Source organism: Ceratotherium simum, chromosome 17 (assembly GCF_057802395.1).
Source record: "Ceratotherium simum simum isolate JZ-2026a chromosome 17, ASM5780239v1, whole genome shotgun sequence".
Classification (NCBI taxonomy): domain Eukaryota; kingdom Metazoa; phylum Chordata; class Mammalia; order Perissodactyla; family Rhinocerotidae; genus Ceratotherium; species Ceratotherium simum.
In genome coordinates, this window is record NC_141916.1 from 60,540,938 (window position 1) to 60,594,683 (window position 53,746).

The 53,746-nt window shown below is 48.1% G+C and overlaps 2 protein-coding genes and 1 long non-coding RNA gene across 8 annotated transcripts; all 3 read right to left on the reverse strand.

Annotated features, from left to right (window-relative positions):
* Window positions 1-4,069: 4,069 nt before the first annotated feature.
* On the reverse strand, window positions 4,070-16,693 carry LOC147914842 (uncharacterized). Its single transcript, XR_015555017.1, has 2 exons — window positions 12,460-16,693; window positions 4,070-4,488 (listed from the first exon to the last, which is right to left on the reverse strand). It is a non-coding gene; the product is annotated as an uncharacterized LOC147914842 (long non-coding RNA).
* On the reverse strand, window positions 4,520-11,179 carry TMEM121B (transmembrane protein 121B). The gene has a single exon (XM_087442977.1). It carries the CDS (start codon window positions 8,678-8,680, stop codon window positions 6,938-6,940), a length of 1,743 nt encoding a protein of 580 aa, XP_087299103.1. The 5' UTR covers window positions 8,681-11,179; the 3' UTR covers window positions 4,520-6,937.
* Window positions 16,694-24,103: 7,410 nt separating the features above from the next.
* Window positions 24,104-40,656, reverse strand: HDHD5 (haloacid dehalogenase like hydrolase domain containing 5). Of its 6 annotated transcripts, none has more exons than XM_087442982.1 (9): window positions 40,519-40,656; window positions 39,771-39,812; window positions 33,499-33,702; window positions 32,271-32,383; window positions 30,556-30,649; window positions 29,173-29,206; window positions 27,277-27,451; window positions 25,156-25,344; window positions 24,104-24,982 (listed from the first exon to the last, which is right to left on the reverse strand). In XM_087442982.1, exons 1-9 carry the CDS (start codon window positions 40,642-40,644, stop codon window positions 24,649-24,651), a joined length of 1,311 nt encoding a protein of 436 aa, XP_087299108.1. In that variant the 5' UTR covers window positions 40,645-40,656; the 3' UTR covers window positions 24,104-24,648. The 6 variants fall into 6 exon arrangements, with proteins under 6 accessions (XP_087299108.1, XP_087299107.1, XP_087299106.1 ...); XM_087442981.1 differs by having other exon boundaries at window positions 24,104-25,063; XM_087442980.1 differs by having other exon boundaries at window positions 32,271-32,473.
* Between the last annotated feature and the right edge of the window lie 13,090 nt (window positions 40,657-53,746).

The following is a 53,746-nucleotide window of genomic DNA, read 5'->3' on the forward strand; positions in this document are numbered from 1 at the left end:
TTCTGGCTTTGCTGGCCTTTGAGGCCAAATATCCTCGATTGGCATTGTCCGCTATGTCCCCTTTATCTCCAGGGCTGCTGCCTTTCTTCCTAACAGTTTACTGAGAGGATTCACATACCATACAATTCACAGTTGACCCTGTGCAGTTCAGTGGCTTTTAGGGGTTCAGAGTTCAGCAACCATGAGCATAATCAATTTGAGAACATTTTTCTTACCCCAAAAAGAAACCCAGCACCCCTTAATCATCACCCCCAGCCCTCCTCACCTCCCTGTCCCTAGGCAGCCACTAATCTACTTTCCTTCTATGGATTTGCCTGTCGTGGACATGTCATATATAAATGGAGCCATCAAGTTCTCCAAGGCTTCTTGACCCTTTCTCTCCTGTTGTTCTCTTGTTCCTCCCACATTCTCCCCCACCCCCTTCCCTGGAGCCTGCAGTCACACACTGGTCTAAGCTCACCATCTGGAGATTCTGTCAGCCTGAGTGTGGCGTCTGCTCAGCCAGATGCCAAGAGCTTCAAGAGCATGTATAAATGAGCCATGCCTTTCTTTCCGTGTGACTCTGAACCATGGCTGATAAAATCCAGCCTCACCCAGAAGAGCCCTCCAAGAATGGACGTCCTCCAAGCCGTGACATTGCCGCCTCTTGGGCCCTTCTCCTAAGTAGAGTGGAGCAGAGGTGGCTTGAGGTGGGCAGTGTGTGACCAAAGCCTGTGGTGGAGCGGCTGCCTGTGACTGGTGCCCAGCGCAGACCTGCACGCTTCCACCGTGCCGGCCTCTGGCCCCTGTGTAGATGGCATGACTTTTTCGTGCCTGCTGTCTTGGTCCCAGGGAGACAAAAAGGAGAATGATGAGATGGTGATCTGGATGTGGCTTGAGGCAGTGCTGCTGACAACTTTGATTCTAAACCAGTTTCTCTTTCCTGCTTAGGAAGGTCCTCAGAGGTGTTTAGGTTTTGAGTGAGTTTTATTCAGTCACTTAAACATCCACTCAGCAGTTTGAGCTGGGATTTCTGAAGGCCAGGGTATGATGGATTTTACTTATTTCCTGTTTATCTTTGACTGTTAAATAGGGCCTAAGGAGAAGGGTCCTTACAGTGCGGTGGGCGCTTTCAATCCTATGGCCTTTAGCCTCTGCACTCGAGGTTCTCCCTTCCCAAATAAAGAGGGGAGTGCCAGGCCTTGTTCTGCTCCAGGCTGGGCAAGAAAGTAAGGGCCCAGGTCCGCTTGTGCTCAGAGTGAAATGCAGAGCTGGTATTCTAGCCACAGCCTTGGGTCTCAGGTCAGGTGTGTTACAGAGAGAGCTTCCTTCAAAAGAGGCTGGAGACAGTTAACACAGGGCTGGAACCCTAGCTCTGCTGCGTGCCTGCTGAGTGACTTAAGTTATCTTCCTTGGGTCTCAGGTTGCTCGTCTCTAAAATGGGTGCAGCAGGAGTTCCTACTTCATAGGGGTTTTGTGAGGAGTGGATGAAACATACACGTGAGCCCTCAGGTGGTGACCCGCACCGGGGAAGCACTCAATACGTGACAGCCGTCATTCGGTCCGGGTGTTGCCACACTGCCACACTGCTGCCTTTGCCAGGAGTCCGGAGGTTTCCTTAGGTCTCTTTGCCTCTTAACAAGGAGAAGATCTCTGCCCTGATTCTGTGTTGGAGCAGCTGATGACCCCGGGGCACTGTTCACCTAGCCTCTTTTCCTGTCATTATTACTTTCTTCCTCGAGCGTTCGCTTTTTCAGATGATATGTGTGATCCAGTACTTGGCACATATTAAGAGCTCAGCAAGTGTGTTGGCTGAGTGAATATGCTCATTGTGGGAAAGTGGAAACAATATAGATGCTATAGATTATATATTGTGGAAGAATATAAAATGAAGCAACTGCCTCCCAACCCATGGGGATAGGCTGTGAAGCTGGGGTGCCCCACTGCTTTTTTGCCAGAATGGGGCCCTTGCCACATGTCTGCTTCCCACCCATGGCCTCCTACATCACTCCTAAATGGCTTCCAGGTCCATCTCCTTTCTTTTGGTCTCTCTCCAGCTCTTCATGCCCTGCTGCCTCTCCCAGATCTTGGCACTGGGGCCACACTCTCGTCCTGTCCATTTAGGTTGGTTAAGGCAGGCGGGGCACCCTGTTGAGCCAGCCTTGCCTGTAAGAGGAACACGCAATACCCTCTCTCATGATCTGAAGGATGCCAAGAAGTCTTGTCCAACATGCCTCCTCCCACCCTGGTACCTGGATTCCTTTCCTAGAAGGAGTCGCCCCTTAGGTTATTAACACCTTAGTATGAATTTCTACATCCTTCCTTTCTGATTATAGAGGAAGAAGATACAACTGACCTGAGGAGAGGGAGCAGAAAGGAGAGGGTGAGGCACGATTGGCCAGACCCCTACTTTTGCCTGCACCCTGACATGGGTGTCCTGCCTGCTGGCTTTTGCTCCATGCCTCTTCCATTGGACTCACACAGAATATGAACATCAGCTCCTGCGTCTTAGCCAGAGCTGTACGGTGTTAATGAAGGGGAAGTTGAACCCAGTTAACAGCTAAAGTCTGAAGGCTGCCTGGGGTAGTGACTGCCTTTGGAGGCAGTCAGACCTAGGTTCAAATGTGGATTCCCTTCCTGACTGTAGTGTGGCATTCAGCAAGCCACTCCCTCTTCTGGACCTCAGGCAGTGGAGACAAACCTCCCTTGGAGGTGGCTGTGAGGATGAAACGAGCTAGCATGCACCAAGGGCCTGACACAGCCAAGCACAGGACGTGTTTCTGTGTCCTTCCCTTGGGCCAGAACTGCAGGGTCAGACTCAACCCTCAGGCAGGGCCCCAGGCTGGTCCCGCACTGCCCTTTCCTGAAGAACTGGCTCCTGCTCTTCTTCACCTGTGCTCCAGCTGACCCAAATCGGCGAGAGCTCGCTGCTTCACTGTGAGAAATGCGTAAATAGTTACAGCATGCTTAGTCAGATTAATCATCTTCTTTTACATCTAGATTTAGGAAGAAATGAAGATGTGGTCTTATGTTGTTCTGTAATTATTTTACATGTAAATTTTGTCCCCCATTATGATCATAAATGTCTTGCGGAAAAGGACCCTTTTTGCATAAGTCACCTTATTTAATTCTCACAGCCTTGTGAGGTAGGTATAAGTAATGACCACATTCCAGGAGGCCCGGCGAATGCTCACAGCCACAGCTAGAAGGAGGCAGAGCAAGCTCTTCCCATGTTCGGGTTCTGTCCCTCTCGCCCTAGTGGGTCAAACCACCATGTGACCTTTGGAATGGCCAGAAGCATTGTCAGGCAACAGCCCAGAGTGGCTTGAATAGTACTGGCTGTCTCTGTGCTAAAAACATATATACAATAATTTTGTGTGTGCAGCCCGAATATTCTGTCCTAGACTTCATAGTCCCCTTTGTGTTAAAAAAACAAAAACAAACAGAAAACCATGCGCTTGTTCTTCCATTCATACATAAGAATTCATGCAGGCTGGGGCGAGAGTAATAGAGGAGGGCAGAGTAATATTTAAAAATCAGTTTCTGAGCCAGCCCCGTGGCTTAGCGGTTGAGTGTGCGCGCTCCACTGCTGGCGGCCTGGGTTCAGATCCCAGGCGCGCACCGATGCACCGCTTCTCCGGCCATGCTGAGGCCGCGTCCCACATACAGCAACTAGAAGGATGTGCAGCTATGACATACAACTATCTACTGGGGCTTTGGGGGCGAAAATAAATAAATAAAATTATAAAATAAATAAATAAAAATCAGTTTCTCAGTCTTTCCCCCTTTGGTAAGTTAGTTATCCTTAGAAGGAAATGGGAGTGAAAGCCCTGGGCGGCTGAGGAAACCATGCTCAGGCTGAGCGCCCATCTGAGTTAGCCCTGCCTACAGAAAGCCTGTGCAGACGCCCACCAGGTCAAGGCCAAAGCCACACTGTGTCTCTCACCAGCATGCTGACTGCCTAGAAGGAAATAGCCAAGGTGTACCCATACTGTTAATGCAAACCTGTAAAATGATGACAAATGCCACAGCCACATTTAAGAATTTAGTAAGGAAACCAGGACAGGAAAGATCTCAAACCACACAGGAAGCTTGTCACAAGTCTCAAGTTTTTTATTTTCAGAACAGAGTCTGGTTTTATTTTTAAAAAGAGAAGGGGGGGAAAAACGTGATAAATGCTAGTGAGGTGCCACTTCCTTTCCTCCAGGCTCTAACTGCCAGCCTGCTCTCTCCCACAGAAGCATAGGGACTCAGAACCAGGGCGTCCAGTCGGAACTGTCTTTGGAGAAGGTCTAGTCCAACCCCTTTCCAGAAGAGATGAGCAGTCAGAGGCCCAGATGAGGACGTGCCTTGTTTGCTCATATGTCAGGGGCAGGCAGTCTGGATTCTGAGCGCAGGGTTCTTTTCTGTGAACGGTACTGCTGGCATTGGCCTCAGGAGTCAGTACACCTCCTGGTTGTTAGACCCATGGAGAACATCTCCAGGTTGACCCCTGCACTACAGATGCCCCTAGAAAGCAAGAAAAATGAAGCTTTAGGGGGCATTTCTTGTTGTGAATGGGGCAAGGGAAGTAAGTAAAAGGACTCAAGAAAAACACACCAGAAGGAAGGGACTGACCCCTGAGCACAAAGAGCTTGCACCAAATATTTGAAAGAGGATGTCCAGGGGTAATTTGGGGGCCAGCAGACAGGGCCTGAACAGGCCTGGCCTCTGCCAGAATTGGCCTGGTGCCATCAGTCTCAATGTATCTAGGGAGGTGGCAGCGAACCAGAACCTATCACAGCCTCACACCAGAAACCCAACAGTACTGAGATTCCACAGTCAGTCACCCAGCAGGGAGAGCGCCATCCGAACAGTAGAGAGGGTGTGGGCAGGGGGCCAGCTGGGTGCTGGCCATGGCTCAGACACAAAGTCCTTCACAGTCACTGAGATTAGGTAGCAGAGAAACAGCAAAGCTGGAGAGAGGATATGGGAACAGAGGGAGCAGCTAGTGGGACCCACCCAGGGCCTGGCCCCAGAACTTCAAGCACATGGAATTCAAAGGGAGAGAAGAGGAGTCAGGAGAGAAGACAGAAAAAAAACAATTAGTTGCGAAATCCAACCAGCTAATACTGGACCTAGGAGGATGAGGGGCTGGGGGCACAGAGAGTGCATTGAGTGAACATTTTCCCCCATTACTCCCCACTCTGAGAGTAATGGGAGGCTCAGGAGAACTCCAGTCAAGCCATCAGCCCCTCTTGTGTCTCTGTCTACATGGATGTCTTCTGTCAACAAGTGCCCAAAGAAGTTGGGAGAGAAGGGCGCCAAGTGAAAAACTGTGGCCCAGAAAGCAAAAGTGATGTGTGACTCAAAGCTAGTGAGTGACAGTGTCCATGATATCTGGTCCTTTGTCCTAGTTTATCACACCACGCACAACTTCCCAAGCATGAGAATAGAGAAGGAAAACAAAACTTCTTACAATTTCACTCCACCCCATCCTATGACAAGGTAGAGGAAAGTGAGTATTTTCCGGCCTTGCTGCCAACTGTCCTCCTGCACTCTTACCTCCCCTAAAAATACTTATCCTGCCTCAAAGACTCCAAGACTGATGTCCCACATCAAGACTATAAGTGGGCAACACCTGGATGTCCCTTGTCATCAAACTCAACAAGAGGAATACCAGGGAGGAAGGCTGGGGAGAGTGGGGGGAGGAGGGTTTGCCCACCCTACTCCATGCAGCCTGCCTTTCCCTAGAGATTCTCTTAACCGGAGCAGAGAAGAAAGGTCACCACCACCCTTTCTGATCTACACCAAGCTTCTGAGAGAAAGGACAGATGGGGAATTGGGTTTCCTACTCTCTTGGGCCCATGGGAGGCTCACCTTCACATCTATCCGGGATCCCCACCAAAGCTGTTGTTCTGAGCCAAGATCTGACCCAGCCAGAAACAACCTTCAGGAAAGATAAGAGTTCTGGGTGCAGAGGGAGGGACAAAGGGAGGGAAAGCCAATGGCTGATACTCCACAGACCCTGTAATAACACTGGCACCAAACCCCAGCTGGATCTAGCAGCCAAGTTGAATGCAACTTCGGAGTATTTTGTCTTTATTTTTTGCAAGCAGCATCAGTGAATGATGCAACAAAAGTTGAAAGCACGGAGGTAGAATTGCTCACTCACCCAAGAAAGGGTGCAGTTTGGTCCTTAGAGTATGGACCCTCTCCTCCCCACAAGCTGAGAAGAGAGGAGTAGGATTGAGGAAGATCCTGGGTGAGCTTCTCCCTTGGAGGAGAGCAACTGGGCAGCTCCCAGGCACCCAGCTCTTTCTGGGAATTCATGGCCACAAATTCAGGTAGGAAAGAGGAGCGTGGTAGTATGTGTGGTGGGGAGGGCAGGGCCTCCCCAGATCTCCTACTGATTGCAAGGGGCCACAGGGTGGACACAGAAAACCACACACACACACACACACACACACACACACACAGACTTTGCATCTACCATCTGGAAGAAATCCAATAGGTCATGGGAACAGTGGATTCTGGGTCAATTTCAAGGCATGGGACAATGGCCACTCACCACAGCCTAAAAGAAGCTGGCACTTCCAAGGAAGGGGGAAGGCCCAAGGCCCAGAGCCCCCTGTCTGGGCACCCCCTTTCCTCCATTCTCACCCACAATGGATAGGAATTAGCGTGGAGGTGGGAATAACAAGAAGCAGAGGTGTCCAGCCCTTTGGAGGCTAGGATTAGGATAGGGCATGGAGAAGGGAGACTAGGGTAAGTGGACTTTCCTCCCTCACCATTAGCTACTTGGTCTCCCTCCAAGCAGTCTTGACTCAAGGGGTGCAGAAGGACACACCGGCCCTTAGCCCTATTAGCAGTTACCTCTTCCAAACACAGCCTGATCATATCTGGGTGAGGGAAGGTCTGAGGACAAGGGATCTGGGTCTCTCAACCCAAGATCCAGCCCCTCAAGCCCTTATCTCCCTCAATTCTGGGAGGCCACAGCCAGGGTGTTGACATAGCCATGGGCCCCTCCCTCATTCTCCGAGATGCAGTGGCCCAACTGCGAGCCTCCCTGAGGTGGCGGCGGCGGCGGTGGGGCAGAGGGCGGAGCGCCGTAGCCTCCTCTGGCCCGACGGGGGGAGGCCCTACTCCCTCGGTCCCAACAGCCCTCCAGGGCCTCCAGGCCGCGGCAGCCAAGGAAGAAGACGTTCTTGAGCATGAAGATGGAGAGGGGCTGCTGGTAGCTCACCACCAGGAGGCAGCGCAGCGCCAGCAAGGGTACGTCCACCAGGCAGCCGCCCAGCAGGCGCAGAAGGCGGCTGCAGCTGCCGGGACGCGAGGCCTGGCCCCAAGACGAAGTTGCCGCGGCGGCGTTGAGCTCGTAGAGCCAGAGCACGGGCGACGCGAGGGTGAGGAAGTACACGGCGATGAGCAGGTAGCGCAGGTGCGCGGGTAGCGGCACGCGGCCCTCCAGCATCAGCTCCACCAGGGTGAAGCTGTCTAGCAGGTCCAGACACGTGCCCAGGAAGCAGCCGGCGGCGCGGTGCTGCTGGGGCTGCAGGAGCAGGGGTCCCGCCGAGCCAGGGGGGGCGCCCGCCTCGCTGATGGCCCGCACCAGGCTGTAGAGCAGGGGCACGGACAGCGCCATGGTGAGGCGGAAGCCCATGGTGCCGAAGGGAGCGCGTAGCTCGATGAGGTCCAGAATGGACGTGCCCAGGATGAGCACCACCTTGGGCGTGAAGGCGATGGAATAGATGAGCCAGGCCAGGTAGGCGAAGGCAAACTCGCCCGCCGCCCCAGCAGCCCCCGGGCCGCCCCCCGGGCCCCCCGCGCCCCCGCGGCCGCCGCGCGCCTTGGCCCCGGCCGCAGCCCCCGCGGAGGCGACCGAGGGGGCGGGCAGGTGCAGGGGCGGCGCCGCGTGGTGGTGGTGCTGGTGGTGGTTGTGCGCGCCGCTCGCCGCGCCGCCCCGACGGCCCCGGCTGTTCTTGGCGAAGAAGATGGCCCAGCCCGCCACCACCACCAGGTCCGTGGCGATCCAGGAGCACCAGTACAGGTCGGTGACGGCGATGAGGTACAGGTCCAGCAGACCGCCCTGCGCCAGCAGCAGCACCACGGACAGCGCCTGGTAGCCCCAGCGGCACCCCGGGCCGGGGACACAGCCGCCGTGCCGACCCCGGCGGCCCGGGCGGCCGCAGCAACAGCAACACGAACAGCAGGAGGTGCCGCTGCCGGGGCTGGGGCCGCCGGCGCCCCCAGCCGAGCGGCCCCCTGGGCCCCCGACGGCCCCGGCCGCAGCGCCCCCGCCGAAGTCCGCGGCTGTCATGCTGCAGGAGGAGGTGGGCGTGGAGGTGGAGGAGGAGGTGGCGGCTGAGGAGGAGAAGGCGGCGGGCGCGGGGTTGGCGGCGGGGGCGCCCCCCTGAGCCGGGGGCCCCGCGAGCCCGGCGGCGGCGGCCGGCACCAGCGGCTTGCTGATGCTGATGCTCTCGTCGTCGTCCTCTCTCTCCGCGCCGGTGCTGCTGCTGGGGGAGCCGCCGCCCCCGCCGCGTCTGCCGCCGCCTCCCCCCCGGCTGGTGCTGGTGCTGGTGCTGCTGTCGCCGGAGCCTCTCCGGCCGCGGGAGGACCCCCCCCGGAGGAAGAGGGGCTGCAGCCGGGCGGCGGCGGGGGGTGGCGGGAAGGAGCCGGACGAGGTCGAGACCGAGCGGGGGTTGCCGAGCGCTGGGTGCATTGTCCTCCGAGGGGCTCCGGGGGGCTGCCCAGCTGCTCCCTCCCGGCCAATCCCGGGCTGGCGAGGCGGCCGAAGGGAGCAGGGCCAGCCGCCGCCTCCTCCCCGGCGGCTGGGACTCGTACCCGGGCCGGGCAGCAGCGGGATCCGGACTGGAGCCGCCGGACCGGGCGAGCCAAGCCCCGGGTGGCTGCGAGCGGGTAGGCGAGGGGCTGAACCCGCCGCGGTGACGGCGGGCGCGGCGGGGGCGGGGAGCGAGCCCGGGCGGAGGGAAAAGGAAGGCTGGCGGCGGGGAAACCAGGACTGGATTCAAGGGGGAGAGGAGGAGGTGAGACCAGAGAAGGAGAAAGCCCGGCTCGCTGGATCAGCAGAAAGAAAAGGCGGAGGGGGATGCTGAGGCAGGAAAGTTGGGGCAGGGAGCCCTGTGGGCCTGGAGGATGACAGGGGAGAAGGATGCAGCGTCAGAACCAGGAGGGACGCTGGGTGGCAGGTGGGGGCGTGGGCGCTGGGGGGACCTAAACGGAGCATAGGATTCCTAGAGAGGCCGCTCCGAGGTCCCACCAGCTGAACCGCTGGAGCGTTAGTGACTGGATGGCCTTGGTCTCAGTGTGGACCTGCCTCGGAAAACCGGGCTCAAGTGACAGGTTCAGGCCTCTGCTCCTGGTCTGCACAGCTTCTTTGCAGGCAGCAGGGCAGCTCTGGCCTCTACGCTCTGTTCAGTGCCCTTTCTCCTGGGCCGTCCTGCCTCTCCTTAAGGCACTTCAAAACTAATTGGAAGAGTCAGGCCATACCAATGAAAGGACCAGGAACAGCAGCCCCAGACATAGATTTCTACATATTCATGTGCCTGCACTGGGTTCAGTGAGCCACCATCTGGGAGGTCCCCATTTCCAGTGAATTCCAGCTTGTGTGATCTCAGAATATAACTGCTCGGGAAGAGAGGACAGGTGAAAGAATTGTTCATGTGGCCCCAGCCAAGCAGGGCTTTGGTATTCTCCAAAAGGTTTTCAAAGCGGGAATTGGAAATAGTAGGAAGATGTATCTAGAAGAGAGGAAAATAAAGGGACATTTAAAGGTAGGGATACCTTGATAAAAACAAAGCCTCAGAGGGGGTAATGGTGAATGTTACAGCCAGCTGCGGGGGACAGAAGGCACAGGGGCCCTGCATCTACAAGTCAGAGCTCACCCTGACTCGCCCCCATGACCGGGGCTGGAGATCGCACAGCAACTCAGGAAGACAGCAGGTGGAGTGATGTCTTTGGGGCTTTAGGGGAGAAACAGTGACTGGGGCAGTTGAGGCTCATATATAGTGCAAACATCCAGCCACATCACAGCAAGGCTGGAAGCTTGCCTGCCCCCTCCTCCTTCTTCACACATGCCAGGCTGCAAGTTCCCTGCCTTAACTTCACACTGGTAAAGCTGCTGCCACCAGGGCTCCCCTTCCTAGGGAACAGCACGCAGCACGAGGAAGGGGGCAGGGAACCACGGCACTCGGTTGCCCAGGCCTTGCCCCTAGATCTGCCTCTTGAATAAGAGTCAGTTTGAGCCAAACCTGCTTTCTCCAGTCTCTTGGAGGTCAGTCTGTACAATGAATCCATGGTAGATGTGGGAGTTAGAATCATTTCCACCTGCCCCTGGCACACACAACCTTTGAGAAGTTCTATGTCCAATCGTCCTGCAAGGCAGAGTGGGTATGATGGGGAGAGCTTGAGCTCTGGGGTTGGTGGTCTCAGCTCTGCCACTTCATTTGTGTAGTCTTGGACTGGTTATTTCACCCCTTGAGCCTCAGATTATCCAACTGTAAAAAGGGACCAATGTCCATTTTAACAAGCTGTTGTGTTAAGAGAGGTCGTGTGTCCAAAGCATTTAGCCCAGTGCCTGGAAGTTAAAGGTAGCAGGCGTTATCAGCATAATTCCATTGAACTCATGTCTTAACTTCCCAGAGAACATTTACTCATAGCCCAGGCCACTAATGACTGTTTTCTGGGCTGGATTCCTTCCTGAAGCCACATTCAGAGATCTGCTCCCCGACAGCTTTGCACTTCAGTAAGTGCCAGGGAGCAAAACTGCTCTCATTAGGAGCAGTGGTTCTTGGAGCTGGTCTTCACAGGCTTCACAGTGTGAGAGATTCAGCTGTGCCAGCTAGTGCCAAGGCCCACCCACATGGGGCAAGGTGAGGAATAAATGGCGGATGCAGCCTGTACTCATGGGTGAGCATCACAGCAGGTCTGGCAGACATCAGGGCTGAGCCAGTCCAGGTTGAAAAGCGGATTGGGGAGCTGCCAGCTGCTAATGGGAGTGATTACAGCAAGTCTCCCAGCTTTCCCCCAGGGAGAGCACCAGCCAACAGCTAACCTGAAAGCTGGCCCAAGACTTCTGCTCAAGCGAAGGAAGCCGTCGAAGAAGCAGAAGCAGCTGATGAAGGCAAAGAACTGGGCTCCTGAAAGAACACTGACGAACGGGCCCCCACTCGCCACCCCCACGCTGCACTCCCCTACTCACACATGCTCCCCTCCTGCTCTCACCCGTCAGGCCTGACCCTCATCCCACAGGTGCCTCCGTGAGGACAGACGCCCCCCTGATAACTTGGATTGTGACAGCCCTTGGAAGTGACCCTTTGTATTTCTGGGAAATGTGCTGTCAATCGGTCAGATTGACATTTCTGTATAAGATTCTTTAGCCCAATTTCTTTCAGGTCTGAGGCCCTGAATCAAAAGACCACGGACAATAAGGATGAGAAATCAGGGTACACGACAGAATAAGTTGGTGGTCTGAGTATTGGCGGGATCTCCTCTTTGCACTGGGTTTTTTCTAATCTTCTGTGTACGCACACACACAGCCTTTGCTTCAGCCTGGAAAGGGCTTGATGAAGATGTGACAAGAATGAGAAGGAAGGCGAAAAGACTCCCTCATATATAAAGTGAGTACAAACATCCCACAAGGATCTAGAAAAGGGAAGACAGTCTCCAAGCACCTCATGAACACTTAGAATCTATGCTAGATATCTTAGATACAATACCTGGAAACTGAGACAGAGAGGTAAAGCAACTTACTCCAAGTCACTCAGCTAGTTAAGGGCAGCATTTGGGTTAGATCTAAACTTCTGACTCTCAGCCCAGTGCTCTCACCTGCCTACCACTCTCCTTCTCACAAGCCTAGGATGGCAGTAGCTCATAGGCATCCCGGGAGACATGGACAAACTAAACAGCTTTCAACCCAAAAAATATTTCCCTAAGCACCTGTTAAATGCTGGGCTCTGGGTAAGGCTCATCTGGAGACCTAATATTCTTGTCCTCCTGGAACAGAAAGGCTAATGCTCACTGCCTTCCTGCAGCACAGTAGCTGGACTAGGAGGAAGGGAGAGAGGTCCCTAGTCAGCTCAGCAGCAAAGAAAAGCTCAGGGAGGCACGGCCAGCCTGTGCTAGTACTGAACTAGGGCCCAATTCCCTACTGATCCAGTCTCTGTTTACTATTACTGCCCTCTTTCACCTGCACAGCAAGAACAAAGAACAGGTCCAAAGGGAACACACGGGGGTGGCAGGGGGGCGGGAAGCCTCACAGGTGCTCCCTGTGAAAAGACACAAGCAGGGCCCTCTGGTTCCCAATTACACGGTCGCCATCCTGACTCTCAGAAAATGGAAGGGAAGTTGGCAGGAACTGTGACTGAAAGCAGGATGGGTCGCAAAGCGTTGGCTTATTAGGAACTTGAAGCGTCAAAACTGCTGTGAGAGCTCTCTGAAGACAGACACTCCAACGACCCTGACTCAGAGCTCCTCTCGTACCTGGAGCCAGGCTGTGCCTGGAGCTGCCGAGGATGTCTCACGGTGATGCTGCTACCCTCCTGGGTAAAGGAGAAGGCCCAGCATCAGCACCTCTGTGTGTCAGTCCCTGGGCTAGGTGCTGGGGTTCCAGAGACTGAGAAGCAGCAAGTCCTTTCCTAGGAGTCCAGACTGGGAGGGAGACAGACAAGTAAACAGCAAAGCACAATAAAGTATTATGAAGGTTACGATCAAATTCTATACAGGGTCCAGAAGACGTACAAAAGAGAACCAGTAAAGCCTGCAGAGAAGATGGGACATGAGAGCTATTGTGAAAGATAAGCCAACGTTGGTCAGCAGATAGGAGGTAGAGTCAGGTCAGGAGAACGTGGCAGGGTAAAAGGAGCAAGATGGACAAAGGACCTAAGGTATGAAATAGCAGGGCACTTTTGAGGAATTACAAATATTTGGCACTACTTGAATATGAAGTACAAGGAGAAGGTGCAGTGAAAGATAAGGCTGAGGAAATAGGCAGGGGCTGGGTTATAGAGGACCTCAAGTGGTAGGCTGAGCTTGGGCTGCATTCTGAGAGAAGAGGGAACTCTTGAAAGCAGAAATGTAACATGAATAGATCTGCATTGTAGAAAAATCGTTTTGCAGTAGAGATGATGGATTGGAGGGGAAAGAAAATGGAAGCAGAGACTATGTTCCACTTCTGGCAATATTGTGAACTAAATAATATAAAACCTCCCTAGCTTACAATAAACACTGGATAAAATTTAACATCCTTTTAAATGCACAGATAAATTAAAGATAAATTCTTGGGGCCATAAACAAAGAGAAAACTAAAAACCAGAATTGTAAGTGAGGTAAATGATGCTGTGAGTACCTTCAGATGTAGTCTGTCTCAGTAAGGAATGCTGTTTAATATGGTGGGGACCAGCCACAAGCAGCTATCTAAATTTAAATTTACTTAAATTAATATTAATTGAAATAAATTAAAATTTAAAATCCAGTTCCTCAGTCACACTAGCCACATTTCAGGTGTTCAAAAGCCCCATGTGACTAGTGGCTACCATAGTCACATGGGACAGCAAGATAGAGAACCATTCCATCACTGTGGCAAGTTCTATTGGACAGCACTGATGGGGACTTGGACTTAATAGCCAAACAGAGACAGGAGACCTGGCATTCAACCCAAATGAGGCAAGTAGACAGAGTTGAGCTTCCTACATAAAACCAGGACCCTCAATGAAAGGATGGACTACAAAAACAAATCTACCACCCAGACAAGGAGACTACATGGAAATAAATGAGCATTGGCCTAGGCGGAAGTGAAATAAAAATCTCTCCTGGGAATTCATAACCATGGGCCTATACCACATATAGATTTGGGATTTGAACAATCTTATGCTGAGAAATTAACATAATATTCATTGTAGGCTGGTAATAACCATGGGATGCCTAGCAATAGCAAATATAAAACAATTCTGGAGGGACACACCTTCAACCCAGGCCTTATAGGAGTCCCATAGATAAAACACCAGTAAAATGTGAGCTCACAATCCCAAATTACAAAACACACAAGGAAATAATCCATCATGAATAAAAGCCAGCAGATGAAACACACAGCAAAGTTAACCCTCCCAAGAACTTCAGATGATGAAGGCTATAATATCAATAGGTTTACAATGATCAAGAACATAAAAAAGAATAAAATATTATGGAAAAGAATAGTATAGAAAAAGAAAAGAATAAGGCAGGGAAAAATATATCCAAGAATGGCAGTGTGTGGATCTCTGTGAATTTTCTCCCCAGTGAAACAACCATAACTGATGGAAACTATAAAAAACAACTATTTAAAATTTCTGGAAATTGTCTTAGGGCATCCAGCAAGTGAAAAAACATTTACTCAAGAAAATCTACCAGGGCCGGCCCTGTGGCTTGGTGGTTAAGTGCGCGCGCTGCGATGCTGGCGGCCCGGGTTCGGATCCCGGGTGCGCAGCGAGGCACCACTTCTCTGTCCAGCCTGAGGCCGCGTCCCACATACAGCAACTAGAAGGATGTGCAGCTGTGACATAACAACTATCTACTGGGGCTTTGGGGGCAAAAAATAAATAAAATCTTTAAAAAAAAAAAAAAAAAAAAGAAAATCTACCACATCTCAATAAGAACAGTGAGAGTCTGTGGCATTTAAGCCACAACCTGCTCCCTCTCCTCCCCCAACTCAATGTCACAGAAACTCTACGCCAGGTGAGTGTGGCCAAGAAGAAGGGGCTCCCTTTCCCCCCATCTCGCAGTCTAGGACTGTAGTTTCTCCCCAGGAGGGGCTGGTCACTGGCATTTCTAATCTTCCCCCCACTACCACCCCACCTTCGTGTGCAGAAACTATTCCAAGAAAGCATAGCTAAGAGGTCTGAGGCTCCCTACTTCCACCCAGTCCCTACTTGTAGAGTGGAAGCTCTAATGAAGGCATGGCAGGCCAAAAATACTGGGCCCGATCACCTTGTCCCAGCTAACTTGTAGGATAGAGGTTCCATGCAGGGAGACACAAGCTGAGAAGACAAGGGGCTACTGCCCTCTTTTCCCATCCCCTTCCAACTCATAGAAAAGGTATATCACACCAAGAGATATGGGTCACTGTACCCAGCCCCAGAGCAGTGGCACAGAGGTTCTGCTCTGGGTGCAGAAACAGAGAGCTCTGTAGCTCAACCTAAGGAGACTGACTTTATTTGGAACAGAATGTGAAGTTCAAGCCTAAGGGCACTGTTGAAAACTATGGAGATCTTGATGACAAGTAATTTAGAGGAAGCTGGTAGTTCCATGATTAAACTTCCAACTAGAAGTTTAACAGAGAGAAGCAAGGAAAGAGACAGCTACAAAGAACCCACCTGGGGTCAGAGCAAGCTTCAAAGACTGGTCTTAAGAACTACTCCTGCAAAGGGGCCTAACTTTATTGAACCAGATGTGGAACAATTTATGCCCCAGAACATTATCAAAAATAACAGAATAATCAGCTAGCAATTAATGGAGGTTAACAGCTGGGTATGACACCAATAGAGGCAGACCAGCCAGAAGCTTAACAAGAAAATCAGGAAAAAAGGAAGTCACTGAGAACCCAGCTAAAACTGCAGCCATCCTGGGGGGAAGGGAGACTGTGTGCATGTCCAAGGCTACATCCTCTGAGAAGTGACATCAGAGGCTTCATACTATAGGAAAAATAGCCTTCACTGAATTCGTCCGGCCATATCACTAAAGAACAACAACAAAAAAGCAAACACCAAAAACAAAAATTCCTGGGGTGGCGATGAGGGATCATGATCAGTTTCCAGAGTTGCTATAATATATTATCTTAAATATCCAGTTTTCAACAAAAAATTATAAGACATATAAAAAAATAGGAAAGTGTGACCCATAGACAGGGAAAGAAAGCCAGACAACAGAAGCTGCCTTTGAGGGGCCCAGATATTAGATTTAGCAGACAAAGACTTCAAAGCAGCTATTATAAATATGTTCAAAGAACTAAAGGAAACTGTGCTTAAAAAATTAAAGGAAAGCATGATGATGATGTCCCATCAAATAGAGAATATCTATAAAGAGATAGAAATTATAATAATAATAATAAACCAAATGGGAGCCAGCCCTGATGACCTAGTGGTTAAAGTTCAGCACTCTCTGCTTTGGTGATTCAGGTTTGGTTCCCTGGCACAGAACCACACCACTTGTCTGTCAGTAGCCATGCTGTGGCAGCAGCTCACATAGAAGAACTAGAGGACTTAAAACTAGAATATACAACCATGTACAGGGGTTTTGTGGAGAAAAAAAAATTTTGTCTTAATCAAAAGCAATTGCATAAAACCATATGATTATAATTGTATTGTTGGGATTTTAACATACAGCAATATATTTGACAATAACAGCACAAAGGAGGTGGGTGGGAGCAAAGCTGTATGAAAGCAAGGATCTGACATAAGATGGTAATTTGAATCCTCAAAAATTAAAAGAACCAGAAATGGTAAATAAGAAGTTTAATGTGACAAACTTTATAAATACATACTTTCTCTCCCTTCTACTCTCAGCTTCTTTAAAAGACATAAAATTATATGTAATAATTATAACAATGTATTGTTGGGTTTGTAACATATATAGAAATTAATATGTGTAAGAATAATAGCACTAAAAAGGGAAAAAGGGAATAGAATTATATAGAAGTATAGTTTCTATATCTCACTTGAATTAAATTGATGTAAATCTGAAGCAGATTCTTATAAGCTAAGATTAGAAGCCCTAGAGCAACCACTAAGAAAAAAACTCAAAAATAGTTTAAAAATTGTTAAAGGAATTAAATGTCACACTGGAAAAACTTACTTAATACAAAAAAGGAAAATTAAATAAAAGAACTTCAGATTTCAAATATATAGTCATTTAAAAAAATGTAATAGATTACAGAGCAAAGTAGACACAACTGAAGAGAATTAGTAAATTTAATAATCTATCTGAAGAACTTCTCTAGAATGCAATACAGAGAGCTAGAGATTGGAACATATAAAAGAGAGATGAAAAGACATGGTGGATGAATTGGGAAGATCCAATATATGCCCAATAGAAGTTTCAGAAGGAGAAACTAGAAAGAATGGGGAAAAGACAATAAAGAAATTTTGGCTGATAATTTTCCAAAATTGGCGAAAGAACTTCTCCAATCCACAGATTTAGGAACTGCAATGAATCCTAAACAGTATGAATAAAAATAAACATGTTCCTAGGCCCTTTGCTGTGAAACTGCAGAACATCTAAACAAGGAAAAGATCTTAAGAGAAACCAGCAGTAAAAACAAATTAGAAAGAACAGTTAGATTGACAGCAGACTTCTCATCAGAAATAATAGAAGCCAGAATGCAATGGATGGCTAAAAAAAAAAAAAAAAAAAAAAAAGCTAAATATACCAGTAACCACAATAAATGTCCTGTTACATAACAGAGATTATCCATTAGATTTTTAAAAAATTTCCAGCTATATGCTTTTACAAGAAATATCCCTAAAATATAAAGACATTGAAAGTAAAAGTCTTAAGAAAAAAAATATATGTATACATATATTTTTTAACGTATTTATATAAATAAATGAGGAAAATATTAACTAAAATAAAGCTGGCCTGGCTATATTAATTGTAGAAAAAAATAAACTTCATGCCCAAGAAAATTATTAGGGATAAAGAATTTCACCATATAATGATAAAAGAGAGAGTATAGCATAGTAGTTAAGGGCACACACTCTAGAGCCAGACTACCTGGGTTCAAATCCTGATTCCACCACTTAGAAGCTGGGTGACCTTGGGCAAGTTACTTAATATCTCTGTCCTCAATTTTCTCATCTGTAAAATGGGGATAATAGTACCTACTTCATAGAGCTGTTATGAGGGGCAAATGGATTCATATATTAAGAGCACTTAGAAAATGCTTGGCACATGGTCCCATATAAGTATTTGCTGCTATAAAAGGACCAAGTTCCAGGAAGACACCATAATTATGAATTCGTATGTACACAATAACATAGCCTCAAAATATATAAAGCAAAATGGATAATATTATAATGAGACATTGGCAAATACCTAATTATAATGGGGGATGTAAACACGTCTCTCAGTAATTGACAGATCAAACAGATAAAAGACTGGTAAATATATATATATAAGTTTAACCACATCATTAACAAGCTTGATCTAATGGCTGAATATAGAACTCTGTACCCCCCAAAATTAGACACTACACATAGTTTACAAATATATGTGCAATATTTACAAAACCTGACCATGTACAGACCGTATTCCTTGACCTCAAAGCAATTAGATTAGAACACACTAACAGAAAGATAACCAACCACTCCCCAAACATTTGGAAATTTTAAAACATCTTCCAAATAACTCATGCAAAAAGTAGAAAATATTTAGAACCAAATGATCATGACAATACCACTTGTCAAAATGAATGGGATACAGCCAAAGCAAAACTTAGAGGAAAATTTATAGCCTTAAGTGTTTATGTTACAAAAGCAGAAAGACAAAAAAGTTAATAAACTAAGCACCCAAATTAATAAGTTGGAGAAAGAACAACAGAGTAAATGCAATGAAAACATACAAAAGGAAATATTAAAGATAAGAACAGAAATAATAAAAATTGACATATAAATACACAAATATCTGGCATGATTTATTAAGGAAAAAAGGGAGAAAGCATAAATAATCAATATTAAGAATGAAAAGAGATTAACTTCAGAAACAATAGCGATTTTTAACGATAAGAATTTATGAACAATGTTACACCAATGTATTTGAAAACTTAGAGAAAAACAGAACATTCCCTAGAAAAATATGGCTTTCCTAAACAGTCAGAAGTAGAAAAATATGAATATACATATAACTATTAAAGAAATTGAATCAGTAATTAAAAGTCTCCCCAACAAAATTTACCAGGTTCAGATGGTTTTGTGTGTTCCACCAATATTCAAGGAACTGATAATCTGATTTTAAACAAACTGTTCCAGAAAATAGGAAAAGATGAAGTGAGTCACCATTTATTTTATGAGGCTAATATAAGTGATATTAAAACCAGACAAAGTCATAGAAAAAAGTTAAAATATATAAGCCAATCTCATTTATGAACATAGATAAAGAGCTCCTAAACAAAATACTAGCTAGTAGCTGCCAACAAAATGCAACATAACCAATTAGGTTTTATCACAGGAATGAAAGGCAGAGTTAAAGATGAAAAAAAATCTGTTAAGGTAATTTACCACATTAACAGGTTAAAAGAGAAAACATTTATGATCAACTCAATAAATATAGAGAAACAACTTTCAACATTTATTCATGAATTTAAACAAAAACTAAGCAAAACAGAATTTCTTTATCCTAGTAAACAGTAATATGGCAACAGAGAGAGGCTAGATGCCGACTGATCCCGTTTCCTTTTTCCAGGTACAGAGGAAGACCACAATTCCCATCCTCTTGGGAGTTGCACTGGGACCATGTGCCTGGCCAATGGATATGGACAGAAGTGATATACACCACTATCAGGACTGGCCATAAATCCCTTCAGTCACCCATCCTCTCTCGTCTTCCGCCAAGACTTAGAAACCATGTGTTGAAGATGACACATCACAAAATGGAAGATGCCTGGATCCCTGAGTCCTGGCTGGAGAGAAAAGGCCAAGAACAGCCACCTAGCCCCTATCAGACTATGAAATAGGCAAGAAATAAATATTTATTTTGTTAAGCCACATTTTCATATATTTCATCTATGTATTTCTGAGTGCTGTTTTGTCCCATACGTTTGTATCCCTGCCCCTGCCAATAGAACACTGTCTTAATTACTGTAACTTTATAAAAATGTTTGAAATCTGATAGGGCCAAGTTCAGGGTCAAGACAGTGACGAACTCCTCCAAGACAAAAGCAGTTTCTCTTTTCTTACCCCGGGGCTTAGGAGATGCTCAACAGTCTTTGGATGAGTGAAGAAATGAAGCCAAAAGAGGAAGTTAGAAAGACCAAAGGAAAAAGCAGACAAAAAGGGACACACCCTCCCCTCTCCAGAGAGGTCCCGGGAATGCTAAGGCTGCTCTGGTAGAATGTAAGCCAGAAGGCTCAAGTCAGAGTGGGAGGAGGGGCAGGAAGAGTTTCAAGCTAAACCCCTCTTCTCTGCCTCCCAAAAAAGAGAAAATGACATAAGGCTTTTGGAACCAAGAGCTGGAGGAGCCTGGAAGGCAACGCTGAAGCTCTCTCAGCTTCCCAGTAGTTCACACCCTGAGACAATCCTCCCACCTCCAACCCCCGGAGAAGCTGCCAAGAGCCCCAGGCAGAGAAACAGGCGTCCTGGCATGGCCAGCCTCAGCAGCACCACGCAGCACTGGGGAACTGACAGAGTGATTAGAAAAAAACACAACTATTATAGCTGTGATATTTTAAAATTCCACCCTCAAGGCAGCATCCGGTTGCTACAGCAACCCTAGCTCTGCTGCAATCCTGATTACCAGCTTGCTCACTGCACCTCCTCGGGTAGCCGAGAGGTGTCCTCAGGAGGCCAGAAGCTGCTGCCCCGGAGGGGAACACCGAGGAAGTGCCCCTGTGTCCGACTCCAAGGTAATGACTAAGGAGACCCAAGGTGATTCTATCTGCTCAACGTGAACACCTGACGGTACAGTTTTGTTCCAGGTTAATAATTTTATTATAAATACGTGCTTACTTCCTGTTCAAATTGACTTACAAAGTCTTATTTGTTTTGTATTCACTTGGCTCCAACGAAACCAAAAAGGTAACATCTTCATTCAGTTTGAGGCTGAGCAAATGACGCAGTTGGTTGTGAGTTTTGGTTCCATGGTTTAGACAAAGCCCCTAAGGAATGACTGGCACCGGAGCTGAGAGGCTGGCCCTGCTCTCCGACATAGATTTGCATGAGTAACGTTGCCATATACGTGCTCTCTGCACCCAGTCTGGAATAGCTTGCAGTATCTTTAGGAAATTCAAACATGTAAGAAAGGGAGAGAGGGGCCACAGAGCCAGAATGACTGCTAGCCAAAGGGACAGAGCCAGAGGCAGACAGACACAGAGCTGCTGTCACTCTGTCTCTTCAATCTGGAGCTAAGTATTCTCCACTCTGGCAAGGTTCCTCCTTGTGTAGCCACACTTGGCTTTATTTTCCAACTCACTTCTGCTCTCACCTGTCATTCCATTTGGTAACTGGACCCATCTGGCCCAAGGCGAGCCCATCTGGGCTGTGTCCACAACAGCAGCTACTCCGGGATGTAACGCAGTGCTTGGAGGAAGGGCAGTGGGCTGGATGGGGGCGGGGGGGGGGGGGTTGTGTCTTTGGTGCATGTCATGGGGAGAATACTGGGCTCAGAGTCAGGAAACCCAACTCTAGGCCCAGCCCCTCCATTTCCTAACCGACTTTGGACACATCGTCACTAAAAGGTGAAGTCCACGGGGGCAGGTACTGTTGCCAATGACAGTCACTGCTATGGCACCTAGAATGGTGCTGGGCCCCTAGCAGATCTTCAATAAATGTTTCTGAAATGAAATAATGAATGAATGGTCTCTGCCTGGGTGCCTTCATTGATAAAAACGGGAGAGAAGAGAATTGTCTCTCTCCCTTAGGGGCTTTGTGAGGCTCCAACAAAGTATGGACAGATGATGTCTGCTTTAAAATGCTTTGGTCAGGTTAGGTTTGAAAAGGTTAACTGATCCGCAGATGTGAGCTAGCAAGACTGTTAGCCAGCCCAGCTGCTCAGATGACAGATAAGGGGCCTCCGAGGCCAGGGCTTCACCCACTTCCTCAGAGCACTTGAAGAGAGAATTGTAGTCAATGCCTTCCGAGTCCCAGGAGCTGGAGTTGTACTGCTAGGTGCCCAACATCCATTCCACTAGCGTTCCTCACAAACAGACCCTGATTCTGTCTGAGCAATGATGTGCCCTGTCCCTGCCTCCCGCCGTGTGACCCAGCTGTAGTCCACCAAAGAGAACTGGAAGGCCTAAGGTGGAACTTCTGGGAAAGTTCTTTAAAGGGAGTCCAGCTCCACTGGCTTTGTCTTTGCCCTTTCCTCCTTCCTCCTTAGAATGTGGATGCAAGGCCTGACAGGATAACGGAGCCGTCTTGCAAGTGGACAAACATACAGGCTAAGGAAGGTGGGTAGACAAGGGCCTGCGTCCTTGACGACACCCTAGAGCTGCTTCCACAGTCTGAAATGCCTACCTCTGAACTTTCTGTTACTTAGAAAGATAACCACCTATCTGTTCAGCCACTATAGTCAGATTTCTGTGACAAACAGCTGAACAAAATCCTAAATGAAACAGTACTGCACTTAAAATAGCACATTTATGAAATACACATTGCCAACGTCAATTTCACAGACCAGAAAACAGAAGCTTGGAGAAGTGAAGGAAACTGCCCAAGGCCACACAGCTAGTGAAGGACAGAGCTGGGATTCGATTCCAGGTGGGTCTGACTCCGAGACCCTTTGTGTCTTTTCACTTTTGCCATACTCCCCAAAGGAGAAGAAAGAAAAGAAGGCCATGTTTGTCTCTAAGGACCCTACAGGAGGTTTGCAACCCTGCCACGTGCCAGGCTTGTAGGTGTGGGGCTTCGCGTGAACCAATACGGACAAAGCCCATGGAGCTCATATTTTAGTAGAAGACATAGAGTAAGGAAGTGACCTATATTTACAGGTCACGAGGTGAAAAGGACTATGGAAACAATTAAGCAGGATAAGAGGCACAGAGAGTGCTATTTTTTATAGGAAGCTGAGGGATTCTCTTTGAAGTGACATATGCACCAGACCTTTAGAAGTGATGGGGAAAGGAAAAAGAACGGATGGAGCAAGTCCTGTGGATATCGGAAGGCAGAGGGAATGCAAGTGCAGAGGCCCCGAGGAGGAGCATATGGTGGACTGGCAAGAGAACCAGAGCGGCTGATGTGAAATGACTGAAGGGGAAGGGGTGGGTGAGGTCCCAGAAGCCCTGGTGGAACAGGATGCAGAGGCATCTGTGCTGTGGTCAGGAACCGTGGCTTTTACTCTGAGTGAGACGAGAAGTCACAGGAGGGTTTTAAATCAGAATAGATCAAACGTGTGATCTGACTTCTGGGCCACTGAGTGGAGAATATTAGGGAGGGACAAAAAAAAGAGATGTGGCAGGAAGGCCAAAGATGAGGCTGCTGCAACAATCCAGGCAAGAGATTCCAGCGGCCTAGACCAGCGTGGTGTTGAAGGCTGGAGTGCCCATAGTCTGATACATTCTGAAGGCAAAGCTGATGGGATCTGCTGATGGACTGGACGTGGGAAATAAGAGAGAGAGAGGACAAGGATGAGGCCAAGCCTTCAGCCTAAACAACGAGAGAGAAGGAGTGCTACTGTCTGAAGTGAGGAGGACTACAGGAGGACCCAGATTACTTGGGCTGCTGGAGGCGGAGAACCAGCTGCATCTTGTTTTGGACACGGTTGAGCTCTGATACGTATGGAGTGAGCACAGTGCATCACCCCTCCTTCATGAAACACGTTCAGTCAGCTTCCAGGACACTAGCTCTCGATCCCTGTCCTGTTTCGCTGGCTGCTCTTTCTCAATCTCCTATGTTTCCTCCCCTCTAGATGACGACCAGGCATCCACACAGAGGTGTCAAGAGGTCGGTAAGATATAGCCATAGTACAGAGTGTTTTAAGAAGAGGAGAGGGAGTAATCAGCTTGCGTCAAATGCAAACAATTGTTGGAGCGAGATGAGGACGAGAAGTGACAGGGGATCTGGCAAACATGAGGTCACAGGTGACAGACCATGGAAAAATGGAACTGGATTACTCCTAGAGGGAGGAATATAAGAAACACATACTTTCCAGAATCACTGTAGGAAAGGCTCTTTCCTTTAGATCAAACCATAAATAAGACCCTTTTTCTTTTCCACATCAGGGAAGTTGCTAAGAACTTGCCAAAGCCTGGCATAACTCATTCCTAGACAGACTGGGGCCTCGCAGCCCAGCCTGCGGGTGGTTTGGGGTGGAGGGAGAACAGCAGTTGGAAAGGAGACCTCAGCACCTTTGGGAGTGAAATGCCACCAATCTCTCTGCCTCAAGGTCACCCACAATCCTTCCCCCACAGGACTTTCTAGTACATTCCAGATAGAGCTTCACAAGAGACAGTATAATGAATATTTATTATGATTATTTTAATTAAAAAAAATAAGGCCCAAAGTCTCTGGGCAATAAGCTAAAATACAATAAGAAGTGGTATCTGAGTGTTATACACTCCTTGCTGGCATGCAGTGGTTCCTTCAATGTGGGCAGAGGCCCTGCAGAAATTTCCACATTATTCCCCTTTCCACCACGTCCCCATTTTTCAGAAGTCCCTACTGAAATAATGAGGAAACTGAGGCACAGAGGTAAAGGGACTAGCCTGAGGTCAGAGTGCCAGGAGAGGCAGAAAGGAATTAGGCCCAAAAAATCCTGATAGTTCTACCCAAAATGCTACCCAAGATACAATTCTGTGGCAACTGACCAGCAGAAAAAAAGCCACTGTCTTCTTCCAAGTGACCAGTAATATCACACTGTGGGGCACCAAGAAGAGTGTCACAGGAGCAGGCCCTGACTTGATGCCCAGTGATCTGGGCCAGAGCCAGCCAACAGGACCCCCTAGAGCTCCAGGCTCCCTCCTGCCCCCTGGCCTCCAATGCCCGGCCCTCACTATAAAGCCCAGCCCTCCTTGTGGAAAACCAGCTGCACAGCCTCGTCCACGTCATTCACAATGTGGGATGCCTCCATGAGCCCTGGACTGAAGCGGAAGTCCCGGTGCCCATGGAAGGGTGGCTCTTCTCCCCCCTCGGCAGGCTCGGTAGGCGCCAGGGTCTCGGGACTGTACACACCCGTGCACACCAGGATGGAGGCGCAGCTCTGGGTGGCTGAGGGACGCTGCCTCCACAGGCCGCCGACCACCAGCTCCTGTGCCCCACCTTGCTTCGCCATCTGCAGGTACTGGTGGAACAGGTTGGCACCGTAGACATCAGACATAGGGTTATCACTGGCAGGGGCAGCCATATTGGAAAAGGAAAGAGGAGAAAACCCAAGTTCAGCGTTGCAAGGCAGGGAGAGCAGAGGACAGCTGTGGGGAGAGGTGTGCATTAGACGTGGGGATGCGAGGGAGGCGGGTGGGCAGGGAGGAAGGGAAGGACGAGGAGGTAGAGCAGAGCTTACCCTACAGCATAGAGATTCTGGATGGGGGCGGCCCAGCCCCGCCTCTCAGCCTGCTGCCTGATCAGCTCCTCCGCATACTGGTAAGTGAGGATGCTGGGTTTGCCCATCAGGCCCTCATATCTCAGCTCTTTGCCCGTCATTTTCCGGTAAATGGTTTCCAGGCACAGCAGAAAGGTGCCGTGGCCAAACCTGCCAGAGAAGAGAGCTCAGCAACTCAGGCCTGCCCCCACTAGGCTCCTCCAGGCCACCTGCCGTTCTCTAAGCAGTACCCTGCACACTAGCTGTCACTCCAGGGCCCTGGTGGGGACAGGTCAAAGTGAAATTACTTCTAGTAAGAAGTAACTACATTTATGACCTGCTTTTATCTAATAACATTTCTCGGGCACTGATCTGGCACTGGCGACGGCACCTCACACTTAACTCTCAGAAACACCCTATGAGAGAGCTATCACCATCCTCATTTTACCAGTGAGGACACTGAGGCATAGCGACATTAAGCACCTTGCCCAAGGTGGTAGAGCTGGTATTAGCACTGGCAGTCGGACACAAACCAGAGTTTAAGTTCTGCTTTAGATTTGTGGCAGACTACTGGTTGCCATTCTCCTTTTCTTCCTTCGAGCCCATTTTCAGCAGAGTATATTGCTCCCAGGTGTCAAAAGCACATTGCCGTGCCTCCATTGCAGCTAAGAGTGTGGCCATGTGACTAAGCTACAGCCAAAGAGTCAATGAAACCAGAAGTGCTGGGCTAAGCTTCTAGGAAGTACCCTTATAATTGGGAAGGGGTGCTCTTATCCACCCTCTCCTACTCCTTCCTGCAGCCTGGAATGCTGATATGATGGCTGGAGTTTGGGCAGTCATTTTGGATTATGCAGTGAAGAGCTAAGGATTGCACAGCAGGAAGACAGAATATGCCTGTGTGCCTGACAGGTGGGCCTCCATACAAACCCTGGACTGCCTACCCAAGACTTTTTTACAGGAGAAAGAAATACACTTCTATCTTGTATAAGATACTTTTGTTTTGGGTTTTCATTCCTTGCTGCTCAACCAAACGCTAACTGATACTGCACAGTACATTAAAGTAATGTTTCAGTGTCACTTACCAAATTCTATTTTCAATTTTTAAATTATTGAATAAAAAATTAATCTCAAATCTGGTTTATAAATAGAAATTTACCCCTTGCTATTCAGTTCACAGCCTATATAACCAAACCCCTCTCACCTGGTGTCAGCATACCCTAACTCCAGGATACTTCAGAGAAAATACCTAACCTCAAGCTGCAGAAATACACTTTGAAAGTAACAAGGGAGAACCCCGTCACCTCATCTCGTTGGGGCTGCTGAGTCATGTGACTTCAGGTGGAATTCAGCCCTGCTGCCCTCTGCCGATGGACCACTCACACAGCTCACTGTGAGTCGGTGGCAGGGAGAGAAAACTCTCGACTTTGGCCTTGCAGATAAGAGCAGCCAAACGGTCCACAGCAGCTGTCAGCTGCCCTTCCAGGTGGGCACCTCAAGGGCCAGAGAAAGGGCTGCCTCTACTGTGCTCGGCCTCAGGAAAGGATCAGACAGATGACATCTGCACCACCGCGCAGGAGTGCGGGCCTGCTCCATACACGTGTGCCTGGGAGGAAGTCACTTACCCACTGGGTCTCACAGTCCCGGCCCCGAAACCTCAGAATAACTCCTGCTTCCCCTGCCCCACACCTTATGTGCCACAGGACATGAAGACGTGAAAGGACCACGCTCCAGCGGGAGGAGGCGGCACGGCCAAGCCATCCCCACGGGTACACCCCAGCAACTGCCCAGCGTCCGTCCAGGTGCCGCTGGTCAGAAAGAGCATGATCTGTTAAGACTCTGGAGGGCAAGGGTCATGTGTTCAAGATCATCTTGACATATCTTCCGTGCTCAGTAAGCTGTAGTTTTTGTTTCACCATTAAAATGTGAAGGGATCCTTGCAACCCCTCCCAGAAGGCCAAGTTTCTGTGGCAACCGCAGGGAGCCCCCAGGCAGGGATCTGACCACCCCGAGTATCAGAACGACGGTGGGAACTGTCAGCAGGACGGCCCCGGCAGCAGCTGGAAGGGAGACACCAGGGTCAAGGCCGGGACTCTGTGTCCTCACCTCGGCATCTTGGCTTCAGCCATCCAAAGGAGATCCATGTTGCTGGCCAGGACAGGGAGATGGGGATAGGGGGCCGTCGCCAGACCAGTCCCGGGGTTCCCATTGCTGAGAAGGACATCCATGATCAGCTGCAGGCTTGTCTCCCAGCGGACTGGCTCCCCAAGGAGGAGCACCCCTTTAAAGAGCAAAGGCACGCTGATGAGGGTTGCAGGGCTCTCAGCCTGCCCTCCATGGCCGGCAGGTGAACAGAAGGCCCTCAGGAGGCCGGCTGAGGCCAGAGGGTGCCACCCAACCAGAAGCTCTCCCGCCGTGGGCACTCACCCTGGCAGGGGCACGGTTCCCTGAACCAGCCTTGAAAGAGCCCCTCACCCACTGACCCTGGTGACCGAGGCCCAGGGCTGAGGAAGGAGTTCCCGAGGTCACCCATCTTCACTGTGTCCACGGGTACTTCACAGAGGCCAATAAAAGGCAGCGGCAATCTAGGCCCACTTCCTCCTGCTGACTGTTGCTCTCTCCACACCTCACCCCACAGGGACTCGGCAAAGGGCCCACCTTCTGCAGCCACTTCTCTCTGAGCCCCAAGGCCAGCAAACCTAACGGCTAGGAGAGGGGGACCTGGAGGGACAGAGACCTGAACTCCAAGCCTGACTCTGCCAATTTTCCTCTACGATTGTGGGCAAGTTACTTACCTTCTCTAAGGCTCAGCGCCCTCAACTACATAACAACGACACCTACTACTATTATGAGGATAAAAATGAGATATAATACATAAAGCACTTAACCATGCTGGACCCGGCACTCAACAAACGGAAGCTGCTGATGTCAGCTACAAGACCAGTGAACCGCATCAGACCTGGTTGTCAATGGGCAGCACTGCCCCCTAGGGAGGTGGCCTAGAAACTGCAGGAGGGATTTTAACTGTCACAATGACTAAAAGTGGGTGAGGGCTGTAGGCAGGGGATGCAACATGCTCAGGACAGTCCTGCACAATCAAAAACTTTCCCCCGTCCTATTACCATCCCAGTGTCCCATCCGACATTCACACAGGTGAATAACCTGTTGATAATTACTTGAACCTAAACTCTAATTCCATTCTACATGTAAACACAAAGGATTTGGGGTACAAGTTTTAATAAACATTGATTTTTCCAAAAACGCAACTATCAACTAAGTTAAGAGAAGACTGTACTTTATTTTTTCAAAACTTTATTAAGAGTGGTTCCCTATTTTGGAAAATCACTTCACCAATAACAATGCTGCCTCAAATTTCTGACTCACCAATAAAACACCCCTCTAACACACCTATAAACACACTTACATCAGTCTGCATTTGTAGCTGTAACACTCATGGTGGCTCTATGTTTGCAATCATTTTACTACTTCCTTATGTCTTCTTGGTAATTATTACATATTGAAATACATATTACCTTACTAAAAATGTTTCCTTTCATTTTTCCCTATTACAGTTAGGGCTTTATACTGAACTAATTAATTTTTAATATATGTGTATAGGAAAGTTATATTATCTATGAATCTCATTTCAGGGTAGTAAAGGGGACATTACGGTATTTTTTCTTATACGAGGGGAGAACTGGGATTAAGAGGGTTGACAAACACTGGACTAGATTACCCCTAGGTACCTTTCCACTCTAAGATTTTCTAAGCTTACAATTTCTCTGGAATAATCACGCAAGTGATATGGAGTAGGAAAGATTAATAACAAATGTCTCAGAGGTAGTGAGTGGCAGGTCTGAGACCAGAACCCAGGTGACCTGATGACCAAAGCCCCCAGTCACTCTACCAGTCTGCAGGCAACAGCTGCACTACAACAGCCTGGAGGGCCTGAGGGAGAGAGAACAACCAGACCCACACCCACACAGGAGAGGACCCCATTACCTTCAATGGCGGGGAAGTCGTTCCTTGGAACGGGCTGCCAAGAGACAAAGAACAGGCCATCAGCACAACGGTCACTTTCCACCTCTGACCACCACACACTGGTTTTGGTGGGGAGGAGGGCAGGAGGAAAAAGGCATTCCAGACAGATCAAAGACCAGCCCCTGGTCTAGCCCAAGCTGAGGAGAAGCCGGATAGGACTGAGGAAGATTCATGAAGAAAGGTGAAGAGAGAATGACCAGGTTGGTCACAGAACAGCTGAGGGATACCACATATAAAGGTCAGCCAAGAGGAAGGGCTGGTCAGCTGTCCTTCTCCAGTGGGGACAGGAGACGAGATAGGGGCCAAGCAAGAGTCTAGAATCAGGGAGCTAAAGATGAAGGTGAGCCTGTGGAGAACAAGGGGGCTGTCGGGCATGATGGATCATTTCTCTGGACGTCAGATTAGGAAGCAGGAGCCCTCACTTCACCGACCTCTTGGGGTCCATTCCTTCCCCAGTCCTGGCTCTGCACGAACCAGCCATGGGACCTGGGGTAAGTCACTTTCCCTGGTGGGGCTCAGTCTCTGAGCCGTTCTGAGATCTGTTCCAACTCTGACATCCTGGTTCTCCACATAATCTGCATAGTTCTAAGAGAAAGCTCTAAAAGGCGATGAAGTGCGCTATTCAAGTGGAAAGCTCTGGCAGAGGAGGGCTCGTGCCGCATAAACAGCAGTAAGCCTGTCTATTTATAACCACATTTCATCACATTTTGACAGAGGTCTGACTTAAAATATAGGCTATGTGATATATATATAGAGTTTGCATGAGGAAAAAGAGGGCCAAGGGCCAATAAGAGATGGGTAGCCACACTCCAGAGGATCAGTGAGAGGCCCTGTGACTACTGATAGGAGAGACAGGAAATCAAACCAGTGGTTCCAATAGGCGCTGAACCCAAAAGGCACACGGGCAGACTCTCAGAATCGCCAGTCACTTCTACAAGCACATGCTTCTCACAAGGACACACTCTGTAGCATGCTTCAGGATCAAGCAGAGCACTGATTACTTTAACAGAGGCTGATGAGCCTCCCAACCAACAATGGGAAAGCCAGGCGGTGAAATATCAACTACTAATAGGAGGAGACGCTAGGGCTCTGAAAGGAGTTCTCAGCTAATCACACACCATGCAGAAAGGAAGGGCCTTAGGAGCTTGTTGCTCCTCTGGGCCATTCTTGTATATCTGGGGAACAAAATCCTTGGCCAGCTGTGCCTCTCCAAGGAGGCAGCTCTGCAGAACACATGCACAAGATGCAGCTCCAAGCAGGAGGGGTCTCCAGGTCAGCAAGAGGAGCCATGCGGGGACAGGAGGACGGAACTGAATGCTGAGATCCCTGGGATGTGCTTCTTACCGTGGTCTTCGGCCGCCGCTGGAGATCCACCATGTCAAGCACAGGGAAGGCCGTCCGCAGCTCGTCCACAGTAACCACATTCTCGAAGCCCAGCCTAGAGCAAGTTCAGGGAAGCAAAACTGGACAGTTCTGGGGGCAGATGCCTTTAAAGTGAAGGGAACCAACCCAGTGCCAATCAAACCAGTCCACCCAACCGCCAGATGGAGCCCAGCAAGGCCAACACCAATCCTGAAGGTGCTGGCAGGTGGGCCCTGACGGCACAGGCAGAGCAGGGATGTACACCTCCAGGGCGATGCACCAGCAGGCACTGGACACACTCCAGGTGCCAGGGCCCACACTAGGCACTCCCAGGGCACAGGAACATACAAGAAATCTGTCCTCCCAGAGCTCACCACAGGCCCAGAGCCCATCAAAACCAGCACCCTGTGAACAGTGCTGCCACTGCGTGCTGAGGAGCTCAGAAGAGCCAACTCCTCAAGGGCGGGGCAGCTGCGCAAAAGGTCATAGAGAAGTTCGACTTGAGCTAAATCTCGAAGGATGAACGGGATTCAGCCAAGGGGAGGACCTGGGGAGGGGCAAGCCAGCTCCAGCCTTATCTTTCCCAGACCTGCCTCCATTTTCCTGTCCTCACTGCTACTTGCAATCTTAACTGGACACGGTTTCAGATTACTCTCAAAATGAATCCCCCAAAAAGGCTGCTTGCGTCAGATCACCCCATCAGCAATAAAAGCTGCACTAATGCCCCACTGCCCTCATAAGCAAGTTCACTTACTTCTCGCGTTTACTTCCGAGGTTTCCTACCCCGGGCACCACCCGTCCTATTCTCTTATTCCCCACCCATCCCCTTCCAACCTCTGGCTTCAGGGCTCCTCAGCATCCCTCCTCTTTCCAGCCCCCCTAGCTACTTCCCCTGCATGGGAAACCATACCCTCCTGGGGCACAGCCGCCCCCTCCATGAAGTCACAGGTGGTTCCTACTCCTGAAATAGTCCCTTCCCCCAACACCTGTGACTCTCAGAACCTACACTGCTCTTCTTAGGCTTCCATCATATGCCGTCTTCAATATTCCTCTACTGTTTATGGGGGTGTTATTCCCGCATCCTCACGTCCAAACCCCTTGATCAGGTCACAATCCCACTCTGCTTCTCTTGGTCCCCCTCCCCCTTTAGAGCATGCAGCACAGTGCTGATAACACAGGAATTGCTAGCACAGGTTTGTGGAATGAGCAAATGAACAAGCTGCTTGAGAACAGGAACCAAGTCTTCTGCTTCATGAGTGTGCAGAAACCCAGAAGATGAGTTCACTGTAGATACTTAATATCAGCTGGTAAGTAGACTGAGCACTCCAAGGAAGAACACTAGAGCAGTGGTTCCCAAACCTAATTACAGAATCACCTAGTCTTCTTTTTTTAAATACAGATTGCTGATTTTATCCCAGACCTAGCAAATCCAGACTCTCCAGGGGTAAGTCCCGGCAATCTGTATTTTAAGCTCCCCAGAAGGTTCTGATGCAGTGGCATGTGGCCTGTCTTTTGGAAACCACCAGGCACCAGGACTGGCCACACCTGGGAGCCATCCTCCCTCCTGTGAGCCCACCACCCACCCCATGAGCCCTGGCACCTTGTGTCCAGCACGCCTCACTACAGTCCTCCCTCAGCATGGGAGGAAACCCCAGTTCCTTCCTCTTCAACCAGAGTGAGCAGCACTAAAAGGATACACTCGTGCATTTTCCACCAAGGGTCCCTGCCCAGACACCAGCATCCGCCTCTTGTGGTACTGTGAGAAGAGCTTCATGGGGCTGTGAGAGAGAATAACCTGGTCTGGCTCCACCTGCAGGGACAGCCAAGAGACAGAGGAGAGCAGCGGAGGACTCGACAGGCGAGGGAAAGTCATGGGGAGATAGGCGGCAGGGTCTTTCACCTAGGAAGGGAAAAAACTGCCCAGAAAAAGAAGAGGAAGAAGCCTTTTCTGGCACCCAACACTTCTAGAAACTACCCAAACAGGTATGAGAAGAACCTAATTTGGGGTGCCACACAAAACAAGAAAGCAGGAAACGCCCTCAGTCGTGGGTTCTGCCCGCTCACCAGTCCTGTTCTCTCAGCTCACCGACACCCCTGCACTTCTCAGGCCCCCAGCTGGAAACCAGGGGGTTTGTGGGCACGTTCTTCGTCTGTCAGAGAAACCTGCCTCTGACTTTGACTTTCTGTTTTCATTCTACTTAGACTTAGCTTTTTGACATTTATCCTAATTCCAACAACGCAGCCTTTACTCAGAATGTTTTTGGAACTCTTTCCGGAAACCAGAGAAGGAAACCAGCTTTATTCCTTTACTGTCTGTGTTCATCCCCAAGCAGTGTCACCCAGCCAATCAGCCACTTTATTTACTGTCTTGGTTCCAAAGGACTCTTTCCAAAAACTAAATCCACCCTTCACAAAGAAGAATGTGTAATGCTGGGACACAGTGTGGAGCTGCAGGTGGGAGAGGATGGGCTGCTTTTGGGGGAAGTGCTCATTCAGATGTGTACATCTCATTTCTGAGAAATAAGGGCTATTACTGCAGAGTCCCACCTGGTACCTGGAGATTTAGGCAAATGTGACCCTTGCTTTCCAGGGCTGACCATCCACAACACAGCCCTGACGCCCAGAAGAAATGGATACAAAGACAGGAGGCTAAAGCTGACAAACATACGGGTGGGATTTCTGTGCTCAATGTGTATCCATACATAAAAATGACCCTCCTGATGAGGCTCTGCTCACGAGGCTGGGCTTGAACTTCAAGGCATTTTCCCAGCAGGGTTGGAAGATTTGCACTGACCCAACTGGCCAGGCCTTTGGGTTTACCGACACCGTGCCCCAGCCCAGGGAAGGAGCCTTGGTCAGGGCTGGAGTGGGGGTTCCCCGGGGAACCAGGTTCCTGGGCTTCCAGGTCTCCGGCTGCCTCCTGACCTTGAACCCCAGCAGGGCTGACAGCTCCTGGGCTTTGCCATGTTGTAAGATGTTCCCAGCATTCGTGACAAAGACCACGGGCACCCGCAGCTGCCCCTGGGAGTTCAGCAGCCTGCGGAAGGCTTCCTGAGCGGCGGGAATCACTCTGTGGCCCCGCACCAGCACTCCATCGATGTCCAGCAGGAACCCAAAGGTGGGCGGGCTCTGCACAGAGGGGAGAAGAGAACCAGCACTGCCCGGGCCAGAGGCAGAGGAGGATGGAAAAGACCCTCACAAAGAGGGCTCAACGTCATCCTCAGTCGCCCAGGGCCCTTGAAAACCTGTGTCAGAACGAACAGAAAATGAGGACGGGGGATTTCTGATAAAGCAAATCCATTTATAACACGGAACTAGTCCTTTGTCATGAATTTTTAAGCATATAACTATTTTGTTAAAATTATTTTTGCATAACTGAAGAATTTTTAAACTGGAAAATAGAGAAGTTCAAAAACATAATCCCAACACTTTAACACAACCAATTAATATTTTCCTTTCATCTCTTCTTTTTCTATTCTTATGTTTGTCATGTAACTACTATATACGTGCAGTTTTGCATCTTGTTCTTTTTGCTTGACATATAAGCATTTTTATCTGTTACAACAGCTTTCATAACCATCTTTTAAAATTTTGTTTTATTATAACAACATACACAGTTAAAAAAAAAAACTCAATTGCTACAGATGATATAAAAGTTCTTTTTTAAGTTTCTTGCTTCCTTCTTCCATCCAGTGCTATTCCCTCTCTTGTATATTTTCCAGAAACTTCTTACGGATATATAGTATATAAATTTCTTATCTTTTAACTAACACACAATGGCATTATATTGTTCTTTTCCATGTTACTTTTTTAAGTTGGTATCTCTTGGTTATCTTTCCATATCAACACACACAGCTCTACCTCCTAAACATCATGTCTGGCTAACTAATATTCTGAGGGAATAATCCACTAACATTCTATTTCCCCTATTTTTGACATTTAGGTTTCTCTACATTTTTGCTACTACAAATAATGCTATAAAGAATGTCTTCATGCTTCCTGATTTTTCCATATTACTGATTTTTCCTTAAGCTAGATTCTCAAAAGTAGGAGTAATAAATCAAGAGTACAAACATTTTAATACCGTACCACCTACTGACAAATTGTTTTCCAAAAATATGTATCAACTTACGCGGCCACCGATAATGCACTTTACCCTTACCAACACTGATTTTCACATGTATCAAAGTTTATTAATTATCAAATGTCTTATTAACTTAAAAGTTAAAAAAATGGTATCTCATCTTGATCTGCATTTCTTGGATTTATAAAGTTGAACACTGCCCTCTTTTTAAAAATTCAACCCATTTCTTATTTTATAAACTGTCAACATACAAAATGTTTTTCAATTGTCAAAAAAATCCAACCTAACCTGTTTGCCATTTTTCTTCTGCTGGTGCCAACCAGGTCAAGCCATCCTGACTGCACGCACCTTATCTACGCACAGGCTCCATCTGTGAGAAGCACCCAAAACACAGACAAACCTCACTCCAGCGCCTCATTGCTTAGCTGGTGAGAAAGAACAAGCCACCCATCTAGGAAACACAAACCCATCAAAACTGCAGCATTCTCCCAAGTGTAACTCAATTCTAAGTACTTAACTGAGTAAATAAACAGAATTAAACAGAGGTAGTTTCTCTGAAGAGAATTTTGAGCTAGGCAATGAAAGACTTAAATACATGCATTCATGTAACAAACATCTATGGAGAGCCCCATGAGCACCAGACCAGCCCAGCAGGGAGAGGTGGCCTCTGCCTACCCAGTTCAGTGAGGAAGACCATTAAACAAGCAGCCACAGGGCAGTCTACACCGAGTGCTACGCTGAGAGATGAGGGGAAGTAAGGGACTCTGAGAGCCTGTATCAGGGGTACCTAACCCATAGGGAGTGAGAGGATTGGCCATCATGGGTCTCCTAGGTCAGTTTAAGGAGTCTGAAACAGGAAAGCGGCATCACCAGACCTGCGCTGTAGAAAAACCTTGGCTGCAGAGTGAAGAATGGATTGAGTGGACTGACGAGAGTCAAGCTGAAGGGACCAGCTGGGACCAATTGCAATCCAAGACAGAGATTGCAGTGGCTTTAACTAGCTAGTGGCAACGGGAATGGAGGGAAGGGGGCAGATTATACACAGGAGGCAGAACAGCCAGGACCTGGTAACAATCAGATGCGGGAGCTGAGGGAGGGAGGGACCACAGGGACGTCCATGTTTTTGAGTTTGGGAACCTGGGAGGGTGGATGCTGGTATCACTCACTGACCCAAGGAACTCTGGAGGAGCTGCAGCTGCGAGATCAGGGAGGGCAGAAGATACACCCCACCTTGGACCTGCAGACAGGCAAGTGGAGATAGCAGCCCTGGATACAAGGTCCTGGAGATGAAAATCTGGAAGGTCAGCTCTCAGAGAACAACGAAAATTGGGAAGGGAGAGGAGAGCCTGAGAAGCACAAGCAAAGTGAGCGCAGAAGTGAGGCTCCTCGAGAACCAGGGAGAACATCGCCATCTGAGGGCAGGCCACGTGCTAGTTACCTGGAAAAGAGCAAGGAGCAGTCAGAGTGAGGAGGAAAATCAAGAGGATGTGGGGTCAAGGAAGTCGAGAGATGAGTTTCTGGAACAAGCAAAATAGGGAATGGAGTGACTGCAAAGTCATGATGCCGTCTCCCTTCCACTGAACAGGGAGGACCCCCCAGGAGGCAGTCTCCCAGCTCCTGCATGCTGCCTTCCACACAGCCTCCCAGCCTTAGACAACGACAGCTTCAGTGCCAAGGTGGTGGTGCGAAGGGACACTGGAAAATGGCAGGAAAGCCACTCCAACCCACAAGATAGCACCTCTGACCACCAGCACACAGAGCTGGCAAGAGAAACTGGTGAAGTCCCCGTGCCCTGCAGGCAATGCCTGAACAAACGGTGTCTCCAACTCTTGGCTCCAAAGGCGGAGCCTGCTGCACCCCAGACGGGGAGACTATACTGAGCACCGAGCTGGACATGGAACAAAGGTACTTGTATTTAATCTTTGTACCAACACTCTGGGGGTGAGTGTCCTTACCTCCAAGTGACATTACCTATAGCAAAAGGGGCCTGTTTATACATGGTGTGCAGTATGTATTCACCGCATAATGTGACTGATGAATAAGAAACCAAATTCAGAGAGAACTAGTCAAAGGTGACCCGGTTCACAAGCACTGGATTCAAAATCCAGCCTCAGATTGCACTCGCAGCCAAGTCAGAGCTCTGCAGCGGCCCACACGGCAGTACCTCGGAGTGAGGAAGGGATCCAGGAGGCACCAGGTGGTCCCTCACCTCCCACCAGCCCGCCATGAGTGCCGGTTCTGCTCTGTACTCAATGGACTCGTGCACCGATGGCCCTCAAAGATCCCCGGAACCCCTCCCTGTTCCTCAACAAACCCCACTAGAATGGGAGTCCTAACCTGGGGCCCACAGAGATTTCAGGGTGGCTACAAACCCCTTCTAACTCTATGTGCGTTTGTCCCAGGGAAAGGAACCATAGCTTTTCCCAGATTTCACCTTCTTCTATTCAAAGAGAATCACCTCGTGGTCTGAAGGGAAGAGGGGGTGTGATTTGCCTTTCAACTCCCAGATCAGACACAGTGCTTAGCTCCTCATGAGTGCTCACTGAGGGCTGAGTGAACGCTGACCACCAAAGGACCAAGAGTCAGGCCATGAAATGAGACAGACCTTCCCCTCAGGCACTTCCCAACCACCCCCTTCCTTCCCAAGGGAAGAGGCGGGCACTCGGAGGCAGGTCCCTGCAGGCAGGAACTGTGTCATTCTAGCACGTGGTCTGCCTGCCTTCTTGTACTGTATGGACACAGAGCATTCTGTTCTTAAAGTTTAAATGTAAAATGCATTTACCCATAACTTTCAGACAATCAGGGAAAATTTTTAAAAAGACAGAATTTTAAGTGATGTTAAGGAATTACTAATGTTGTTAGGTATGATTATATTCAAAATGTTCTTCTTGTCTTAGAGGTACACACAGAAGAATTTAGGGTTGAAATGACAAGAAATCAGGGATTTGTTTTAAAATCTTAGAGCCACAAAAAAAAGAGGGGGAGAAAATAAGCAGAGCATGTGTGGCAAAATGTTAGTAATTACTGAATCTGGAAGATGAGTCTGTGGTTCATAATATTCTGTCTGTGGATTTTTGAAAACTTACAGCTAAAAAATAAAGGAAAACAGCTCATTTACGCTGATGGCTGCAAAATACAACCACACAGTTTTAATGGTTTTAGTGTCCATATCTTAAATAGTCACAAGATTTGGTCTCTCAGACATAAGAACCCACAGCCTCTGCTACTTAAGGAGACAGGAAGGTTTTCAGGACAAGTTAGCAACATCCTTAAGGGTCCCTCATCTCTAACTATACAGAAAGTAATCACCAGCTCCAACCCTCAGGTGAATGTACAGAGAAAACCAGGCACCAGCGACACGGAAAGTGAAGGTGCACGTCCACTGGAACAAATGGGCCACAGCGATGCAGGTGTTCACAAAAGGGCACAGGGAGGGGCCGGCCCGGTGGTGCAAGCGGTTAAGTGCACGCGCTCCGCTGCGGCGGCCCGGGGTTCGCCGGTCCGGATCCCGGGTGCACATCGACGCACCGCTTGTCAAGCCACGCTGTGGCGGCGTCCCTTATAAAGTAGAGGAAGATGGGCACGGATGTTAGCCCAGGGCCAGTCTTCCTCAGCAAAAAAAAAGAGGAGGATTGGCAGATGTTAGCACAGGGCTGATCTCCTCACAAAAAAAAAAAAAAGGGCACACATAGGGGACCTCTCTCAACTCTGCTCAAGTTTCTGTAAACCTAAAACCGCTCTGAAAAATAAAGTCTATTAATTTTTTTTTACAGTGAAGTTACCTAGAGAAAAGGAGAAAGGGATAGGTTTTTTTATTCCTTTTTTTTTCATTTTTCTTTTCATTCTCTTCTGTATCTCTATTCTGATTTTTCTTCTGTTATCATTTGATTTTGTTTTAACTAGTCCTAGGTATTAGGCCAGATCCTCTAAGTAAAAGGTTGATATGTTTTAAACTAAGCAACAGCATTACAACTACCATCTATTTCACTGTCTACCGACTCTAACCACTTCCACATTTGAGAGAACTTACTATGTGCCAGTCACTGTGCAAAGCACCCTACGTATATTCTCACAAAAACACTGCAGGTAAGTAATAGCACCGTTACATAGAGGGGGAAACGGAGGCTTAGAAAGCTAAGTAATTTGCCTTAGGTCAGCCAGTAAACAGTACAGGCAGGGTTCCTTTCCAAAGCCAGTACTCTTCAACTCTATGTTATAGTACACCCCTCTCTTCCTTTTTTTACTCTCTCTTATCAGAAAAGCACTCAGATATCTCAGGACCTGCGAACGCTAGGGTCAATATAACAGTTATAAATAATGGCAATAATTCTGTGTATTTGTCATTACAGCTTACAAAGTCCTTTTATCAACATATTCTCATTGCATGTTTCCAGCTTGCCCACTTTTAGCTCTGTGATACTAGCCAAGTCACTCTTTCAATTTTGGCTACTCCATTTGCAAAAGGATAACATAGCTGTTAGGAGTTAGGGCTCTGACACCTGGCTTCCAGGTTCTGCCACTTACCAGCTGTGTCCCCGTGAGCAAGTTACCTAATCTCTCTGTGCCTTAGTTCCTCCATCTGTAAACTGGTAATAACAATAGTACTTACCTCACAGAGTTGTTATGAAAATTATACGAATTAATAATTGTGAAGTACTTAGAATAGTGCCTGGCACAAAGTGTGTTTTTTAAAATAAGTAATTAAAAATAATTAATCAGGGCCGCCCCGTGGCTTAGCGGTTAAGTGTTCGCGCTCCGGTACTGGCGGCCCTGGTTCGGATCCTGGGCGTGCACGGACGCACTGCTTCTCAAGCCATGCTGAGGGCGCGTCCCACATACAGCAACTAGAAGGATGTGCAGCTATGACATACAACTACCTACTGGGGCTTTGGGGAGAGAAAAAAAAGGAGGAGGACTGGCAATAGATGTTAGCTCAGGGCTGATCTTCCTCACACACACAAAAAAAAATAATAATAATCAAAGGGTTACTGTGAAAAAATTATACAAATGTAAAATATCATTATACAGAAATTGTCAATTTAGAAGACAAAATGATCCCCTTTTTGAATCAAGGCAAAAATGGCCCAGGGGAAAGTGAGGGTTGTAGATCTACCTGGCTTGAAGTCCTGGCACAGTCGTCTACCAGCTGCTTGACCTTAAAAAAAAAAAAAGTACTTAAAATGTGGCTCCAAGCTTCAGCCTCCTTCCCAAAACAGCGGGCCAGTCCTCCCTCCCGCGCTGAGAGAATCAGACGCCCGGCACAAGTCAGGGGCCCTGCACAGCGCTCGTCCTCTGCCCGCGAATCTCCCCTACAGTGCGCCGACTGGCGGCTGGGGACACGCCAGGCCACGAGCGAATGGAACCAGAGCACAAGGCCCGCACGAAACCCACATCCACCTCCGGGCTGCCCGCTTACAGGTGCCGCTCCCGGAGCGGGGCCCATCCGAGCCCCCAGGTCTCTTCAAAATGTACCGTAGTTGAAAATCATAACCAAAAGGTTCTCATCACCGAAACCAAAGAGGTAGTGCGGGAATCACACCCTGACCGGAAAAATGGGAACACGGAAACCACCAGGGAACTCTGGGGACGAAGAGCAGGAAGAAGCAATCTCTGGGCACCTTCGGGGATTTTGTTCACTGTCTAGCTGGACTGACCTTCCTCCCAGGCCGAAGGCACGACAGGTCGCCCGAGCCAGGGGAGGCGGGCCGCGCCGGGGACAGTCGTGCTGGAGACAAGGAGGTGCACTGGAGGTCAAGGCCATTTCTCAGGAGGCCGGGGATGCCGAAGCAACCGGGCCGCGGCCCCTCCCCGCGGCTCCCGGCCCACCCCCACCCTGCTCGGCCGGAACCGGGCGTCCTCACCTGCGCCGGGCCCGCAGCGTAGCCCCTCCCGGGACGGCGGCCCCGGAGCCCCCCGGCTGCGCAGGCAGCCCACCGCCAAGGCCCGGGCGCCCCGCGGACCGCCGCGAAGCTGCAGAGCACAGCCATCCGGCCCCGCCGCGCGCACGTGCACAGTCCGGCCCCGCACCGCCCCGCTGCCCCGCCAATCAGCGGCCGGGAGCGCTCGCCTGGCTCGCCCGAGGCACCTCGGGAGTTGTAGTCCCGCGTGCGTGTCCCGGCGCCGCGGCTAGGCCGGCGCTCGCGGGGCCTGGACAAAGGGAAGAGGCGCAAGGTCCCGCCGCATTCTAGACAGAGACCTGGGGTCAGCAGACCGGTGTGTACAGTTGCACGGCCTGTGTACCTGTTGACTTCCTGGAACGTACGTTTCAAGCCGACGTCCCGGCTGCGTCAACCCTCGATGACTTGAATTCAGGGAGAAGAGAACCTATGTGGAGGGAACTAAACCGTGATTGCAAGGAGTGGTGGAGGACCAAACCTTTCTTTTGATGTAGGAGTCCCCTGAGCCCCAGTAAAGCAAGGAACGCTTGTGGGGTGCCAGTTATTCATTATTATATTTTTTCAGTAAATATTCCCTATAGTTCTTCCTGTCGGGCTCTGTGCTGTAAACAATCCCCCAAAACTCACACTTAGTAGGGAGGTTGAGACAGGACTATAAAACAAGGTCCTGAGATAGTAACTGCGCTGAGGGTCGGATAACTAAGCAAACACCTATTGAGCACAGCTCTGTGTTCCCGCCGTTTGAAATGTATAGGATGCCCCCTTCCAGACCCTTTGACTCCTCCCTGGATATCGTTATGTAAGAATGGATGAACCCTGGATGCCTTTAGTGCTAGGAGGAAGAAGGGAGGTGGGGCTCAGGGATGGACAGGGGACTCTGCTAACTCAGAGATTAGCAATACCTTTTGGTCTTCAGCTTTGAAGGCCAAGAATTTTTTTTTTTTTTTTTTTTTTTTTGAGAACTACTCTATGAGCTTGTTTTTTGGGGTTTTTGTTTGTTTTGTTTTTAGATTCCACATATAAGTGAGATCATATAGTATTTGTCTTTCTCTGTTTGACTTATTTCACTTAGCATAATGCCCTCAAGGTCCATACATGTTGTTGCGAATGGCAAGATTTCATTCTTTTCATGGCTGAAGAACAGTCCATTGGATGTTTATACCACATTTTCTTTATCCATTCATCTGTCGATGGACATTTAGGTTATTTGCATGTCTTGGCTATTGTAAATAATGTTGCATTGAACATGGAGGTGCATATATCTTTCAAGTTAGTGTTTTTGTTTTCTTCAGATAAATACCCAGAAGTGGAATTGCTGGATCATATGGTAGTTCTATTTTTAATTTTTTGAGGAACCTCCATACTGGTGTCCATAGTGGCTGCACGAATTTATATTCCCACCAACAGTGCACAAGGGTTCCCCTTTCTCCACATCCTCGGTAACAGTTGTTATTTCTTGTGCTTCTGATGATAGCCATCCTAACAGGTGTGAGGTGATATCTCACTGTGGTTTTGATTTGCATTTCCCTGATAGTTAGTGTTGTTGAGCACTTTTTCATGTATCTCTTGGCCCTCTGTGTGTCTTCTTGGGAAAAATGTCTATTCAGATCCTCTGCCCATTTTTTAATCAGATTCTTTGGGTTTTTTTGCTATTGAATTTTATGAGTTCTTATATATTTTTTATATTAACCCCTTATCAGATAAATGATTTGCAAAATTTTTCTTCCATTCGGTAGGTTGCCTTTTTATTTGTTGATGGTTTCCTTTGCTGTGCAGAAGCTTTTTAGTTTGATGTAGTCCCACCTGTTTATTTTTGTTTTTGTTGCCTATGCTTTTTGTGTCTAATCCAAAAAATCGTCACCAAGACGGATGTCAAGGAGCTTTCCACCTATGTTTTCTTCTAGGAGTTTTTTGGTTTCAGGTCTTACATTCAGGTCTTTCATCCATTTTGAGTTACTTTTTGTGTATGGCATAAGGTAGAGGTCCAGTTTCATTCTTTTGCACGTGGCTGTCCAGTTTTCCCAACATCATTTATTGAAGGGACTGTCCTTTCCCCATTATATGTTCTTGTCTCCTTTGTCATAATTTAATTGACCATATATGTGTGGTTTTGTTTGTAGGCTCTCTATTCCATTCCATTGTTCTGTGTGTCTGTTTTTATGCCAATACCATACTGTTTTGATTACTATAGCTTTGTAATATAGTTTGAAATCAGGGAGTGGGATGCCTCCAGCTTTATTCTTCGTTCTCAAGATTGCTTTGGCTATTTGGAGGCTATTTATACAAATTTTAGGATTGTTTGTTCTATTTCTGTGAAAATGCCATTGGCATTTTGATAGAGTTTGCATTGAATCTGTAGATTGCTTTGGGTAATATGGACATATTAACAATATTAATCCTTCCAATTCATGAGCACGGAATATCTTTCCATTTATTTCTGCCTTCTTCAATTTCTTTCATCAGTATCTTACGGTTTTTGGTGTATAGATCTTTCACCTCCTTGGTTAAATTTATTCCTAACTATTTTATTTTTTCTGATGCTATTGTAAATGTGATTGTTTTCTTAATTTCTCTTTCTGGTAGTTCACTGTTAGTGTATAGATATGCAACTGATTTTTGTTAATTGATTTTGTATCCTGGAAGTTTACTGAATGTGCTTATTAATTCTAACAGTTTTTTGGTGGAGTCTTTGGGGCTTTCTATAAATAATATCATGTCATCTGCAAATAGAGACAATTTAACTTCTTCCTTTCTAATTTGGATGCCTAATATTTCTTTTTCTTGCCTAATTACTCTGGCTAGGACTTCTAATACTATGTTGAATAAAAGTGGCGAGAGTGGGCATCCTTGTCTTGTTCCTGATCTTAGAGGAAAGGCTTTCAGCTTTTCACCATTGAGTATGATGTCAGCTGTGGGCTTGTCACAGATAGCCTTTATTATGTTGAGGTACATGCCATCTATACCCACTTTGTTGAGAGTTTTTGTCATAAATGGATGTCGAATTTTGTCAAATGCTTTTCCTGCATCTATTGAGATGGTCATGTGATTTTTAGCCTTCATTTTGTTAATGTGGTGTATCACATTGATTGATTTGTGGATGTTGAACCATCTCTGCATCCCTAGTATAAATCTCACTTGGTCATGGTGTATGATCTTTGTAATGTATTGTTGAATTTGGTTTGCTAATATTTTGTTGAGGATTTTTGCATCTATGTTCATCAGGGATATTGGCCTGTAATGTTCTTTTCTTGTGGTGTCCTTGTCTGGTTTGGGCATCAGGGTAAGGTTGGCCTCATAAAATGAGTTTGGAAGTGTTGCATCCTATTCTATTTTTGGAAGAGTTTGAGAAGGATAGGTATTAATTCTTTAAATGTTTGGAAGAATTCACCAGTGAAGCCATCTGGTCCTGAACTTTTGTTTGTTGGGAGGTTTTTGATTACTGGTTCAATCTCCTTACTAGTAATTGGTCTTTTCAGATTTTCTATTTCTTCCTGATTCAGTCTTGGAAGGTTGTATGTTTCTAGAAATCAATCCATTTCTTACAAGCTTTCCAATTTGTTGGTGTATAATTGTTCATAGTAGTCTCTTATGATCCTTTGTATTTCTGTAATGTCAGTTGTAATGTCTCCTCTTTCACTTATGATTTTATTTATTTGAGTCCTCTCTCTTTTTCTTGGTGAGTCTAGCTAAAGGTCCGTAAATTTTGTTTATCTTTTCAAAGAATCAGCTATTAGTTTCATTGATCTTTTCTATTGTCTTTTTAGTCTCTATCATTTATTCTATACTATATTCTATATTCACTGATTTCTGCTCTGATCTTTGTTATTTCCTTCTTTCTGCTAACTTTGGGTTTCATTTGTTCTTCTTTTTCTAGTTCCTTGAGGTGTAAAGTTAGGTTATTTATGTGAGATTTTTCTTATTTCTTGAGGTAGGCATTTATTGCTATGAACTTCCCTCTTAGAACTACTTTTGCTGCATCCCATACGTATTGGTATGTTGTATTTTCATTTATCTCAAGGTATTTTTTATTTCTCTTTTGATTTCTTCATTGACCTAATGGTTGTTAGGTAGCATGTTGCTTACTCTCCACATATTTGTGAATTTTCCATCTTTCTTCTTGTAAATGATTTCTAGTTTCATACCATTGTGATTGGAAAAGATGCTTGATATGATTTCAGTCTTCTTAAATTTGTTAAGACTTGTAACAAAACTTATTTGTTAAGAAATAGACAACAATGCAATAATAGTAGGGGACTTTAATACTCCACTCACATCAATGGATAGATCATCCAGACAGAAAATCAAAGGATATATTGGCCTTAAATGACACATTAGACCAGATGGATTTAATAGATATATACAGAACATTCCATCCAAAAGCAACAGAATACACATTCTTCTCAAGTGCACATGGAACATTCTCCAGGATAAATCATATGTTAGTCCACGAAACAAGTCTTAAGAAATTTGAGAAGATTGAAATCATACCAAGATCTTAATTACGTCAGTTCCACCCATAGTTGAGCAGGATCTGGAAGACTGACCCACATTAGCCAAACCTATGATAACACAACACATAAACTCTGCCAGAAGACATAGCTTTCCAGGATTGGTATGGTCTTAATTTCTTCCTGCTTTCAAACTACCTAGAAACTGGTTTAGTAATTAGAAAGTTTTTTGGTGTAGTAGGTTTTAAAATATGTCCACAATTTTAAAATCTTCTTCTCAAAAGGTAGTGTCTAATTCCCCTCCCATTGAGTGTGGGCTGGAATTAATGACTCACTTTTAATAAATAAAATGGGGCAGAAGTGACAGTATGTGATTTCCAAGGCTAGGTCATAAAAGATATTGTGGCTTCCACATTGCCCTTGTTTGGATCACTCATCCTAAGGAAGTCAAATGCCATGTCATAAAGACACTCAAGCCACTCTCTGGAGAGGTCCTCGGACGAGAACCTGAAGCCTCCTGCCAACAGTGACATGAGACAGCTGTCCTGGAGGGTCCTTCAGCCCTGGCAGACACCTTGGCCAAAACCTCGTGAATGACTCCAAGATGGAACCCTACCCAGCTAAGCCACTCCTGAATTCCTAACTCTCAGAAACTGGGAGATAATAAATGCTGTTTTAAGCCATTAAGTTTTAGGGTAATTTGTTACACAACAATAGATAACTAATAAACTTGGTGATCCAAATTGTAGCATAATCACTGCTAGTTCATCTCTAGGGGTTCTCAGCCTGGGTCAGGTGTGTTCCCTATCTGGGTCTGCCTTGCATTCAGTCTTCCTCAGCTATGCGCTGAACTCTATGAAACAGCATCCATCTCTGGCAGGAATCAGAAATGGGCTGTTTTTTTTTTTTTCAGGAAAGATGACAGAACAGAAAGTGCATTCTGGGAGGTTCCAACCTGATTATTACTCTGTGTGTAATTAATACCCTGTGTGAGTGTGTTTAAATATTGATAAGGCTTCCTTAGATTCTCTAGCAGTTCTTAAGCCAGAAGTAAGAACCATCCTCTAACTAAAAAAAAAAAATCCTTGAGGGCAGGGTCCCTCTCTGATTCACCTTTGTTTCCTTCATAGGTACTATCCTGGTGACTTCCACGTGATAGATGCTCAATTAATATTAATAGACAGATGAATAGTCATACTCCTACTCTCCCTATAAACTTCCTTACACGTGTTTGCATATGCACATGTGCATAAGCCTGCTCACACCCATGCATGTACTTTGTATTAGTTAGCATTGGGTTCAGCTGCAAATAATACAGACCTCCAAAGATCAGTGACTTAAATAAGAAACAAATTTGTTTCATGTGAACAAAGTTGGGAGAGAACAATACGAGCTTGGTGTTGTGGCTCCACAAATTTATTAGGTAGGCAGGCTCCTGTTTTACTCCTTTCCCATCTTCACTGCATAGCTTCCACTTCATGGTCCAAGATAGCTGCTCAAGCTGCAGACATTATGTTCATGTTCCAGCCATCACAAAAGAGACAAAAAAGGGTATGCCATCTCCCTACAGGTCCAATTCCAAGAAGTATAATATACCACTTCTGCTTACACCTCATTAGCCAAAACTTAATTACATGGCCACACCTAGTGGCAAAGAAGGTTGGAAAATGTAGCCTTGTGCCTGGCTAAAAATCAGGAGTTCCTTTTCCACATAAAAAGAGAATAAAGAATGTTAGGGGGAAATTGACATTTTATGCTTCACACCAGGAGGAGGCAGACAGAAGGAAAAAAATCAGAGCATTCATGGTTTCCCCGTAAAGGAATAGCTGGGATGCTGTGGCTGAAAGAAAGAGAGTGGAGAAGGGGTAACAGACAACAGGGAGTTGGGTGGACCTGGCTGGTGTCAGTAAAGGAACTACAGGAGAGTTTATGTCACACACACACACACACACACACACACACACGCACGCACACGACTTTCCCCAGGCCCCACCCACTCATTCTTGCTGAGGGGCAATCCTGAGAAAAGGGTAGAGTTCAACTCTATCAGGGAGGAACACTTATTCCCTTCTCCTCACGTGTCCCTGAGAAAGGAGCTTCTGTTAACAACACTCCTGGTCTCCCCCTTGCCCCGGGCAGAGGACGCGTGACTTACCTGAGGGATGAGTTTGTAAGAAAGAACCAGGTGTACATGGCTCAGTCCTCTCTCCCCTTGGGAGCCAGCCCTTGGGGGCCTGGGTGTTTGGTCTGTCCCTGCAGTGAGGAGCGCTGGGTCTTACACCTGTGCCAACGACGGCTGGATGAGAGTAATTCAAGGGTAAAGTGTTAGCAAGCCCATTTGTCTCTCAAATAAGCCACATTCTCCGACAAGCTTTTAACAGAAATAAATCTGACTTTTTTTTTTTCATCCGTCCCGAGTCTATTTTTCAACAGAGTTAGATTTAAGCAGGAAAGTGAGGGGCGTTGTTTATTGACTTACCCTTAGAACCCCAACAGCCTGCTTCCCCACCGGCCCCAGACTAGCGCCCCGACCATGCCTTCCATACCCTGCCTATTAGTGGAATAACTGGCCACCAACCTGGTAGTGAGATTCCAGGGGCCAGAGCCAGCTCTGGAGCCCTCAAGGCCCTCTGGAGGCAGGGAGTCACGTGTGTTAACCACGATTAGAACTTCAACTTAAGACAGGGAGAACAGGGACTCCAAAAGTTGGAATAATTCACTCCATGGCATGAAGGACTGGCACTCACCACTATCCTGACAGCAAGTTTTGCAAGTGGGAAGTAGCGGGGGAGCTATGGGCACCAGATAGCAATGACGGGGGCAAAGCAAAGGCCCAGAGAGCGGCCTGGGGCTCGGAACTTCGGCACCTTGCAGCATTCTCAGGCCCACCTGTCTCCCCCGCTCTCCTGAAACAGTCAGGCAGGGGTCGCAGTCGGGTTAATCCCGGGTGAAGGGCGACAGGACCCTCAGTATGGCTGTGCCCAGGGTCTGGAAAAGGAGGTGACAAAGTACTTCCAAGGTCGTGCCCGAGCTGCCCTGGGACCAGTGCTGCAGCTGGCGTGGGGGTGGGAGTCCTGGTCAGCAAGCTGGGACCCAGTCTCACTGGACTATGTGACCACGATTTGTAGCCAGGTAACAGTTACAGAAAAACTTTAAACCTCCTGGCTAAAGCACTGTGTCATCGATCCCACCCCCTAGACTTTCACCCTCCCTAACCCCCACTGTGGAGAGGGTGGAGGGTGACTTTCCGACACCCTGACCTGTCTGGAGTAGAAAACGAAGAAGCCAGGGGCCCTCTGGCCTACCTGACGGGTCTCCGCGAGGCTCCGCCTCCTGCTCAGGTGCTCTTCTTTCCCCAGACTGGCCAGTGTTTTCTGCCTTAGCCAAGTCCTTTTGTTCCTTTCTTGTGTCCGTTCTCTCCCCACACTCCCAGCTGCCCGCTCCAGGGAACTCCAGCCCCAGAGAGGCCGGGTGGCCCAAGGTGGTTTGGCTGTCCAGTCCCGAGCTGGGTCCGGCTCCACGTGCAGGTGGTGAGGAGGCGGCGTGTGGCAGACTTGGGGATTGAGTGCACTCAGCCTGCCTGCCCTGCCGGTGCCCTCTGCCAGGCCCGCTGCTCTGTCCAGTGTGTCCGTATTAAACATAGGTTGATTTCTGAGGGGCAATAAAAAGGAAAGGAGAGGAGCAAGAGAAAGAAAGGGGAGCTGGAGGGGAGGGGAGGAGAGAAAGGAAGAGGCAAGTCATGGCCGATCAAGGGAACTTTTAGAAACCCGACAGAGCTGTGTGAAGAGTAGGGGACAGCAGATGGAGTTCTAAGTATCTTGCAAGCAGGTGATGTCCAGTGAGCCCCTGGGCTGGGTCCTTCACAGGCCAAGGGGTCCACCGTCCCTGCTCAAAGCCTTGCTGTCCTTCCCCTGGACACCCTGCTACCTGCCTCCTGGGCATTTTAAGCTCCTCAGCCCTTGCCCAGACCGGATCCTCAGGCTGCATTGTACTTCTGCATCAGGGCAGAGTCATATCCTCCAAATATGGCCCCTTGCCCATTCCCTCTCCTGCAGAGCCCGAAGGGAACACGGAGAGCACTTACCCACTGCAGCTCAGCCCAAACGCCCTTCTGCCTCCGGCCTCCAGGGAGCCTCTGGGCAGAACCAGTGGGGCCCACCCTGCAAGCTCCGTCCTGGCTGACCAGCACACAGGCACAGGCTTCACGATGAGGGGAAGGGATTCCGGGGGACGGGGCAGGGGAGGAGGCTCCTGGGAAGTCTGACTGCCCTCCAGAGCCCAGCCCCACGGTGGGCTCAGCACATGGAGCAGCTGCCCACCCCCCCAAGCCTGACTGATGTGATCCCACCTGGCTGCTGTCCTTGCATCTCCAGCCCTGGACGGGCCACAGGCCTTAGACTGGCTGCTCTTCATGGGTATGCAGATTGGGAGGGGCACCACCTATGAAACAGTCCTGCCAAATGGATCAAATCGAATCTTGTCAAGACTCTAGGTCCAACCACCAATTTACAGGAAATACAGGGGCCAGAGGAACACGGTCAAGAATACCATGAGAATGCAGTCAGTGAGTTCCAGACTGGGAATCCTCTGCACGACAAATGACCTGGTTTCTCCACCAAATAAATTTTAAGAAACAGAAGAAAAGAAAAAGAGAGCAATGACAGACAGCTCCAGAGGTGTGGCTGAAATGGCACTCAGTTATCACCATTAGAAGTCAGAACCATGACCTCCCTGTAGGACCTGGACAGCCACAGTGAGCCTCCGGCCGGAGTTCCCATGGGGGAGTCAGGGACCGCAGTCCCACAGGGGGGAAAGACAGAGCCATGTGCACATCCACCCTGACCACCCCTGTGGCCCCTCAGGGAGTGTCTGAAGGGTAGAGGCAGGATTCCTGAACGTGGCACTGCTGACACTTTGAACAGGATGAGTCTTGGTTGCGGGCGGCTGTTCTGAGCCGTGTAGGATGTTTAGCAGCATCTCTGGCAATGGCACCCCCACCCGCAGCTGGAACAACCAAAAACGTTTCCAGACATGGCCGAGCGTCCCCTGGTGGACACATCAACCCTGTTGAGGACCGCTGGGGTAGACATTCCTCTAACCTCCTGGGTGAGACAGAAAGCAACAGGAGCCCCAGAATTCCCAGTTCCCGAACGCTGGGCTCCACGAGGGAGGCCCCTGAGCAGAGGCTGAGTCCCTCACACTCTCCTCCGGTTCCGCTTCACCGAGCCCTTCCCAGCGGGGGAGACACCAGCGTTTCCTCAATAACCACATCTTGTTGCCACTTGATATCGCCCTGGTTTGTGTATGAGGGAAATCTGTTAATTTCTTTATAACCTGGGAGTAGGGAAACCTTCTGACTGAGTCAAGATTCAGAAGCAATTAAAACAAAAAGGATTGATACATTCAATTACATAACATTTAAAATCTTTTGTATGGCAAACGAAATAAAACACTGCACTGCAAAGGACAAACGAAAACTGGGAAAAATTATTTCACTTTATGCTGCAGCTCAAGAGCTGATATAACATAATTCCTAATACACAGTACTCCCGAAACGCAGGAGGAACAAGACCAAATCCAAACCCTACAGAAAAACGGGCACATATAGACAGACAAGTCATAGCAGAAGACACAAAAATGACTTTTGAACATATGAAAAGATGCTCACGTCATCAGAAGAGAGACGCAACTTCATATTGTACTGAGATACTATTTCTCAGTCATCAGACTATCAAAGATCAAGAAGTTTGACAACATGCTGTGTTGGCAACACTGGGTGGAAACCGGTATTCTTATTCATTGTTGGATTCTACAACCCCTAGGGAGGGAAATTCGTCAATATCTAACAAAATTACATGTGCATTTACTCCTTGACCCACCAATCCCACTTCTGAGACTCTATCCCAAAGATAAACTGGCAGAAATACCAATTTATTCACAAGGTTATCCATTGTGGTATTACTTGTAATTTTTTTTAAAAATTAGAAACAACTTAAAGATCCACCATAGGGGATTGGTTGAATACACCATAGGGCACCCCCACCATGGAGCACTGTGCAGGCAAAACAAGGAATAAGTGAGGTCTCTGTGCAGATTATGGATTGATCTCAAGTATATATTGTGAAGTTAAAAAAAAAGTCAAAGTGCTATACAGTATACATGATATGCTACCCTTTGTGTAAGAATTGGGGGACACACAAATATATATTATATATATACAGTCGTGTGTCACTTAATGACAGGGATACATTCTGAAAAATGGGTCATTAGGCGATCTTATCGTTGTGCAAACGTCATAGACTGTACCTACACAAACCTAGATGGTGTAGCCCGCTACACATCTAGGCTGTATGGTACTAATCTTATGGGACCACTGTCGTACATTCGGTCTGTCATTGACTGAAACGTCGTAATGTGGCGCATGACTGTAATTGTATGTCCAAATATATATGGCTTATGCTTTCTTTGGAAATATAATTAACTCAAAAAGTTAGTATGTATGCAGCCCATGCCACTGAAACTAACACCATGCCAAAGATCACGCCCAGTCTTCCTTTTTAAGCCTGGAGACTCTGGGCTTTCACTTGCCGGCCTTTGAGCTCTGCCAGTCTTTCTCTTTCACGTTAATGGCAGCCTCCCTGAGGTGGAGGGAACACAGGACTTGGGCAGAAAGGCTGCACCCTCAGTCCTCTGCCTGCGTCTGCCGGAGGCTCTCTGCCTCCACGTGACGAGGCACCGGTCTTATCTCCTGCTGAGGCTGGGACCCATTTGAGACACAGAAGCAGTCGGCCCATTCAACTTGACATCATTAACTCAGCTGCAAGTCTCCTGAAGAAGCATCTTCCTTGGCAGAGCCATGTGCTCATTCCCATCCCGGTCTGCTGACCGAATGCCTACCCTAACCTGGAGTCCACTCTGCTGAAAGGAGCCAGAAGGAGCCAGCACATACCCATATTCTGAATTTTTCCTTCTTTTTCCTATAACATTACAGTCTTGAATGATGCATGATCTGCCTACCAGGGTAAAGCAGACAACAGGTTGAATCGATACTTACTGAATCACACCACTAGCTTTCCAGCCTGTGACAACTGACTCCTCTGCTCCTCATCTGCTTCCCCAAAGCTAGAGCCCCACATTTTAGGTTATTTCACATGCAGCACTCCACTTCCAGGTGCTGTATTCAGTATCAGTTAGGATTAGGTTTAGCTGTGAGAAACATAAAATCCAAAGTGACAATAGCTTCAACAAGATAAAAGTTTATTTCTCTGTCATGTACATAAAGTCTGGAGGTAGTCAATCCAAGGCTGGCATGGTAACCCACAGTGTCAGGAATCCAGGCTCATTTCATCTGTTTTCTTCAACGCATACCTTCCACACATAGTTTCAATCTCATGGTTAAGATGGCTACCTGAGCTCCAACCATCACATCCACATTCCAGCTACCAAGAAGGCAGAAGGGACAGAAAAGGGTCAGTCCCTTTGAGGACACTTCCCAGAATTTATACACACACTTTTACTCACATGCTATTGACCAGAACTTAGTCACATGGCTGCACACAGCTGCAACGGAGGCTGGAAACTGTAGTCTCCACTCCAGGCAACCGTGTGCCCAAGTAAAAATCAGGGCTCTATTTCTAAGGACGAAGGGGTAACAAATACCAGGGGACGATAGCAGTCGCTGCCATATTCCTCCTGAAGCAGAGCAAAGAGCAAGCCCTGTCACCTCAGACCACCGGCTACGTGATCTCCCAGCTTGTCGGCACCAAAAGGTTTCTCCTCCATGATTAACCCAGGGTTTGATCTTTATTCACAAGATGACTCCTCCTTCCCGTCTCTCCACTGCTCCTACTGCCTTCCCATAGGCCGGGATTTCACTCCACAGTGTCAACTCTTCCTTGAGAGCAGGAAACAGAATGTTGGAGCCAGGAAACACCCTGCCCAGCACCTCCAGGGATAAAAAGGAGGCCTTCAAGTTAGAGGCCATGTGAGCCGGCTTGACAAGGGCCCTGTGTGTATATACACCGGAGGCACGAGTGGTGGCAGAGCGAGAGGGAGGCTCAGGCCTCCGGGGCCAGCACTCTTCTCTCTCCCCACACTGACCTCCCCAGACACAAGCCCACAGGACCCCTTCCCTCCAGCTGGTGGAGTCAGTCGAGAGCAGAATTCACAGCTCTGCCAACAGCCCTCCTGGGGAAGGGGTCCCGCTCTCCTTCACAGCCTGCTGTGCTGGCCGTGGCCTGTGGTGAGTTACCCAGGAGTGAAGAAGGGCAGGGCCCTCACTACAGCCCCCTCTCAGCAGGGGATGGCGGGGGCAATCGAGGAGGGAGGAGGTCAGGGATCACAGGCTAAGGTATCGACTCCTCTGCCCTCCAACCCCTTCAGAGCGGACGGTGTTGCAGGAGTTTCTCATCTACTACAGAAATCACGTCTGAGAGAGAAGAAAACCTATTCCTTATTTTTCCCTTCAAAATGTTCATATATTTTCTTTTTTCCATTTCTACTTCTAACCTGCCTGGACCAGGCCTTTGACCTGTGAAGTGAGACCCCTGCTTCCAGTCAATGCACACAGGGTGATTTAGCACCTTCTCTGGGCTTCCCCTGAGCTGACGTCATGGAGGAACGAAGGGAGAGAGACTGTCTACAAACCCAGGGGAGGGCCCACAGGGCTGCTGTCCTGTCGCCTGGCCCCCTATTCATTCACTGAATAAGTTAGGTACTGATTATGTTGCAACAATGTTTATGAT

Coding starts and splice junctions, on each gene's coding strand:
- HDHD5 (XM_087442978.1), bottom strand. CDS start 40,644: ATGGCTGTGCTCTGCAGCTTCGCGGCGGTCCGCGGGGCGCCCGGGCCT. Junction 39,813..40,518: donor ACGCTGCGGGCCCGGCGCAG/GTGAGGACGCCC, acceptor TTTTTTTTTAAG/GTCAAGCAGCTGGTAGACGA. Junction 29,207..30,555: donor AGCGGCGGCCGAAGACCACG/GTAAGAAGCACA, acceptor GTCTCTTGGCAG/CCCGTTCCAAGGAACGACTT.
- TMEM121B (XM_087442977.1), bottom strand. CDS start 8,680: ATGCACCCAGCGCTCGGCAACCCCCGCTCGGTCTCGACCTCGTCCGGC.